This window comes from Neopsephotus bourkii, unplaced genomic scaffold (assembly GCF_033783945.1).
Source record: "Neopsephotus bourkii isolate Nb327-2 ecotype Australia unplaced genomic scaffold, CSIRO-AGI_Nbou_v1 NB_559, whole genome shotgun sequence".
Taxonomy (NCBI): domain Eukaryota; kingdom Metazoa; phylum Chordata; class Aves; order Psittaciformes; family Psittacidae; genus Neopsephotus; species Neopsephotus bourkii.
In genome coordinates this window covers 142,985-215,073 of record NW_026901060.1, presented here as the reverse complement: position 1 = coordinate 215,073, position 72,089 = coordinate 142,985, and the positions used below count along the sequence as shown (strand labels likewise).

The following is a 72,089-nucleotide window of genomic DNA, read 5'->3' as shown; positions in this document are numbered from 1 at the left end:
AAAATAACCTTTAATATACAAACTGTTTGGCAGTAAACTTGAATACATGTTCTTTTTCTTTTCTGTTTCCCCCAGATTTTTCTGGCCCAAGTCAAGACCCCCTATTATTTGTTGTGAAACACCTCGTTTATTTTGTAGACATAATGCTGTTCTCACAACAGCTGTTCATGACAACTGGGCAAGCCCTGGGACACTTCTGGTTGGTTTAATTTACTTTTAATAACCTGAGAGCTGTTTGTGTTCCTTATGTGAAAGAGGGATAAGATCAAGCTCAAACTTTCATATGGTGCTTGACTTAAAAGGCAAATATATTTTGATAGTAGAAAAATGGAAAAAGAAACTAAATAAACTGTTCAGAAACAGTACGGAAGCTGCTTGACTGGGCATTGTCCTGGAAAACCACTAATTCTTTGAGCAAGTTGTTGTGCTACATGATCTTCAGAGGTGGCATCCAGGCTTAATGACTCTGTGATTCTTCCTATTGTAAAACAGAAGATAGCAAGATAGAGAATATGATTTAAAAAAAATATCCAATCTTAAAATGCACATAAGACTTTGTGGTGTCATAAGCACTGGTCAGCTGTTGAACAAAGCAATTATTTTCTTCAGCAGCTGAAAGAACTCTACGCAATACAAAATAAATCTTTCAGCAGCTCTGATGTGCATTTCAATAGGAAGATTCATTACTGAATTGTCTTGGAGACTAGATCTGAGAAACTATTTTTATAAATCTGTCATATTTAACCAAAATATCTGTAGAGTGCTTTCACCTTCTACTTGGTATTGCATCTAGCACCCTATGGCACAGAAAATTATAGGAGGGGATGCCAAAGGTGAGGACTAGATTGGTGTAGAGGAAGAAGAGAGATGTGGAGATTAAGATCTATAACTATCAGACTTAATCATAGAATCTCAGGATAAGACTTACTAAGAGATAAAATTAAGAGTCTGTAGCTGAAGCTGAAGGAAATAATATCCAAAAGCAAACAACTCTGCTTTTATTAAAACAGCACAGAAGGCTTCTGCTTCAGAAAGAAGCTATTGTTGCATCTCCAGAAGAAGCAAGTCTACTATTGCTCTATTTTCCTATCCCACTCCAAACCTGGATATAAAAGGCCAGATAACCCCTTAAAACTGAGGTAGCTTTCTTCTAATGCTGCTTTCTTTCTGGACATTACATGCTATCTTGCAATATTCCTCTTACATGAAAAAATCACTAGAGGATTGCCATTCAACCAGTCCATACTGCACATTTCAAAAACACCAACCAGCATTATGACTATCACTTCTCATAGGTTATCGCACAAATCAGTGTTCCCACAACTAGGCACATGACAAGGCTAATCAATTTGAACGTTTGAATACAGGGCCTCAGTGTTAATTCCTGTGAGAAGGCTTCAGGAAATGGCTGCAACGACTGGGCAACATCAGAGCAACGGATGCTTTTCAAAGAGAGAGATGTTTTTTTAACTAATAATAAACCCTCCCCCAACATTATGTTGATTAACAGGGCATTACGTAGATGTTTCTATACCTTCTCCGTTTAATGACATGCACAGCATATCGGTAACAGGCCTTTTCAAGTCTCAGCTAATTGTTTCACTTACCATTATACACATGCTGAGCTACATCCAGTGCATGGGAATCTATTAAAAAAACCCCGTTAGCGATAACAACTCTCTTCATAATTAGAGTATCTTGATAGGAAGCACCCATATGGTAATAACAGAGGCAGGCAACAGATTTTATGTCCCTGCAGTCCAAGGCCAGCACACTGCTAGCAATTTTGTACAACAAAGGCTGGAGCAAGGCCAGTCTTTTGAACACTCAGAGACAGGTGGATGTACAAACACCTTTGTGCCAGACACCACGTCACATTGCAAATGCCCGGGACATCACAGATCTTACCATCTGTTTAAATGGATGAGCCACGGATGTTCAAACCTCCATATGAGCCATGTCCAGACGCTGCAAACAGCACCAGATTCTAAAACGTGCAAACATTCCAAATCCAGTGTTTGGATTTTTAAAAGAGGTTTCAAGCATAGTTTGAGTTTTATAGCTTCTCTCTGTGTACGCCCACACATCTACTCACCACAGTAATTTGATGTCACCATATATACAACTGAGGGTAAAGTAAGTAGAAAACACATTCTCATAGAAATACATCTTTTCTTTATCACTTTACTCATGAGGCAAGGAAAGAAGAGACAGAAGGATAGAAACAACACAGACTCCCTGGCTAAAAATTAATGGAACTGCAAACCTTCACATCAATGCCTAGATCTCAAAGAGCTTAGAGAGGATGAGATCCCTGGATAATAAGATTAAGAACAGACAGACTGCATTTCTACTACTTTACTCTTAAAAGTTGATTAGGGAGGAAAAAAATCTGGGTACAGATTGAATGAACTTTTGTATTTAAGATTTAAACCAGGCATGCAAAATTAGCATCACCAAAATTAAACTTCATGCATACAAATTTTTGTTCATACAATTTTTTGTGAATACAAATTTTTGTGCATCTACAAGTACACACTAACTCTGTTTTGAGTGTTTATCATCATATATACCACATGCAAACCACTTTTTTTTTCCCACTATAAAAATGATGACACTGAGGAGCTTAATATTAAGTAGGAGCCTACATTTTCAAAATTCTATGATAGAAAGAGCAAAATCTTTTCCTTTCTCTGCTCACTCAGTATTAAAGTAGGAAATAGAAAGTATTATCTTGGATTTTTTTTCCTAGTGTTTTTTTAACAAAAATAATTCAAGTATAAAACTAATGGTACTTAGCATAAAATCTACATAATTTACATAAAATGATCTTTTGCACAGCCTTTGTAAAACTGCCTTGAATTATTTGCTGTAAGAATTTAAACCCATAAACCTGAATTTAAAACTTTCATTTCTTCTGAAAAGTCTGTGTAAAGATTATAAAAATATTTTTCAATTCACTTTTGAGTTTGTCTATGTTTTTATTTGTCTAGCAAATCTTTAAAACGACATTTAGATTAAAAGTAACATTTTTCTCTGAAATAGTTTTATATCAATGGTGAAAATTTTCCCACTGTGCAGAAACAGCTTTGTATCTATAAGCATCATAGTGACCAGGAAACATAATTAAAACCAGACTAATATAGAGCAAAGAGGAGTGCTAAGCCTGATTTGGAAAGAAACCTTTAAAAATTCAGGGTCCAGATGGTCATCTGCATCTCAAGCCAAGCTGATGCTGGTACGCAGATATGTTTTTGTCAGTTCACAATGCATGCCTGTTCTAGTTTAGGGAAAACTGTGTAAACCAGGTCCCAGCTGCAGGAGGAAGCAAGACAACAAACACTGCCACAGCTGCCATGATTCACTGCCATGAAGCTGGCCAGCATCTAGCCTAGCCACATCGTGTCTTTGAGCAGCACCAGGAGCCCTCTTTCCCTGCTGCTCTCTGAGGAGACTAATGTCTGTCTTATGCTTGTGGATACAAGCACAAGGCTCATGGGATAAGGACTGCTAATTGCCCTCCAGCTACACCTCTTAGATAAAATTCCTTTACTTTTCTTCTCATATGAACCTTTTTTTCGGTTGCTGACAGTTTTGTCAAGCTTCATTTCTTTGGAGTGAAATTTCCCTTTAACAGATGTTTACTTCAAACTGAATATTTTGGGACACAAGTTAGCCACAGAGTTCAGTCAATCTGGAGAAGTCAGTGAAAGGAAAATTCGGATAAATGAAGCACACAGGGATGTGCTTCCACCTATCCCTGTAAATATTCCTGAATAATAAAACCTCTGAGAAGAAGGATAAAAAAACCAAACTGACACATGCACTACATGGACCAAGTTCTGCAGCTGAGTTTTTGGAAGACTTGAATCAACTGGTCATATTCTGTTCTACCTCAGCACCTGCAGGCATCACATCTATGTTATACTGAGTACATGGAGACTGAAATGGCTGAACAATTGACGTCTACAGCTGGAGAGTCACAGTGGTCTGACATCCCAAATACAGGGCAAGTACAGGTTACTTTAATGACCACAACTCTCCTCGCTATTACAAGACTGATTCTGGCTTTATGTGAGGTTACTACAAGGCATAAGCAACTATGGTAATATATCAGGGAGTGAAAGTATATAGGTAGAAAAGGGAAAGTCTGAGACAGAGAGGCTAACAGGTTGGGAAAAAAGAGAAAAGGAAGTAGGAGCAGGAATCAACATGGGTAGTTAGCTAGGAGAGGAGAAAACCTACCACAGACTGGTACAGCAAAATATAGGAGAGGCTGCTGAAGGTGAGGAAAGAAGAGAGGTATGTGAAGAGACAGTGATAACCACAGATTATAATCACAGAATCTCAGAATGGTTTTGGTCTGAAAGGACCTTGAACAGATCACCTAGGCAGGGACACCTTCCACTAGACCAGGTTGCTCAAACCCCCATCCAGCCTGGCCTTGAACGCTGCCAGGGATGGGGCAGCCACAACTTCTCGGGGCAGCCACAACTTCTCTGGGCAACCTGTGCCAGTGCCTCGCCACCCTGGCAGTAAAGAATTTCTTCCTAATGTCTCATCTAAATCTCTCCGCTTTCAGTTTATAGCCATTCCCCCTTGTCCTATCACTACAGAACTTAGTAAAAAGTCTCTCCCTGTCTTGCTTATAACCCACCTTTATATATCGAAAGACAGCAATAAGCTCTCTGCAGAGCCATTTCTTCTGAAGGCTGAAAAATGATCCCCCAGAAAATGTGAAAATGAATCCAGAATTCCAATATTCGTAAAGGAGATTGCCCCAAGGCAGCAAATACAGCTTAAAGCACTGTCTACGTACATTCTCTTTCCCTTAATGAATCATCTGTACAGGAGTAACTGGAACCAGCAGTCCTAAATTTTTTCTATTTATATGTTTTCTGTGACCTGCATTTTGATTTAAAAGATCCAAATTGAAATTGGTGGGGACCAGCTGCACAACACGTGTCACAATCCAATGCTGGTTTATATTTCTGCTTCCTTCAAATCTAGTTCCACATAAAGTCTTATCATGAAGATGGTTTTGTTTAAATCTAGGGCTTTCAGAATTATCAAGTTAAAATGTAATTTCAAGAACAGATTAATATTACAAATGCTTTTAGCACTATGCTGCTTTTAGAATAGGCTATTTGCAATTTGATGATTTATATGCTCTTATATAAGCTGTTTCACTGGATTTTATTAATAAAAGTGTAATTGAATTCCAAAATTACTTTTTGACAGCTTATCACTTATAAATCTGAATTATGAGAAAATGAGTTTAAGTAGCAACTAGGGGAAAAAAGGAATAATAATAAAACCAATAAATTACTATAAATTGCCATTCTGTCTTAATTACATGATTTGACTCTCAATTCAGCTGTCCTTTAATTCAGTCATTAGTGAATATCTGATCATCACAGAGTATAGCACACTTGAAAATATTTGTTGTGTGTATCAGCCAGACTTTACACACAAAGTGGCACCTGTACATTTCAATTCTTCAATAGTAGCTTCAGGGTCAGATTTATTTCACCTGGTGATATATGGAGTGTGTGTGTCTGTTTATATTTTCACAACCTGCCTGTTCATAAATTAACTCTATCAAGCAACATCATTCTATAATTTCAGGTTTCCTAAGAAATCGATCCAGAGTTTTGAACTGTGATTTTGTGCACGTATCAACCGATTCCCTGAAGCAGCGTGATTTCCCTCCCCTTCTCCCTCTCCCACAGGAGGGGGCAACTATATCCAAACTAAGGTACATGTGTAGTACTGGATAGTCAGATATATTATGGTGTAGAGCAAATCAATAAGAAAAGCAAATACAAAATGCTTAAAAAAAATGGATTACCATTATGATGAACAGCGAAACATATAGGTTTTAGTGCAAAAATATCACAAGCTACAAAACCAGGGGAAAGTTATATTTTTCAGACTTTTCACTGGAAGTCTGTGAATTGCATTACTAACCAAACACAGCAAAAGATTATATTAGTGGCTAATTTCAAATAGCTCATTCCACGCAAACACATTAACTTCTTGTATACTTTACAATGTTTTGTGCTGTTTCTTTGTGCTCCCTTGATATATTGTAAATGAAAACACCCTGGTGAGCCCAGATGCAGTTTCCCATGACAAAGGCTAAGTTCAGTGTTTGAAAGTTTTCTTAAGCCTTTTAGCACAAAACTTCCAGAGCACTTGTAAGCAAGGCAGATAAAGCAGGAAAGGGAGTAGTTCTGAAGTCACATCACCGTCATCACTCATGTTAGCTGTAGACTGTGCCCAAAGCCATCACAGCTCACATCTTCAAATCCCTCTACAAAGGATACAGCAGGTGTCGCAGGCAATGTGCTGGAGGTAAAGCATGTGCAGTCCCTGCTCTGCAGAGAATTCCTCTTACCTGTAGATTTTCTTCAGGGAGCTGCCCTTCATTAGGTAACTAGAGGGCACTTGGTTGGTGAGGACCTACCTTCCTGAGCAAGCAAAGAGCCAACCAGGAAGCTGATCAGCCTGTATAGGAAGCAGGCTGAGAAGTTACCCAAGTTACCCAGACAAAAGAAAAGTAAACACAAAGGATAGATCTGTACCCCTGAAAGACAAACAAAATGTGGCTGGGGTGAAAGCTGGAACCCTGAATGACTGATCCACCATGGGAACCACAGATGTTACTTGGTGCAGTGCTGACTGTTCTGGCTAGCACAGTGGGACAGTGCATGCTGGCTGGCACAGTCTTGAAAGCTGGCAGATTGCAAGGCCCACTCCTCATAGGAAGAACAGACAAGGGTTTACCAGATTTGTCTCCTCACAGTCTTCACTGTCCCAGGCTGACTTTTTACACTTAAATACCCCCCACCATGCCATACTCCAGAGCATTGTGGACATATCACATTTCATACTATACAAATTTCACCCGCAGGAAATTTTCTACAACAAAGCATGATATCAACTTAGTTTTAGATACTTTCCACCAAGGAGGTGGAGGAGGGGGAGAAAATAAAGAAATGAAGCCTGAACCGGCTTAGGGCCATGGGATGCAGAGCTGCGTAACATAGGTGGGCACATAGCTTCAAGTTCATAGTGAATTTCATCCCTGCATTATTAAGGAACCACAGTCTTGCAAACAGCTTCCATTAAAAAAAAAAAAATCATAACAGCCCAGATTTGCTTACTATCAGGAAAGTGCAGTTACAAATTTTAGTGGTCAAGTTGAAGCAATTTGTGACTGCGAAAAAGAAGGTTCCAGGAAGAAAAAGTACAGAAGGAATTAAATGGGTTTTTTAGAGAATAGGCTATCTTAACACTACTACAACACACTGTTGTTTAATAAAAGTTCTGAAAGTGGAAACTGCAGTGAGACATGAAAAGCTTCAGAGGATAAAAAGCAGCCTCAACGAACAGAGGAATTTTTAAAGTAATGCTTGTGCAGTTTAGAGATCAAGGGTACCTAAACCTAGGGATTACATTACAAAACTTATAATCTTAGCCAGGACTAGAAAGTATTTCTAATGATTTTATCACAGATTAGTAATAGACTTTGAAGGTGATATTTTCCTCTTAAGCTGCAGTAAAACTTACTAAGAGACAGAATTAAGAGTCAGTAGCTGAAGCTGGAGGAAATAATGCCCAAAAGCAAACAACTCTGCTTTCATTAAAACAGAACGGAAGGGTTCTGCTTCAGAAAGAAGCTATTGTTGCATCTCCAGAAGGAGCAAGTCTTCAAGCCATGAAGCACCACCTCCAAATATCTCAGGCCAAAGCACTCCAAAAGTAGACATTTCCTGGATTTTCACACAATGGCTTCTGGAAGGCCTATTTCTTTTGTTTGGCCCATAGTCTTTTCCCTACCAAGTTACACCAACAAATACTGGCAAATGCCCTAGGGAAAATGCCTTTTTTCCTTTCTGCTATTGCTCTATTTTCCTATCCCACTCCAAACCTGGATATAAAAGGCCAGATAACCCCTTAAAACTGAGGTAGCTTTCTTCTAATGCTGCTTTCTTTCTGGACATTACATGCTATCTTGCAATATTCCTCTTACATGAAAAAATCACTAGAGGATTGCCATTCAACCAGTCCATACTGCACATTTCAAAAACACCAACCAGCATTATGACTATCACTTCTCATAGGTTATCTCACAAATCAGTGTTCCCACAACTAGGCACATGACAAGGCTAATCAATTTGAACGTTTGAATACAGGGCCTCAGTGTTAATTCCTGTGAGAAGGCTTCAGGAAATGGCTGCAACGACTGGGCAACATCAGAGCAACGGATGCTTTTCAAAGAGAGAGATAGTTTTTTATCTAATAATAAACCCTCCCCCAACATTATGTTGATTAACAGGGCATTACGTAGATGTTTCTATACCTTCTCCGTTTAATGACATGCACAGCATATCGGTAACAGGCCTTTTCAAGTCTCAGCTAATTGTTTCACTTACCATTATACACATGCTGAGCTACATCCAGTGCATGGGAATCTATTAAAAAAAAACCCGTTAGCGATAACAACTCTCTTCATAATTAGAGTATCTTGATAAGGAAGCACCCATATGGTAATAACAGAGGCAGGCAACAGATTTTATGTCCCTGCAGTCCAAGGCCAGCACACTGCTAGCAATTTTGTACAACAAAGGCTGGAGCAAGGCCAGTCTTTTGAACACTCAGAGACAGGTGGATGTACAAACACCTTTGTGCCAGACACCACGTCACATTGCAAATGCCCGGGACATCACAGATCTTACCATCTGTTTAAATGGATGAGCCACGGATGTTCAAACCTCTGTATGAGCCATGTCCAGACGCTGCAAACAGCACCAGATTCTAAAACGTGCAAACATTCCAAATCCAGTGTTTGGATTTTTAAAAGAGGTTTCAAGCATAGTTTGAGTTTTATAGCTTCTCTCTGTGTACGCCCACACATCTACTCACCACAGTAATTTGATGTCACCATAAGTACGACTGAGGATAAAGGAAGTAGAAAACGTGTTCTCAGAAGGATAGAAATCAGTGCAGACTCCCTGGCTGTAAATAAATGGAAGTAGAACCCCTCACATCAATGCCTAGATCTCAAAGAGCTTAGAGAGGATGAGATCCCTGGATAATAAGATCAAGAACAGACAGACTGCATTTCTATTCCTTCACTCTTAAAAGTTGATTAGGGAGGAAAAAAATCTGGGTACAGATTGAATGAAATCTTGTCTTTAAGATTTAAACCAGGCATGCAAAATTAGCATCACCAAAATTAAACTTATAATTGTGCATATAAATTTTTATGCATCTACAGGTACACACTCTGTTTTGAGGGTGCATCATCATAAATACCTCAGGGAAACCGTCTCTTTTTTTTCCTGCTATAAAAATAACTACATTAAGGAATTTAATGTTAAGTAAGGCCCTACATTTTCAAAATTCTAAGATTGAATGAGCACAAGGAGAACTGTTTGGGATAACTACAATCATGAATAAACATCGATTCAATTAATCATGTTTCATGCCTTGCGCATTCTTTATGTGCTCAACATGCTGTTTTTCAAGGGAATGTGAGTTTAAAATGGCTTTCAAGCTTTGCCAGCTCAGTTTGCACAGCAGACTCCCTTTAGTCCATCTAAATCCTTTTCTGTCACAGGCCATAAAGCCACTTCGCACTTTCTTCCACTTGAGCTCCTAACTTGCTCTCAGACCACTTCCAAACACATATCAAGCACAAACAAAATTCGTCTTCCACATGTTAAAAAAATAAAAAGTATACACAACTAATTCCATACAGCTAACACAGAAAAAGCTGTTTCTCTGCCTTTAACATCTTTTCAAATCCATTACTGAACTGGAATAAATTGATTTTTTAGTTTGGCAACCTACAAATTATTATACCTGCAGTTCTTACCTTACAGAGTCTCCAATCATGAAAATCCAAAACATTTCTTCAGAAGTGGAGATACAGATGAGATCATGCTGAAGATATGATGTATCAAGAAAGTGAATAGATTACCCACAGACTGTAATTCAGATTCCAGGCTATGGCAAGACTGAGCTTTTCTAGCTCTCAGAATCACAATGGCAGGTAAAACTTGATGGCAAATTATTTAATGCAAAACACACCATCCTTTCTCATACCGAGCATTTCCACCCAGCCCCTAAAAGTACAGTGTGTTCTTTGTACACAAGCCAGTAGCTATGCTACTTGGGGACAACGTTTGTGTGACTGCCTGAAAATGTAAATACATCCTTATTCTTCTTTGGGTGACAATACTTTTCATCAAGGATAGCAAGTTGGAACACAGGAACAAAGTATTACTTTTTCACAGAAATGCTGTCCTTGATCCTGAGAATGCAAATATATGCAATCAAACAGTACCATTCTTGCTTAAGACCTTTTCCCCATGAATACAATGCAATGAATATCTGCTATAAACATCAATATATCCTTCTTTGAAATATATTTTAGTATCAGTATGTTCGCTGCACAACTCTTTACAGAAAGTGACTGCAAAGGCAAAATGACACAAGCAAGCCAAAAGCTGGTTCATTAATAATGACTTGGAGGATTTTTGTATTCCTCTCTAAACTAAACTATGTCACATACTTCGTTTAAAAGTATAAACCAAAATTTTCAAGATACTTTGAAGATATTAATTTGAACAACTAATTTTAACTTCAACATTCCCACTTACTCCCTTTGCTGTTCTTCTATATCCAAATGTGATTGGAACTCATTTTTTCTTCTAGATTTCTTTCTTTCCTCTCTCTCTCTGCTTCACATCTTTCAAACTGCTATGTGGTCCACCAGAACACACAGATAACACAGATATATGTTTATGCTTTTCTAAGAGGGTATAATACATTATTGTGTTTGATGTGATAACACTTTTTTGACTTTTCCCATGACTGTTATTACACTTAATGATCAGCCAGGAAGAAACTAAAACTCCTTCCATTTAAAAGAATTTAAAAAAAAATAAAAAAGTTTAATCTTAACCTAGTTACTTATTTTTCAGACTCTGGAATAATCTTTATGTAGTGCATAGTTAATTTAAATTGACCATGTGAAATGAGAGAAGAAAAAGTTCAGCATACCTTAGGCCAAGCAAAATTCTTTTTCTTTTCTTAAACTCTAAAATTCTGTTTATAAGTTCAGTGTTTTTTTCATGACAGATTATAGCATAAAACCATAACAAGTCACATCGATACACTATTATTTGAATCCAAAGTATTTAAGATCTGCAAGAAAGTCTTTCTTTCCAAGAAAAGCAGTGTCACACCCAAAGTCACTCAATGTTATCATTCAAATAATAATACATGCCAACATCAACAGAAGGCACTGGTGTATCCACTACTAATTTTGACCTGTACTTAGTTCCTATAGCTGCCACGAATTATTAGCAGAAGTAAAAGCCTTGGACTAACTGCCATACCAAGAAATGTTCATGCCTCTCTGATGTTTTGCAAGACTACTCCTGTCTGGTGTCTGCTGAACTCACCACTTGTACAGGCTTTACAATGCGTCCGGTGGCTAAGGTGGGCACAATTTTTATGGGTGTCCCTCCCATTTTTTTTGTCAGTGTTTTGGGATGGGTGGCTCTTCACACAAGTGACATCTGGCACACAGAGACATCAATGGAAGAAATGCTTCTACCAAGCTGCAGGTGGCTTACAATTAAATGCCCATTAGGCTACTGTACCATGGATACAATGCAGGGCACACCTACAGCCAGTACTCTGCTGCCGTACTGAGCAGACATAGTTTCAATATTTGAAAGGAAAATATTTACAAAAATATTTTCCACAACATGTTGGAGTGTTTATATAGATTATGTTGCTGACATGGATACGTGAACTCGCACTGAAAATTCACTGGCAAAGCAACAGACCTTCAAGTTTAAAGGGAAGGAAGGAAAAAGTTTAATTTTTATAAGCTCTTCCAAATTATGTAAAGCATTTCTTCACATCAGCCTTACATTTAAACAGACAAACACACTTGTTTTTTTTCTGGCTCAGCCAAACACCAATACAAATGTTTTGGACAGTATGACCTAAGGTAGGTGCTGTATAAAAACTGCAACTTGGGCTGACTTCTCTACAAAGTTAATTTCCCTTGCATTTATAGAGAAAACACTCTGGCATGTTTTAAGCATGGATGACAATCTGAGACTCTCTACAAAAAGAACTGGGAAATTTAAAGAGTTCTGAAAAAGAGACAGTTACCTAGACTTCCTGAAGTGGATGTAAGATACTGGGATAGTTATTTAACATAATAGGAGACAAAAAGTTTCTTTCAAGTAGTGTCAGAGCAGTCAGCGAGGCACTGAACGATAAATTAGAGGAGCCTTGATGCAAGTAGTAAAATGCTCAGTCCAAGCTAATTCTGCCCTAATTAACCTTAACAGAATGTACCAGTACTGCTTCTAAGATCAAACGGATGTCCTAATGTGGACTTTCACTGTCCAGCTTTTTGCAACAGATATCTCTAATACATCATTTTGCAGCTCTGTTCCAGAATTTTATTCCGTGTCTACTGACCTGCTCTGACTTGCCCAAGGTTATGTTTAAATTGTGCGTATTTCCACCCTGTTCCTACCATCCTGTTTAGTTCACAATCTCGTAAGGGCAGGGACTGCCTTTTACTACTTGTTTGAACAGCATCCAGCACAATAGGACTTTGATCCAGCCTGTAGGCACTGCTTGTGGTATGTTAAGTTTCCAAATACTACCTACAGAATTTTGTATCTATACAATTTCAGTTCCTGGAAACATGGTATTAACAGTATTGAAACAATGTGTGTACTTAGATACAGCATAGGACTAATTTTCCACATTACTCCCCTTAAGATCACTGCAAACACAGTGCCGTAAGAAGCCCACTTAAACTTAGGAGGTTCTTTTCTGTTGCCTCTTCCTGAGCACATGAAAAGTGAAGTAGCAATGTTCAGAGCTAAATAACCTGACTAAAAATATTACCACAGCAGAAATAACTTCCATTCACGACATAACAAGTCACATGGCTGATCAGACCATAATACCGTATTCTACAAGTTTAATGTCTCTTAACAACCAGGTTATTTCCTCATGCTTCACATACATCAGAGAAACAATGCTGAAACCAGCTTTTTGCATCTAACAGAGCTACTTTGGATTCCTCACTTCCTAAATATTATAGAAACTAATAGATTATACTATAATTCACTGACTCAATGCCTATTATCTCAGGCAAGTTGATTTCATTGTGATTCAGGATTTATAGTAGGAACATAATACTGTACCTATTTACTACACCTGGCCAGTAAGGTAAAACCAGCAATAGTTATCTCAACTATTACCTGTGTAACAAACAAAACAAAAAAAAAGCAAAAAACAAAAAACACTTTTTTTGTGATTTAACTTCATAAAGCAATTTAGAGGAATTAAACAGTTTACTTTGATGACCCACATCTAACAAGAGCACGCTAGACAGTATCATCATTGTACTGACTTTCAGTTTGTGATGGTATCTTTAATCTTGCATGATCCTGTGCATTACGAAGTAAGACATGCTAGGAACAATATTGCTAAATTTACATTCCTATTTTCTGTTGCAGATTTAAAAAAAAACAATTTCATCACTAGAAAAAAAAAAGTAAAGAAATTTTACAAGGGCATTTCATATCCCCAGAAGCTATAATATTCATTAGAAACAGCAAGTCAGATATCTGAAGAACATTTAAAATTGTTTACTCACACAGATCCATCTAAAAAGCTATGGCTTCAGAAGGAAAGCTGATAAGAAACAGCATAGATTTATATCCTGCTAGCACAAAGTATGTACTTCTTGTTATAACCCAAGCTATTTGCCCACAAATGCTAGCTTTGTTACACCATACAATGAAATGATGTTTCCAGTGGAAAAATAAAGTTATTTGCAGTAAGTCATTTACAGCATTAAGTCATTTATAGCAAGGAATATGACCTTGTAGTACCAGAGAGGTGTAGAGCACCCATTTGGTAGCTTTCTCATTTCTCATTTCAATCTGCTGCTCTATTGTTTTAAACTTGAGCTGCAAAGAGGCAACACCCGACAATTTCAGGAAACCAACAAGGGAGTCACTGTGATAAGTCCATCTGATTAAACCACAGATCCTGAGCAGCGTTTCCCACTGGTTTCTAATTCACTGTGAGTAGAAATTGTTTTCAAATGTGTGAACTCTAACGTGCTGGCATTTTCCTTGGTAAAAAAAAAAAAAAGCAAACAAAAAAAAACAAAAAAAAACCCTCTGCAAACCAAAGAAAACATCGTAGCACCATTAAAAAAAAAAAAAAAAAAAAAAAAACGAAAAAAATGTGGGAGGAGGGGCTGTTAGTTAAACTTGGCAGCTGTTTAAAATACTAGATGTTGACACTGTCCTGCTTTTTACTGGTCTGTTCTTACTTAGAGAAGGTGCAGGAGTAGAGTGTAAAAGGAGTGGGGGGGTTTCATTATACTGCAAGTAGAGAATTATGTGCATTTATTCAGCAGCTCTGCCACAATTGCTAGTGTACACTATACAAACTATATGAAAATGTAAGACATGCCACATATGTCTTGATTAGGCACAAATAAGGTATAATGCAGTATTACTATATTTTAACAAAAAGTATAGGGATCAAACACAGCCAGTTTCAGAAACGAATGAACCTCAAATACACTGACCACATGCAACATCATGAAGCTAGCTTTAACCTTAGCAAGAGAAAAGCTACAAAGTTAACACCTGGTCTCACACAGCACAGAATCTCTAATGTTAACTGCTAGAGAACTACCTCCTAAACACAAGCATTCTTGTTTACAGTATATAATTAACAGAGTAGAAAAAGTCAGAATTACTCACAGAGTCCTGAAGATGCAATAGCAAACTATCTAAGACAAGAAATTCCAATGTGATATTATAAAAGACGTAGGAATAAATATGCATAAAGTCAGGAACTGACAGGCCTCTGGATTACTGCAACTGTAGGAATCATGCTCGTGCATGCTGGGCTATAATTTATGAAACAGAGCCCAGGAAACAGCCAATCCCTTAGCTCCTCCTAACAAGTTCAACTAGCTATGAAAAGCTGGAAGTGCTGCACAGAACAATGAAGAGGAGCTATCCCACATATTAATCTGCTTATCTAGGATTGCCTTCTGTGGAGAGAGAGGGAAGCATGCAACAGGGAGAGGGAAGGAAGGAAGGAAGGAAGGAAGGAAGGAAGGAAGGAAGGAAGGAAGGAAGGAAGGAAGAAAGGAAGGAAGGAAGGAAGGAAGGAAGTTCACAACTCTGTTGTTGAAACAACAGAATAAACTTCAGTCAACAGGCACATCTTCCATGGCAGTCAGATCGCTAGCACTATAGGCAAACATTCGTAGCATCAGCTAAAACATTTCAGGAAACACCCATCCTCCTCCCTGGTAATTTTTTTCACATTATTAACAGAAAGCTATGCAAACTGAATTTTTATTTCCTATGCAATTTTTTCAGTGTTCTCCTGCTCTTAATTTAAATATAAAGTTACTGCTTAATGTGAAACATCCTTCCATAAAGTCTGACGTTATTTTTCAGATCACAGGTGGCTGTTCAGCACACTACTGAGCAGCCCTTTCCAGAAAGACAACTGCATGATCATGAGGCTTAAAAAACTATCATTTATCAGAGACATAAGAAGAGGAGCAAGAAAGTGTGTCTTCAAATAACAACCAAAAGACAAACACTTCAAGCAACCTTGAACAGACCTGGATTTACAGACTAGAACATACAGAGGCAAAGTTGTCTTTTCTGTGAAATTTCATGGTTTTGAAATGTAACCAACTTGAGACTAACATCATGTTGAAGCTTTCTGCTAAATAATTTTTCTGAATGTATTCTCAATTCTGGTTTACAAAATAAAATCTCTCTTTTCATCAAGAAAAAATACAGGAATCTGTAAGCATAAGAAATTTTGACCTTACAGAACTATCTGCCTGTAAATGTGCCTGCTGAATTTTACACGTTGATAAATTTCTATTCACTAAAATAAGTAAGAAACTAATACATAAGGAAGCTATGTTTTTTAAAAGCGCAGTTAGCCTTTTTATACAGAGATCCTAGTAATGTTGAATGAAAACATAGGCACTTTGGGGTGAGTTGGTATGCATTTTACAAGGGTGGAAATCATGTAGGTTTGGTTACTTTAACTTTAAATCCTTTTTACGTATGGTTATTCTTCATATTCCTTCCATTCGCTCTTTCCTAGCGTAATCCATGCCTTAATCATTTCTGGAATCTACTTGGCAAAATGTATTTTATAAAACCTTCTCCACCATTTGCTGTAATGATACCCATATTCAACAATTTCTATGGATATTTTTCAGTTTTAAATAATTTCCCAGAAGACGGTTAGTAGACATAGATGACCATCTGGACCACCTTGTCCTGCTAATCAACATTATTTGAATAACTGAAACAGAAGCCTTTAATCTCACAAGTCAGGTCTTTTTTGCATACCTAAACAGTCTCCTCATCAGGTCTGTAGTCTATCAATACATGTAATAATCATTAAGTTTCTCAGCGTTGCACCTTTATAAATGGCTCTTGATGAAAAATTACTATGCAAAAAGAAAAAAAAAAGTGCTGTAAATCAACAGTTTATAGCAGATACTCAAAGTGATATTCAGTTACCTTGTTTACGTCCATTAAAGCAATCACCTCCCAACAAGTGCATTTATTAACCAAAGAGGCTAATGAAAACGATAGCATACATACAAATAAATTATTAAAATATATTTTAAAAGTTGCAATATTATACAGCTTAGCCTAGAATTTTTAAAATGTTCTAATTGTACTTATGAGATGCAGACAAAATCTTCAGTTACCTATATCCATTGGCAACCTTGTCACCAGCCCATATTCTATTAGACAAACACTAGAATGAAATACCATAGCTTCTCAGGCTTGGAACTTGAGTTCATTACCATTGCAAGCCATGTCTCCAAATTGAAAAAGGAAGTTCTATAAATGTCAATTTCAGTTTCTCGCTGCCATATCATAAGGAAAATAAAGCAATTACCAGCTGGTTTTTTCCCACGATTGAGGATTAGCCTCCTCCAGAGAAGAACGTTTGCTAATGAAATGGGTAAATGAATATATATACACACTAAGGTGCTTTCTTTCAGACTAATTCAAGCAGGGTGCTGCCTTTACCTCCAAAATTGGCTTCATAGTCCTCCTTTCCACCCTACCACCCAGTGAGATTATGACAGGCTCTGCTGGTAGGAGGGAGAATGCTTCCCACATCTCCCTGTGAAAAACATCCTTGTTACACCTTTTACTTCTTTTTATGACTTTCCCAATTAAAATGTGAATGAGCTAGCTTTAGTTACCCCAACAGAGAAACCTACCACAACTCTCAGTTACACCCTGTAAGAGTGGCAGCCTCTGCTTTTCCTTCTCAAGATCACAAAGAGCATTAGCTCCTACCATTTTCACCAGTGCAGGAGATATACTTAGCCTGACACCCACATTCAGTGGGTTTTCAAAACAAAAACCCACTGCAGTCCCATAGTAAATTGGTACATTCTCTTATTCAGTGTATGACTCTGGATAATATCACATTGCCAGTTTACTGCTGTTAAATTTAAAATCAAATAATTTACTGAAATAAAATCCACAGTTAAGAAAAGCCTCTCTGAATAACTGGAATTTCTGAGGTAAAGCAATACAGTTAATCCCAGTACTTAGGTTTCTATTTTTTTCTATCTTGTTAAATTATTCATCTCCTTAATAGGAGTTTTCTGCATGTAATTTATTCTTTCCCTACTAGGCTCTCTTTCAGACCTCCCTAATTTATTGTGTTTCTGTATCTGCTGCACTGGTATCAAGTTGACGTCTACTAATAAAGTCAGCAACCTTAAAAGAATGCATTCTTCTGCCAGTTACCTTTTTTAAAAAATGGTTTCTGTCACTATTTGAAATATTTCTGTTAGCTGGAAACTTTTTAAACACTATGGCATACAGCTTAAAGGAAAACGTATCACACAGGAACAAACACTAGCCAGCCCAGGGGTTAGACTTTCTGGCAGTCTGAAGGGGAATCCCATTTTCATACATGAAAGTGTCTGGGCACAATAGACACTGAACATTTAACTGATTGGAAGAGGCAGGTACAGCCTAGGTATGAGTGAGGCAGCTTGGCAGTTGCAGCTAGCTCTAGGGGAAGTGCTAATGAGGAGCACTTCCTTCCTCATCTCTCTTTAGCTAAATTAAGACCTGTGAAAAAAGGGCCTTGTTAGTGGCTGTTAGGTTGTGCAAGAGAGTGCAATATTGTTACATTCCAATATATCTCAACTTTTTCAAGATACTTTCAACCCCATTGTGGATTCTGCTGCTCATCCCTTAGATTTCGCAGTCCTTTATTCCTGCAGTTCCTAGAGTGCCTTATAGATGACCAGATATAGATGAGCTGAAACATCTGCAGATTTACCTGATCCTGATGAACATGTTTGTACTTAGCTTTCCTAGGATTATTTGAAATTCATGAGTTCATATAGAGGCGATTATTACCAGTTTCTTTGTACGGACTAACTGTATTAGCAGCATCTACAAAATCACCCCTTGCAACACACACACAGAGATTACATGGAGAGAAAGGCATATTGCTATCATACCCAGTTCTAAGAACAGCAGGGAAATTCTGCACAGTAGGACAGTGTTGGGAATAGTAGATATAAACAATGGAAGTAGAAATCTGCAGGCAGGCTACCAGAGAAATTCTGACTGTTTACACATCTGATTAATCAGCAGGTATAATCTGGTAGTGAACATTACATGAGGAATAGTATTTGGAAACAAGCACTGTGTGTTGAATTACTTGAGGTATAAACAAATATACAATAGCTTGATAAAGAATTTGTTCATGTTTCCAGATGCTGATTTTATTTTATGCAACAGCAATGCCAACAAATAACAGACTGTAAAAGATACTTCTACTTTGTATGATAGTTTTGTGAAGGAAATCTTTTGTGCTGAAGGAAACATGGAAAATATGCAAGGAATGGAACACATGATCCGTGAATACACATCCTACGTCAAAAGCAGAAGGACCTCATCCAGCATGTAACTATAGAATTATTTAGTACAACAATATGTATAAGAATGTGAAACTCCTGCTTACAGTAAACAAGAACAACCTCTAGTTCAAGTTACATTATGTGGCTACAAAAAACAAGCTGAAGAAAGAGAGTGTATGCATAGCAGACCTTCTGGAAATAAAAAAAGTCTTAGGTACAATGTAAATATTTAGGAACCCAAGGATTCATCTGTACTGCTGGTTCAGATACACTTGAAGCAGCTAGCTGCAAAGTTAACTGATAATTTAATACAAAAGCAATGAAAGCAATATTCATAGCTAATCAGTTCTGCATGGAGGGGGTGTTATACAGCCTGGCTGTAATACCTAAACACCTTAATATGTAAGCCTGCACAAAATTATGCTCTATTATATGCTTGTGTTTGTATTATGCTCAGGATGGAGATGCTTCAAGACCCCAAAGAACTTCTAAGCCAACTTGATATTCAGTAAATATTATTATTTCAGTAGCTAGAATAACTATGTGTTACTGATTTTGAAACAGAATAGTTGCACTGAGTCAAACTGAAAATTAATTCAGCCCCGTACCCCAGATTTGAAAGTTATATAGGATGCTTAGTGGAAGACAATGCCCACCACCAGCAAAACAAAATACAATACACACATGCACACAAATGAAAAGTAAAAAAAAAAAAATATTAAAAAAGAGGGAAAAGGTAGGCTTTTTATTAGCATCATTTTTCTTTTAATAAAGCCTGAAGTGTTTGGTTAAGGTTAGAACTCATTTCACACACAAACAAAGGAAAAATACCCACTGCATATAACACTTATTAAAAATATGGGAGTGTAGAATTCCTCACAGTTTAACACATGCCAAGGAAGACACAACATTAAGCAACTTATTCCATGATCACTGACTCTGGAATGGAATCCAGTCTTTCAAATCTTATTCCAGGATTTAAACCACAAGGTACCCATCTCCATCATTATTTACTGCAGTGAGTTACAGCTTATAAATTACCTGTGAAGCAGTGAAGTTATATAAACTGCTGCTGTATGACTGAGCATCCTGCATACCAAGAATCAACTTTATGCTATCAAAGTTGTATTATCCATATCCCAGACCACCAATGATGAAAGATTGCTAAATCTCACTGGTCCCCTGGAAAGTTGTCCCATTTAGATTAATGAGAGGATGAAGCCAAGGGAAATCAGTCCACACTGACTGGTCCATGAAATGAGAAGGGTAACAGAATTATTCCAGAAACAGCAGAAGATATGGGGACATTAGGAGTCTCAGTAACTAGAGAGCTATAGAAGAATCTATAGACTTGTCACAGATAACACATGAAGCTTGATCCAAGGGAGAACATCACAGGAGACAAGCATGTTTAAAAAATGTTTTCACTTGCATGTACTCTGTTTCCCACAAAGCTAAGAAATGCAGATGTAGAGATAGAAGAGAAACTTTATGATCTAGAAAACTAACCTTCATAAGAAAGGGCTGCTTTTCTCCATAGTAACTACTAACATCTGGTCAGGAATTATAAGACTGTCTCCAAGAGCCTCAGACAGCATGTCTTAAAAGAATTATAAACCTTATACTCAGACACATGCCAGATAACTGAAGCTCAGCACTAAGCAGACCCTGTGCCCCTGTCAATAAGCCTCGTAAGCACCCAGCTGTGGAAGACCTACAAAGCTTCCATTTCCTTGCTCCCAGAAAAGTCTGATTGTATTGGAAGAACTTGTTTACACTGCAAACCTAAGCACTAGAATTTTTAAAATGACAGCTCTACAGCTGCACTCAAAATCAGTGCACTAAGTCCCAGGGGTACGAATGTTTGGATTCCTTTGAGGAAAGACAGCAACTGTGTCAGAAAACAGCTATAAAATTATAAAATATGGCATTTCCAACTTCTGAATACTAGATTTCAGAAAAAGTTTAATATTTTGGGCAGGGTTTGCAGGGGAGGCTTTTCTAGGAGGAGTAAAGGTATGTAGCTTATGTAGCTTCCTAGATTTATACTGAGAAAAACAGCATGCATTGTATCTGCCAATCTAAACCTTCAGCAGTGGTTGGGAAGAGGTGATAGTTGTTGGCCCATACAGTGGACTACACATAACATATAACATTTAAGCATATAAGCATACGGATAACATTTAAAGACATTACTGACAACCACAGGAACTTGGTAGCATTCTGGCGTGGATGGATCACTGGGGCCAAGCAATGGCTCTCAAGGAGGGAGAATGAGTACTGAAGAATGAACCCTCCCATTATCTCTCTCCCTGTCCTAACATGGGAGCATCAGGCTTTTCTTTCATTGCTCCCAGCTGGGAAAAGTAGAAATATTCACACTGTACCATCTTGGTCTCCTATAAATAGAACCACGTATGAAACAAAGTGAGGAAGATTAAACCAGCACATTTCCTCCCTGGTGAAATTCCCAGATGTGCCATGAGTCAGGTGATCCATGCAGAGTGATATTAACACCAGGAAAAGCTCAAGCACTTTGTGAGACTCCAACCAAGTCACTGGGAGAGAAACGAAAGGCGGAGTGCTGTCAGGAAGAAATTAAAGTTTCAGAGTCAAGGGAGAAGGGAAAACAAAATCACCTCCTCTATACCTTTCCTTGGAGCCCCACAAGTTCAGTGGTAGTGATGGATCTGTGCAGGGCTGGACTTTAGCCCTGTTCTTCCCTCTCCTGCCCTCTGGCAGTCTCAGGAGTTCGTAGTGAAGCAGCAGCTGTCCCTGGCAGGAGCAGTGTGAGCCCAGCTGAGTTCATACATGCAGCTCTTTTAGCACATTGCCTTTTCTTTCTTCTCAGACAAAATTCTGGCAATTTAATACTTCAGATAGCTCAGCCAGACCTGAATAGGATTTGACTGGGTAGAAAAAAAAACAGCCCTAAACAAAACAGTTCTTTCAGTTGTGGCATTCATTTTCTCAAACAACTGATGTGAACTAGGGCACAAGAAACTTTAGAGGAAGAGTTTTCTGTCTGGTGGGAAATATTAAGCAATGAAGTAAGAAGCAGAGCAGGTCACATTGTTGGTTGCAAAATGCCAACTGAAATTGTCTTAAGAACATGAAATGGGCTTTTTTTTAAGAACTGCCAGTGTCATCTCCAGACCACAATCAAATTGTATAAGCCTGTGACAGGGAAAGCCATGCTGGGTCTTGCTTTCATCCTCTCTTCCCTGTTTCTCTGCTCATAGGAAGCAGTAGCCTGTGAGTCATGGTTTAAGTCACATTTCTGCCCAATTCATCCTTCTCTAAAGTCACAGTCTATCCACTGTCTAGACATAGATCATTCACAGCACTTTCTGGTCAGAGGTTTTCTCTCTATACAATTTAAGAAAAATTTGGAGAAGACACTTGAACATTCTGTGTCCTCTCACTCTTAATGCAAAGAGAGACCATGTCTTTCTGTATTCATAAAAACGTTCTAATAAACTGGTAAATATCATCACTTGGAGCCCTGTGTGCTGTGCTGGGCGTCACCATTAAAGAAGGATGTGAAGGCCCTCGAATGCCTCCCGAGGACAACAAAGCTGTTGGAAGGGCTGGAGGGCATGTCCTGTGAGCAGCAGCTGAGGACTTGGGGCTTGTCTAGTTTGGAGACAGGGAGGCTAAGGGCTGACCTCGTTGCTTTCTACAGTGTCCTGAGGAGGGGAGGGGGAGAGGGAGCTGCTGGACTCTTCTGCCTGGGGTCCCAGCAGACACATAGGAATGGTTCAAAGCTGTGCCAGGGAAGGTTTAGACTGGATATTAGGAAGCATTTCTTTACTGAGGGTGGTCAGACCCTGGAACCGGCTTCCTAGAGATGTGGCTGATGTCCGGCACCTGTCAGTTTAAGAGACATCTGGACAATGCCCTTAATAAGATGCTTTAGCTTTTGGTCAGCCCTGAAGTGACCAGGCAGCTGGACTAGATGGTCATTGTAGGTCCCTTCCAACTGAATCTGATCTTTAGCAGTTATTAATTTTCAGTATTTTTATTCTTTCCTTTTAGCACTAGCTGATTTGGCAAGCAAGGCGGCAGGCTGAACAGTTGCATTCCTTGTGCTATCAGTTTTTAAAACATCCATGTGAAGAGCTTTGTTTTTAAAGGTTATTAAATTCATCAAATGTTATTAAGTTCCTGGATTCAGTGTGCTTCAGTTTTAGAGACAGTACACTTGCTAAACTCCTTGAAAAGTGTTATGTTCTCTGAGATCTACTTACGTCATTGTTGTAACTGAAATCTGTTCATCCTATTTGAGAAACAGAATAATGACTAGTTTTATTGTCACATACAATGAGAACTTGACCTTTGCATTTCAGCACAGGTTGAGTGGGAGAAATTATTCTTCAGGTCATCTGTGTAATCAGGCCCTAAATGAAATCTGAAACGTTAAATAGTAAGGGAGACCATTGTCTAAGTCTGATGCTAAACCTTTAACCCCATTTCAGATCCAGATGCATGATAAGCTATTTGGCAGCAGGCACTAAAAGAGCAGACATCAGTTTGACCTTTATAGGATGGGATGAGTGAAAGGATTATGAGTTCACACTCATTATTCTTGGACGCTAAAGAGTAAACCAGTTGAGACACATGATAAAACCCTTTCAATTTCACATAGCACAACTCAATTTAAGACCATAAATTCATGCACATTCCTTAAAAAAAAATAAATTCAATAAAAATCTAAGCTGTTATTTAAGAATCAACTGCCACTTAAAATATTTCTTTGGTCTTTAAGGCCATATATCCAAATGACCTGTTTAAGACAGTATCTCTCCATAGCAAGTTCTTTTTTCTAGGTAAATATATGCAAATATTTTTTCTTCCTATAATAAAGAATAAAGAATATTAATTTCACATTATTACCGTTTCCTCATGCACACACTTTATCTTCATGTGATAAAAGTGCTTGAGACAAATGCCTGTTAAATTGTTGCTCATTATGATACACCAGATGTCTGAAGCAAAGATCAAGCATTCTAGAAGACAAAGTATATATTCTACCTATGTCATGTTTCCTTACCATACTGTTACAGCTGGAGAAAAGGAAGAACTTTTTATTTTCATTTCATATGTTATCACAACACCAATAGAATTTTGGATTTTTTTTTTTAAATCTTTCTATACTGAGACATTTCTGTCAACCCACAGCACATCTGAAGAATAACAACAATGTAATCAGCAATTTTTATATTGTCAAAACAAAATGAACTGACAGCCAGGTTGAAAATACATTTCAGTATCAAAACAAATGCCCAAGACTTCAACAGAACTTTTATGTGGCAAGGCTTTGGTAGCAGGGAGCTACAGGGATGGCTTCTGTGAGAAGCTGCCAGAAGCTTCCCCCCTGTCCAGTAAAGCCAATGTCAGCTGGCTCCAGGATGGACCTGCCACTGGCCAAGGCCAAACCAGTGACAATGGCAGCACCTCTGGGGTAACATAGATAAGAAGTGGAAAAAGTTCCTGTGCAGGAGCAACTGCAGCCAGAGAGAGGAGTGACAATGTGTGTGAGAAAGAGCTCTGCAGCCACCAAGGCCAGTGCTGAAGGAGGAGAGGAGGTGCTCCAGTGCTGGAGCAGCAATTCCCCTGCAACCCATGGTGCAGCCCATGATGAGGCAGGCTGTGCCCCTGCAGCCCATTGAGGTCCATGGTGGAGCAGATCTCTACCTTCAGCCCATGGACGACCCCATGCCAGAGCAGGCGGATGCCCAAATAAGGCTGTGATCCCATGGAAAGCCTATCCTGGAGCAGGCTTCTGGCAGGAACTCTGGCCCCATGGAGAGGAGCCAGCACTGGAGAAGTCTGCTCCTGAAGGGCTGCACCCTCTGGAAGGGACCTACACTGGAGCACTTCATGAAGAACTGAAATCTTGGGAAGGGGCTCACATTGGAGAAGTTAATGGAGGACTGTCTCCCATGGAAGGAACCCCACATTGAAGCAGAGGAAGCATGTGAGGAGCTCTCCCCTGAGGAGGAAGGAGTGGCAGAGAAAACATGTGATGAACCAACCACAACCTCCATTCCCTCTCCCCCTGTACTGCTGAAGTGGAGAAGGTAGAGAACTGGGGAGCAAAGACCAGAAAGAAGGAAGGGGTGTGGAAGAGGTGTTTTAAGGCATGAGTTTATTTCTTATCCGACTGTGATTTGACTGGTAACAAATCAATTTCCCCAAGATGAGTCTGGTTTTCTTTGACGATTACTGGTGAGTGATCTCTCCCCCAACCTTATCTTGACCCATGAGCCTTTCATTACGTTTTCTCTTGTCCTGTCCAGTTGAAGTAATAAAAGGGGCTTTGGAGAGCACCTGGCGGCCAGCCAAGTTCAACCCACCACACTGAAGAACTATGTAATACAGTAGAGAGTAACATAGCATGAAGATTATACACTAAGCTGAGCAGCAGACATACAGTCTTATTGCCAAAAGACTGATTCCCCATCTTGCTTCCTAACAGAGAAAACATTTTGCTGTATACACATATACAGGCAAATAATATAGGGTACTATAATTTCTACAGTCTTAATATGAAATGTTCAATTTTATGAATACTATTCTATGAATTTTAATTACTTCATGCTACAAAACCTGCAATTTAAGTAATCACTGAAATGCTCATCAATCTTTCTGTGTCCTGTTTTGTATAGTAACAAAAGAAAATAGAAAAATACTACTATATTCTCCTGAGAAATAAATGCATATCGTATGCAGAATGACACTCAACTATTCTTAGGCAGTGTCTCAAAGCACTTCAGCTACCATATCGATAGTATCTATGGGACTGTAGGTATCGTAGCTGATAAAAAGAGTCCTTACTGACCTAACCACTCAAACTGAACATTTTAATGAAATGCAGAATTTATAACACTTTTTAATCCACTATCTGCCACAATGAAATCTAGTGAAATCTGGAACACATGTTCAAAAGCCTAGACAACATCTCCTTCCTGTCTTCAGGCACTTATATTTTTTTGCTCTAAAACAATAAAACTCCTTCCAATCACTCCTGAGAAATGCCTTGGAATTCTGTCATCTGCTAATTATTTCTTCAGGGTTTTTTCCATGAAGCTGCAAACATTAGTACAGAAACAGAACAGTACTTGTAATAGCCAGATAATTGTTTAGATTGCCAGACACGTCAAATTGCATACAGCAGTAGTCTATAGCTTTTCAATCATTTTAGTTATGTCATTAACTGTTTCTAGATCCTGGGTGTAGTGGGTAGGGATGGGGTAGAAGAGAATTAAGGAAGGTTAGGTTATGAAAAAGACAGAAAGGAGATGTAGAGAAAAGAAATCTATAGAAATTACAAAGAAAAACTGTATGCTCTAGATTTCTAAACAGACTCACATGTCACATAGGATTTATTTCACTAGTCAAGAAGTGACAAATGATTGTCTTAGGCAACCAATGTCCACCTCCCTTGGCTTACAGGAATATAGCTATATATTTAAACCCCCCAAATCCTATGATCATTTTTTAAATAGTTCCCCCAAAAAAAGAAATTTAATTCACTGTTCAGTGTTTCAAAGAAGGCTGGGCTTGCAGAGGAAACTTTGATAAATATTGCTGAACTAGATTAAGTGTTGTCATAGTTTGTGGAAAGTTCAAAGTGGTTGACTGCTCACTAGGGACTGCATTACCCATGCAATTATATTTCAAGCCACAGGTAAGGGCTTGCAAAGCATCTACAAGTACCTTCTGGTACATTCTCCCATTAAGGAAAGTAAACAAATCATTTAATCCCAACTGTGACAACTGCATTCTATAGGCTTAACAAGTAATAGGCCAAAACCAGCTTGTGGTCACATCTGTTTATCCTAAACCACTAAAATTGTGACAACTTAATGAAATAATTGGCATAAAATGTGCAAGCTGTCAAGTGACGAAACAATGTTAAGCTGCTTTTAAGAAAAAACAGAGTGAGAACTGGAAGTTGTAGCACCACTTTACTTTCTTATCTCTTCAATTCTGGTCACTTGATACCCAAGGGAATACAGCATAAATTGGAATGGGAAAGGACTACCAAGGTTTTCAAAGGTACTGAGAAACTTACATATAAAAAGAGAATTCATAACATAAGCTTTCTTTGGAAAACAGAAAACATATTTGTCCCAAAAATACCAGAACCAGCACACATATACTAAAATTAAAAGGCCACAAGCCCACAGAAAGTTGTTTTATGATTTGCTATTAGAGATCCAAAGTATTTTAAATATGTATAAACATCAAAAAAGTTCTCTTGTGTCCAAAGTAAAAGTTTGCATAATTTTCCATTTTTCATATTCTAGAAAATGGCCCTTCAATCTATATCCATGTAAGGAAGAGATTGCCCCTACAGGTATACCACAGAGTAATGAATAGGATTGGAAGTCCCTTTGAAAATATTTTTCATTTCTGGTAAAGAATACTACTTTTTTCATTGGCATTACCTGTTATCTTAGGAAAAAAGATCAGCAGTGTTAATATTTTTCTAAGTATCTATATCAAATGAATAACATAACCTTTTTAGGTGTCACAATGGAATAGCATTCTTTTCCTCTTTTAAAAAAACATTGTTCAAATAGGTTGACAACAAAAACGTTAAGACAGTCTGTATTCTAGCCAACTGACCTTTAAAATGTGTTGCTTGACTGTGAAGCACTTTTTAATAAGTACGGATTTGGCACTAGACACATTCTTGCATAATTCTTGTTTCCATTATACAGATGATATAGTTCAGGAGCTATTGAAGAAAAATACTCTCACAAAGTAGGCTTTGTCAATAGCTGAACCATAGCTTTACTGTTACTGAGTCTCCTGTGTCCCACCTTAATGCCAGCAAACATCAGCACAATGGAGTCCTTCATTCTCTCAGGCTAACAATGAATCTGAGAAGGTACAACTTTTTTGAATCTACTGTCTTTTCCCTCAAAAGGATGTAATAGATAAAAATTGTCTTGTCCTGCTAAGCCAGCATGAGAACATATTGGATATAGAGCTTGGTAGATCAGTAACACCTAAGTGACTAATTTGTAGGTGGTCTAAATAAAGAGATATTTAAAGTTTATAGATAAAACCTTATTCTATGAAAATTATCTACAAACTTTATAGACAAACATTTAAATACTTACGTTGTTTATTTGTCAATGTACTGATTGCTGCAGAATCGATAATGATCCAGTGTGACAGACATTTGATATTGGATCTTGTTAAAGCCATGAAATAGGAGGGAGATAAAGACTATGTTTCACTAGAGTAAGGAGCCTAGCTAGTGCAATATAGAAGGCAATAATTAAGTAGAATGGCTGAATTTCTCCTGACTATGAAAAAGTAACATGAGTTTCAGGAAGGGAGACTGACTTTGCAGAATTTTCAAGTACTACTCCATACTGCTGTGGAGATTCTTGCTGAAAATCCACTATAACCCCTCTGTAAGCATTTTCAATACTTAACTTTTTCTACTAGTATAATACGTAAGTAGGTCCTAATTTCTAATCGAGGTTTGTCTGAATTAATTTTCTACTTGCTTCCATTTCACAGTGTTTGATCTTGTAGATCCTCCTATTACTAAAATTTATCTCTTTGGAATTATAATGTCATCTCTTACAATACTCTGAATGTTATGCAGACCTTTTGTTAGGGACTCTATTACAAACTACTGCAGTAAATTAGAAGGACATGTCCTGTAGGAAACCATGACAATTAAGCATAATAGACGAAAATTCTCAACCCCTATATAATACGGGAGACAAGCTTATTTTGAAGCTTCAACTCAAAAAACACACATCTCAGTCTTTTGGACAAGCTACCCAGCTTGAAATCAAAGAATGTGTAACTGTGTAAACTTGACAACCCTTACCTATGACAGTCTTTCAGGATTCAAAGACTGCTTGCCAAGAGGGGAATTAAACAGGGTAATGATTAGGAAACAGTTACAAAGAAGTACAGTTACTAAAGACAAAAGTGTTCAAAGGAAAACAGGAAGGGTGAAATAATTCAAGAGATTGCAGCCAGAGAAACAAAGATGGTTCTGGCTTTAAGATGAGGGATGCAAAGAATCCATGGGGTGGCAGGGGAACAGTAGAGTTGTTGCAAGGAGAGCAGTGTGGCACACTGAGGTTGATGCTGAATAGCTGTAGTTGATCTGAGTTTTGATGCTTAATGAGCCTGGAAGGAGCATGGGTCTCACTGGTATAAGGCTCTGGGGAAAAGATTACCTATTAACTGAAAGAACTGCAGTTGGAAACAGAACCTGGAAATACGTTCTTATGCTTTTCAAGAGGCGTGGCACAAGGTTGGCACATACTGGAGGGTTGGCAGCCCTGCAGAGGCAATTGCAGCATGCTTCAGGGTGCCAGTTCAGTGAGATTCACAGGCAGCTGCTCCAAGCAAAGGAAAACCAGTGTCTCAGCGAAAACCCACAGAATGATTAATGTGAGGCATTCTGAGCATTACTAGCAGTGTGTGTATGAGATAAAAAAAACACTATGCTCCTTTACCATTTAGGGCAATGACTCTGAAGAACTTCCTTCCGCGTCAGGACAGCCTGCAGTGCAGCAAAATTATTGTTTTCCCACCCCTATATCGAAGTGCCAGGTCCCAGAGATACAGCAGCCTTTCAGCAGGGACACAGTATCTTCAAAGCTAAAGGAAGAAGATACAACAAAACAGAATTCCCCACATAAGGGGTTTCCACAGCACTGAACAGACCAGAACTGCACTAACTATCAGAAGCGATAATATAGTAATAAGAATATCTAAAGCATATGGACAAATCCTCTGCACTTTAGTATTCATACACAGATTGTTCTAGTGATATTTGTTTCACTAAAAAATGGAACAAAAATTACTATTATGTCATACAGTCTGGACTCCTACCTGTAATAAAACATCATCTTCACACATTCCCTGAAAAAAGAATGGCAACTAGAACATGGATTGATTTTTGTTTGTTTACAAGCATTTATAATCACCAGTTACAAGTCTCAGAACTTTCAGAGCTTTTTAAACAAAGAATATAAATGCCCCTGTTGAGATTCCAGGAACATGTCGACGCGGGAGTCACGGACAACGCAGGAAGGATCAATGTGATCAGCGAATGCCAATTTATTACAAAGCTTTAACTCCTTATATACCATTTCTTACAGGCACTTGCAGTGATTTGGCATATTATGATTGGATACATGTCTTGAAGACCCTTAGCCACTAACACACAATTGGTTAAGCACAGGTGTGAGAACTTGACCTCAAAGCTTGCCAACAGTCCACAGTTCTCATAACTCAGTGAATTACAGCTTCTTACCTTGCTTGCTGAAGCTTCCTCGGGCCTCTCACAGCCTTGCTGTATCTTTCAGGATTATTCAGAGTTTATGTACCAATTATCCATTCTCCTGTGACAACACTGTCTCCACATCTCCCCCTAGATCATATTTTCAACATATGCCAACTGCAGGCTGCTGGGCCTGCCCCTTTTTTTCTGCTGTATGGCTCTGATAACATCGGAGGCCATCCCTCACATCAAGGCCTGTCATGGCATGTGTCCCCACTGCTCCACGCCTGCTGGGTTGCAGCCAGCAGCAGAGCTAAAAGTTCTTCTTGGTGGCAAACACAGAGGCCAACCCAGTCTTGCCCTTGATTGTGGTAGCAGGCATTTGGTCAGCCTCAGTCCTTGCTCCTTGTTGTCAATGCAGAGTTTCACCTGCTTCATCCAGTAACAAGTTGTTATTATGGCAAGGCACACACACAGATTTACATTAGCAGAGTAACTATTACAGGGTGCAGCAGCATGTTGAAGATGCTGATGCCAGCAAGGGACTAGCCAAAGAAATTTCTTACCAGTGGAATTCTCCCACCCTCTTAATTTGCTCCATTACCTGCTTTATAACACTACCATTGTATTAGAATATTTCTATCTTTGCCTTAGCATTTTCTAGCAGCTACTACAAATTTGCATACTCTAACATCTCTTTTACAAGTGACAAATCCATAAATACAAGGTGTAGTTTCTTATTAGTAACTGGCTAGTAAATACAGGTGGTTTCATACACAAAATCAAAGCATCTAACAATAGCTACTTTACAAACACACATATTCAAGCTGTTACTTTTCAGTTGCCCCCAAATAATGTTTAGCAATCATTGGTTTTTCTCTTCCTCTATCTCATTCTGCTTGGGGTATTCACATTCAGCTCCTGTAGCTGAGGCATCAGGTTCCTCCATTTGTCTGTCCAGATCATGGCAAGGCTTGACAAACTTAGGCAGTCGCCATGGAGCTGTAGGCAGGAGGACACAAATACACCCCCTCCTCCAGGTTACCAGTTCTTGAGAAGCAGACAGGTTTTTTCTCTGCCACCCTGATGCTGCTTAGGTGAGGGCTCATACAGCTTGTGGTTGCACTACCCCTCTCACTTTTTCAGTTAGCAGTTCTTGTTTCAACCCATCTATCTGTTCCTCCAAGTCTTGGATTCATCCCCAGGTTACTCTAAACATATTAAGCTTGGTTTTGTTTTGTTTTTTCTCTCCTCGGCTCTGGTGTCCATCCTGGTCCTTCCACCAGTGGAGCACCGGGAGCCGAATCAGAGGGCAGCTGTTTTTGAACATGGAACTTTTTACTTTTTTTTTTTTTTTTTTTTTTAAGTTGCTCACCCTGCTTTGCACGGCTACAAACGCCGGCCTGCTCGGCAGCAGCTACAGCTGCCTGCCTGCTTCAGCAGCAACCATAAATACCTGCCGGCAACTGCACTTTTGCATTAACCCTTTCTTGTCTGAAATGTTAAACTGCTACCCGTTAAAAACTTTTACATGAACCCAACAACAAAAAATACACAGAACACCGTCTGCCCTCAACACACACACACACACACATATGGGATCCCACAAGCACAGTCCACACAACTACAATATTTGAAGCACAAAATCCCAACAATCATTACTTCCACTACACAATCCCACGTACAGAACGTGGCACAAGGACCCTGTGGAGACTAACAAGAAACCAGCTCCGAGAAGCATCATCGCAGTGCGAGGTGGCAGGCTCAACCTCAGCGGGCGTCCCCGCAGAGGCTCTGCCTCCCCCACATCGCATGAGGCTTGGGCTTTTATACTGACCAAAATGCACACTCATTCCGACACAGGTGGCCAGCCTATGTTGGAAGAAGTAGCCAGCAGTATTTATAAAGGTCTCCAAAGGTCGATAGAAACCTGGACATACTTATTTTTACCAACTTCTAGTACATGAGTATCACAGAGAGAATGTATTAAATGAGTTGTATATAAGTCCACAGTCCATCACAGACCTTCCCACTGCAGGTCTTGATGCAGAACATACACCACCAGGAAAGCACACAATACATCTGCATCCCCCACTGGTCTCACTTCTCCCTTTACAGCTGTGCATTTAACATGAGGATATGGGGGATATAAACAGGGCTCCTTTTCCAGATGAATAGGTTCCAGGTCAAAAGGACCATCCGGGTCAGCATCAGAATTATCAGGCATCAGAACCTCAGGAGCAGCAACAGCAGTCTGATGGAGGTGCACAGGCTCCTTCTCGGGGTCAATAGGGCCTGAGTCAAAAGGATCATCTTCATCTCTGTCCTCAGTCTTTGAACCGTTTTTTTTTTTTTTTTTTACTTTAACGTAAAAAATGTTGCTCCCTTCACTTTAAGAAGGACTGAAAACATCCATAAAAGGGATGTCCTAAGCTCAAATTTCAATTCATTCAGTCACTGACAAGGGGGGTGTCCTGGGGCAGTGCTGACTCTTTCCAGTGTTTCACCCATGGAGCTGGCACCCACCGCAGACCGGAATCTGTAATTACACACATATTACCTTGACCAGTTAGTTTTACTTCCACAGGACCTTTCCAAATGCCAGTTTCCAAATCCTTGTATTGGACCAGCATACCCAGAGCTTTAGTCTTACAACCTGAACCTAATGCTTGATCATGCATTATAGCAGGGGGGGTCATTAAAATCTCCTGTCAATAGCAAAAAATTCATAATGTATACAGGTTTCTGTATCCTTGGTATTGGTGTAAGTCCTTCTTCCCCCGTTTTTTGTTTTTCCAAGAACTGTTTCAAAGTTTGATGTGTTCGGTCAGTAATAGCTTGTCCTGTAGGAGAATGAGGAATACCAGTGATACGAGAAATACCCCAAGTATTCAAAAACCTAGAAAGTGTAGCTAGATGCATTGTCTGGTTTTAGCTATAAAGGTACTCCCATAGCTGCAAAGCAACCACGCAGATGTATGATTACATGGCGCACAGTCTCACCAGCCAGGGGAGTGGCCCAGACAAAGTGAGAAAAGGTGTCAATAGTAACATGGACATATTTCAATTTCCTGAAAAAGGGTACATGAATCACATCCATTTGCCAAAGCTGAAGAGGCTGGAGGCCTCTAGGGTTGACTCCAAGGCCTATACCTACTGCTTGGCCTTGACAATCGGGACAAGATTGCACAATGCCTTGGGCATCTGTTAGGGACAGTCCAAACTGTTGAACTAACATCTTTGCTGACTGATGGAAGAAGGCATGGGATGCTCGAGCTTGTTGAAAGATATCTACAGAGGGTCCTGCCCATGCTGGGGCAACTAATTTATCCACTTTGTTATTGCCTTCACTAAGGCTTCCTGGAAGGCCTGAATGACTGTGAATATGCATAAATCAATTACTATTAAATCCCAACCCTAAGGTATCATTGAAGGGCTAGGCAAGCTAGGTTGCAAAGCAACGACATTCAATTGTCTTGTGTCCAAATTTGTCACATCTAATGCATTTATCTGCAAGACCAGTAACCCCACCGTGGGGGGGAGGGGGGGGAGGTTGCTGGACTAATTTTCTTTACAGTACACTGTTTCTTTTTAAAATGACCGTCCATCCACAATTATAACATCTCATACCTTTAGTACCCCCACAATCACCCTAACCTTACTGTAGAAGGGGTTTAACAGCAGCAGCGAAAGCAGTAGCCATGTATCCAGCCTTTTCCTCTGTTGTGCCCCCTTTAAACCATATCTGAAGGTGGGGAGTAAGCAACAATTGAGCTATCATACAGTTATCATATGGTGCTAAGATATATGCAGAAACAATATGTGCAGTAATTGCCTGAGTATACAATGATTTTAACCCGTAGGATGTTACCATTTGATGCACCGCCTTTACTACCTTTAAATCCAGCACCTCCCACTCCTTTCCCCCCTGTGGGGTGTTAAATACTGGGAATGCCGAGGGACCCACAGCCGAAAATTCCCCCCTAACAATTGCATCTTTGATCATCCCACGCCAACGTCTAGCAGGGTTATTACCGTAATCCCCTACCCCGTGCCAAACACCCCCCTCCCACTCCCCTTTCTTTACTAGTGGATTGTAGGAGAGTGGGGCAAAGGGTTCGGAGGTTTCTTTTGTCTCCAGTACTTCCAATTTCTTCACCAGCTGTCGCAGTTGACCATCTCTGAGGCTGGTTCGCATCTGCCGATGAGCCGAGCTGTCTGAACCGGCTGAGTCTGAGTCGGGGTCAGGAAGGGGAGGGTACAAGTTCGGTTCTGCCGGAGACTCTGGGTCTGGTTCCAGTTCCAATTCGGGGTCTCCTTCCTCTGGGTCGGCAGTGACCGCATTTGCACTCTCTGCCTGTACTTCTGGACGCAAGCAACGTTTCACTTTATCTTCATCCCACAGTTTGCAGACGTCTGACTTTCACAGCGCCAGGGCAGCGCTGACTTTTGGCCGGCTCTCCTACCCCTCTTCTTTGATCGGACCTTCAAACTTGCACACCGTGAGTTACTGATCTGAGGGTCCCTGTTCGGGCGCCATTTGTCGACGTGGGAGTCACGGACAATGCAGGAAGGATCAATGTGATCAGCGAATGCCAATTTGTTACAAAGCTTTAACTCCTTATATACCATTTCTTACAGGCACTTGCAGTGATTTGGCATATTATGATTGGATACATCTTGAAGACCCTTAGCCACTAACACATAATTGGTTAAGCACAGGTGTGAGAACTTGACCTCGAAAGCTTGCCAACAGTCCACAGTTCTCATTAACTCAGTGAATTACAGCTTCTTATCTTGCTTGCTGAAGCTTCCTCAGGCCTCTCACGGCCTTGCTGTATCTTTCAGTATTATTCAGTTTATGTACCAATTATGCGTTCTCCCGTGAGAACACTGCCTCCACAGGAACATGCTTGGATTATTCACACAATAGTGCACTTATTCTCCATACTTCTTTTTGAGGTGGCTATGGAATAACAGCAAAACGTGCCTGCATGCTCCCCACAGGGACAAATAGACAGCTATGAAAAATGGATGGTGACAAAGTTCCTAATTTAACCTACCAGTTTGTAACTGCCATGAATATAATAAAAAATTACTTCACGAAACTTAGATTGCAGTTAGCACCTGCTAAGCTCTTAAGGCAATCTGAGGAAATAGCAGCCCTACTACTCTGAAGAGTCCATTTTAAATGGAGTCAGGAATAAAAAGGCATGTCTATTTGTGGACCCACTACAAATGCAGAAGCTTAACCATCCGTTTTTCTTGAAACCTGCAGCAGTTAACCACAATTTAAACTGCAGCACAGTATTGTGAAACAAGCATTCTTACAGAAAATGTTGCCTGCAATACGCAGAAAGGGAAACACTAACAAGACTAAGAGCATTCTAGATGATATTCTATTATTTCCATTTCCTTGTGTTCTTTAGATTGTTCTTTAGAATTTATGTTATTCTGGTGAGACCATAGCAAGGTCATAACAGTGGAGATACGCCTCTCATTCTAAAAGGTAATACACAACCATTCGTAGTTTCAGCTTTGCTTCTGAAGGTACTTAGTGATTTTGCTTTTCTCTCTTCAAGTAAGCTTCAAGGGGTTTTCTGAATACAGAATGTGCCATAGTTCTACTGTTTACTGCAAATTAACAATCCTTGAAAAAGTTGCCTGAAAGTATCTTTCCTGCCTCTTGAGCACATGTCAGCTTTCAACATTTTTCCACAGGGAACTGCTGGACACCTTTTCCCTCCCACAGTTTAATATTTCATTTTGGCAAAGGCAGAAACATGTCTTCAGTAGAAAACAATTCAGCCAACTACAAGCCTTCAGAGCAATATATGGAAAGAATTATGGGCTTCTCCCTGGTAAAACCCTAGCTGAAAATCCTAGGTAAAAACCCTAGGTAGCCCCTCTCTCTTTTTCCAAGCCTCCTCTTATTTTAATTGTCATTAAGAGAATGTCAGACTCAGCTAGTCTCATTACAGAATCCTTTTGCTTACCCTCTTCTGTTTTATTTTGGTTTCTGGTGTTCATATGGGCATGTACAATGCTGAATGAACTGTATTAAACTCTAACAATGCCAGACAATTCCCACATTGCTATAGAAGGCATCTTGACAGAAAAGTTTCCACCTCCTTCCAATATCATCACTCCCTTGATTTTGTCCAAACAAAACCTAATCTCATGGCTCACCTTTCTCTGCACACCTGATTTTGCCACATCCTCTTTTTGCATTACTCTCAGTGATTGAACTTACTGTGCCAAACTTGCATAATGTTCTCATGCAGTGTTTCAAGATAACACTAAGACAGTCCTGATACTTTTGGAGGCAATCAGGAGCAATCACAATCATACTTGGAGAACAGACTTCACAAGAGTCAAGTTTGAGGCTAGAATTAGAAAGGTCTTACAAAGACCTGGTCTTTACTCTGACAACAAATCATGTCTAAGTGTCTGATATATCAGCATCAGAAAAAAATTGTGAGAAAAGAGGAGTCTCTGAATACACTACATTTAGGCAATTTCCAAAAAAGTGAAAACCATGTTAGGGCAAGAAGTAGAGAGATGGGAAGCTGAAGATATCCTCTTACTTAATGCTTTCAGTGGCATAGAACTATTTTTGGCAGAAGCTTGTATTAATAGTGGCTGGTTTTCCCTGAGCAAAGACACCTACAAATATTGAAAAATGTTTCCCACCAAAAGCAAACACCTTGGAGGACAAGTGTCCAAAACAAAAAAGAACCAAACGAAAAACCAACAACAACAACAACAAAACTTTTCAGAAAACGGAATGATTCACAGTTAGTGTCTTTCTCCCCCATCTGGAGCATGTGGGTAGCATTCAACCTCATTTGTTCATTTGTCTTAAGAGAGCTTCTACTCTGTGCTAGGCCTTTCAAATGTTACCACTAGCATTACTTATGCATAATTTCATTTAGTCATTGAGACAACCTACTTGTATCAAGTTTTGGCCACTCTCCCCTGCTGTACCCATAACATGCTGCAGCATTATTGTCAACATACCTCACCTCCTCAAGCATTAGAGCAATTCCTTCATTTCGGCTGAATGACAGCAGGCAATATTCTTTTTCAGTTTCTAAATAAAAATGAAGTATGACCAAAATTCCTCAAGTAACACACCAGAGGTAGCACAAAGAACAGAGGTACATGTGTTCCCTGTATTTAGAAATCAGTGACATCAGACACCTATCCCTCCTATGCAAACACTATGCAGAGTGCCCTCAGTCAGCTACACGCTAGTCTTTGCCATCAACAGAGAACTCCATGAGCCAAAGCTTTAGGGGGAAATTTTAATAGTGTGCTGTGAACCATTATTTATACAGTTTTCATTTTCTTACTAATTTTCTGTCCATGCAGAACAAGAAATTTAAGTTCTTACTATGTCTCTGTCCTCTCAGGGCAATTTATCCCTGTTTCTGTTTTGACTTTCAATTTGTCAAGAATAATAAGCTAAAATAAAAAATAAAAAAAAGAAATCATTTCCTTTGCATGTTACATTTATCATTCAAAGACTTCTGAGGTCAGCATCCCTCCTGCATCCTTGACTGCTTAATGTCTCCTATTTAAACAGTTAGAGATTTTATGTAAATATTAATGCAATTTTTTTTTTACTTCCCTTCAGTTATTTCATGACTGTGTACCCCGTTTATCATGTTTCCTGTGTCAAGTTGGTTTTGCCCTATCTTGAAGAAAATCCCTTTATACTTGTATGACACACCACTGTTCAGAGATAAGTAGAGAATCAGAGATTTCAGAACACAAAATTTCTTTTCAAGCTTTCATTTTCCCCTATGTATACTTCCATACTTCTAAGTATGCGCTCTAAAACATGATAGAATTTTATTTATCTCAGAAGTAATGTAGGATTATCACTTCCTTTCTTTAAATATATGCCTGCAGTTCAGCTTTACTAAGATTTTTACAATTTAAGTATACAAGCAAGCTCATGAATATTGTATACAAAACACTGTAAAGCTAAATTTGGATTAACAGTTTCTTCAAGAAATTCAGGTCAGATAGCCTTTAAAATCTTCTTTCTCCAAAATACGTATTTCCTATAATACAATGATGAGACAGTCATAGCTTTGAGTTAAGGAAGCATTAATAACAGTCCTAACAAAAATCATGACAGCAAGGGTTTCTCAGCAGGCCAGAAACCTGAGCACATCTCCATGACCCCCTGCAGGCTTGCATACTGGTTTGAAAGATAAGTTTCTTCAACTTTATCCAATGTTACATGTCAAATTAAATTTAGCATTTTATAGAGTAGAGCAACCTTATATACATTTGGCTTTGTAAAAACAGAATAATACAATGGTTTCAGTTGGAAGGGACATTAAAGATCACCTAGTTCCAATGCCCTGCCATGAGCAGGAACATCTTCCACTAGACCAGGTAGCTCCAAACCCTGTCCAACCTGGCCTTGAACACTGCCAGGCATGGGGCAGCCACAGTTTCTCTGGGCAACCTGAGCCAGTACCTCGCCACCCTCATACTAAATAACTCCTTTCTAATGTCTAATCTAAATTTACTCTCTCCTGCTTTAAAGCCATTTTCCCTTGTCCTGTCTCTACAGGCCCCTCTAAAAAGCTCCTCTCCAGCTTTCCTGTAGCTCCTTTAGGCACTGGAAGCTGCTCTAGGGTCTTCCCTGAGCCTCCTCTTCTCCAGGCTGAACAAGCCCAGCTCTCTTAGCCTGTCTCCATAGGAGAGGGGCTCCAGCCCCCTGAGCATCTTTGTGACCTTCCACTGGACTCACCCAAGCAAGGTCCATGTCCCTCTTTGTGCTGGGGCCCCAGAGCTGGATGCAGGACTGCAGGTGGGGGTCTCATGAGAGAAAAAGTACCAGGCTGATGAATTTTATTTACAGTTTTGTTATATTCACAGAGCAATACATGCACTTTCTGAAAACAATTCATCTCAAAAGGCAGGAAACAAGTACTCCCCTAAAAATGGCAATAGAAAGGGATTCAGTTGGGATTCAGCTTTTATGTGGTTGAAGTTACATATAATGATTCCCAACCTAAATAAGAATAATTAGCCTGCCAAGCTTTCTCAACAGCTCTGCTTCTGAATTTAAGTTTCATTTTCATAGTTTCAGGCAACAGTTTTCTTCATTAACAGGAATCTGAAACAATGAGAAAATATTACAAAACTGATATTACATCTAAGAATATTTTACTCTGACTTTCCAAACACAAAGTTGTTTACTTAATGGAAGCCAGCTAACAACAGTATTCCAACATTGCAGTGTTTTTAAAAATAAAATTGGAATAAATTTTAATTTGATTAAATAAAACTTTCTAGATGGCTGAAGAAAATTTCTTCAAATGCTATAAACCTAATGTATTTGTATCTTTACTTATGCATTTGGCATTATGTAGCATAAAACTTTTTGCTTTGATTCTATTTTCTGATATGATAGGAACCAAAACCTACCAAAAACTATTTATGCTTTGAGCAAATAGGTTGTCTAGAATAATTGTTAGTTATTTGACATAGACCAATATTTTCCAGATATTTTTAATATGTTCAGGCAGAATATCAACCAAATATTCAGAATAGATTGGGAAATCATGTAGTAAAACAGCATGCCCAGCACAAGCCTTGACTTCCTTCTTTCCTAACTGGGGGAAAATGAGCACAGCCATGATAAGTGCAAATATATAGGGGGCCTATAAGGCTGCTAGAGAGGTACTCTTCATCAGGGACTGTAGCGGTAGGAAGAGAAGCAATGTGCTCAGATTTAAACAGGGAAGCTTAGGTTAGATATAAGGAAGTTGTTTACTGTTAGGGTGGTGAGACACTGGAATGCGTTACCCAGGTAAGTTGTGAATGCTTCATCTCTGGCAGTGTTCAAAGCCAGGGTGGACGGAGCCTTAGGTGAGACGGTTTAGTGTGAGGTGTCCCTGCCCATGGCGGGGGGATTGGAACTGGATGATCTTAAGGTCCTTTCAAACCCTAACCATTCTGTGATTCTATGATTACTATTCCACACTGAGATAACCTGCATATCATCGCTGTAGTAGACCCATTATTAATGAAACAAAAGCTATAAAAGGAAGTCAAAGGAAATTGAGCCTATTTATCTCTAAGCAAGAAAAAAAACCCTCTTAGTAGTCTATCCTGAAGAAAGACTCATTTGAGTTAGAAAAACTGAAACAGGCACTTCCCAGAGAACAGAAACTTCACAGGTGAGTCTTTATCTTCAGAAAGTCAAATGTGATTTCTGAGTCCACTCCATATACCTAGTTTCTTTAAAAAAAAGGAAAGAAAGCCTTTTTAAATTAAAGTGGGCACTGGCTACAATCATAGAATGTTCTGTTCTCCAAATCCAAGCTGTCTGAATATGTCATGTTCCTGCTTAAGTACACATGGTGCAACTTCGCTCTGCAGATTTGCACAATTAGTCTTGCATTTTCTTGAGTTATGTAAGCATCATGTGTCAGGTTTGCATAGCAGCATTTCAGTAGTAGGGGAGTAGCTTCTGCAAAACATTCTTAGAAGCTGCCCCTATGATGTCTGACAGAGCTAATGCCAGATGGCTCCAAGGTGACCTACTGGTGGCCACGACCAAGCCCATCAGCATCATTGATAGCACCTATGAGATAACACAGTTAAGAATGAAGAGGGCAAAGATGTGCAATTGCAGCCAGAGAGAGGAGTGACAATATGTGTGAGAAAGAGCTCTGCAGCCACCAAGGCCAGTGCAGAAGGAGGGGAGGAGGTACTCCAGTGCCGGAGCAGAGATTCCCCTGCAGCACCATGCAGCTGTGCCCTGGAGGTCCATGGAGGAGCAGATCTCCACCTGCAGACCATGGAGGTCCATAGAGGAGCAGATCGATGCTTCAACCCATGGAGGACTCCAAGCCAGAGTAGGCGGATGCACAAAGGAAGCTGTGACCCTGTGGGAAGCCTGTGGTGGAGCAGGCTCCTGGGAGGAGCTGTGCTCCTGTGGAGAGGGGAGCCCAAACTGGAGCAGGTTCGCTGCAGGAGTTGTGACCCCATGGAAGGGACTAACACTGGAACAGCCTGTTCCTGAAGGACTGCACCCATAGGAATGGACCCTCACTGGAGCAGTCTGCTCCTGAAAACTGCACCCATAGAAGGGACCCACACTGGAGCAGTCTGTTGCCAAAGGACTGCACCTATGGAAGGGGTCCGCACCGAAGCAGTCTGTTCCTGAAGGACTGCACCCATAGGAAGGGACCCATGCCGGAGCAGTGCTTGAAGAACTACAGTCTGTGGAAGAGACTCATGTTGGAGAAGTGCATGGAGGACTGTCTGCCTTGGGAGGGACCCCATAATGCACAAGGGAGGAGCGTGAGGAAGAAAGAGCAGTAGTTAACATGTGATAAATTGAGCACAAACCCACTTTTTCTTCACCCTATGCCACTAGCAGGGAAAATGTAGAGAATCCAGGAGTAAATTTGAGCCTGATATGAAGAAAGGGGTGCAAGAAAGGTGTTTGAAGATTCATTTTATATTTTTCTCATTACTCTGGTTTGATTGGTAATAAATTAATTTCCCTGAAATAAGCCTGATTTTCCTGTGGCAGTAGTTAGTGAGTCATCTCTACCTGTCCTTATCTCAACCCACAAGTCTTTCATTATATTTTCCTTCCCCTGTCCAGCTGAGGAGGGGGAGTGATAGAGCAGGTTTGGTGGACACCTAACATCTAGCCAGTGTCAGTCCAACACACCTCTCCTCACCCCAGACTGGGAAAGCAAAGTAAATGTTACCAGATGTGTTGTTTTCTGATAGCCATGCTGTTTCTCTGCCTCAGTCTACCATGCTTATTTTAAAAGGACATAAAACAGCTGCTGCTTGGGTTTGGTTTTATTTTGTCAGCTCAGGTGTGTAGAACTTCAGGAGTAACATGCAGGGTAAAAGTGTTTAGACTTTTTGAAGGTTTTGGACAAGCTTTGCAGACGGCAGCCCAGAATCTAAAAAGTTGTGTGTATTTCCATTCACCTGAATTACGTGTTTGAGGTAAGTTTATGGATGAGTTAAGTTTGAGCACCCTTTATGGATACATATGGCTAAAGTCTGAGGAGTTTAATACCTGAGGCTTAGATACCAGCTGTGGCACATTGAGGAAAAGGATTCTCTGTCAAAATCAGACCAGGCATTTCTGCACTGTGTTCTCACAATAAGGTGTCATGGTGAGCACCTTGCAAACATTTGTGATTTTCCCACTTAGATCATCTAAGTTCAGCTGGGCTTATTAGCTTCAGTACATCTGGACCTAAGCTGATTCTATTCAGAGCACCTATTTTTGCACTTATGTTTGTTTCTCATTGTTTAAGGAAGACTTATTAAACTGAAAAATTGCTCACAAATCTGGGGTTTCACTGTAACAACTAAACTGTCATTGTGCCAAAGACAAAACATGCTTTTGAATGAGAGACTGTTAAGACAGCAGAGTCAAGTACTCAAGAGCTAAGAAGTACCATAAAATGAGACTTATTTATGCAACATTAATTCACAATATCTTTTCTTTTGCATACCTATTAGGTTAAGGTCTAATTACATAAGCACATATTATTAAGCCTACAGGATGCCCAAAGCATTCAACACTATTTCCATTTCAATAGAGTGAACAGGAACAAAAACGTACCCTGTTGCTGATTAGCATTAAGTAAGTTTTTTTGTCTTGATACATTGTCATTCCTATTCTCCAGAAAATAACAAACATTAAGCTTCCTCAATAACATATTCAAAAAGAAGGCTAGAGCATTCTGGTCACAGCACACTAATAAAAGCTTCTATCTCAGGAAAGGCTTCCATCTAACAAAGTTCTTATTTTCCTCTCTCTCTAATTGGAGAATATTTTTGTAAGATAATGCTTTGTCTGGCAGGTTTTTGAGTGGTTTGTAACCATCCTTTCCAAAAGATAGACAAAGCAGCTGCTGTTGTTCCGGTCTGATCTTGCCTCCTTGAGGGCAAAATTAAAAATAAATAAGTAAGAGAGAGAAGATTTTAAAAGAAAAAGAAGCTTTAAAAAGCAGCCTCTATTTCTGAGGCTGATTACTTGCAGCCTTGCTGCTGCGAGACACAGAATAAGATTTTATCAGCTACTCCAAAAGCTCAGAATATTGTTCTCATCACAGTGTTTTTAATGTCTGAAAAACAACCTCAGAGTATACAAAAATGTAGTAAAAATAAAGGAGTACATCTTCACAAAGTTCAGAAAAACTGGCTGAACAAAAAAGGCAACGTTTTCCCAGTTCCAAACTCCATGTTCAAGTCATTTAAGCATGTTCTATTGCAGAAGACTCAGTTGCAGCTTTCATGGTGCTGTTATATTGCATATTCAGTTCTACTGTTTAATTGGATAAAAGTACTTGGGGGCTAGTTCAAGGTACACAGAAGATTGTGTTCAAGAAAAGCAGAGCAAAAACATCAGCTGCTGTTGAGTCTGCCAGGTGAAACTGGACTTACAAACCAGGCAGTCAGCCAATTTAAGACAGGATTACCCCTACTCTTGGTGAAGATTATAATTACAATCATCAAATTTATATACAATTAGTCCCTTATTAGCATCAAAGAAACCACAACAGATCATTCTATTATCATTATGTTACAACATAAGAATAACATCTTACATTATGACAATTTGTGCTTCTGAGCTGGTTTGTGAATTCTCCTTCATCCACCAACTTTCACATTTTTAAGCATCACAAAGGAAAAGCTCTTTTATGGAAAGGTAATAACTCCTTTTATCCTTATAGACTCTTGGAAAGAAGTGACAAAATGCTTTCCTATTCTTCCCACCATCCTCCCCACTTTTTCCTATCCTGCTGCAATCACTAGTGTTACACAGACACACTACTTCAAGAAGTCATTGTGAGCCTGAAGCATGTACAATTTAAACAAGTTTCATGTGTTCCCTCTTGATGTTTTCACTGCACTACATAACCAAATACAATACTCAAAGTAGGTATTTTAGTATACCAATGAGGCTAGCATTTAAGACAATTTTTGACAATTTTTAACTATTCCACAAAACAATAAACATTCCTATTACATAAAGAGTAGTTACTGAGATATTTAAGCCACAGATCTACCTACAACACCAATTCTGAACTAAAGGAATATATTTTATAAAACAAAATTCCAAAAGCTTTTATAATAAGAACTTTGGCTCTACTGCTTTTCTCTGTGTTATTTGAAATGTCACAAGGCTGACCTCTGCTGGGTCATAAATTGCCAAGCATCTAGACTGATACTTAAAATATTAACTAATTATCAAGGAGGAGAAATGGAAGGAATTTTTCAGTATCCCAAAATATTTTCCATAGATTTCAACATTAAAAGAGCATACTAATCTTCACACAGTCTCCTGTGACAAGATAGTGAATATACTGAAAGTCATTATAACAAACAACTAACAATCCCACTACTTAGTCTCTTACCAGTATTTAAATACAAAATTAGCTACAGAATTTAGGACTACTGCTTTTTATGATATGAAATTTAAAGGCTAGCACCGCATGTAAGCTGTGAAATCACATATCAAACCTTAGTCATGCACAAGACCAGATCCTCATGTGAATAAGCACACACATTAAACGAGGAAACAAAAGAAAGATTTGCAAACATGTATATATATTACATTGTGCTTTTTATTCACCTTCAAAGTCTGCCTAAAAGTGTCAAGGTCAGTCCTTCCTCTTCTCATCAAGCAAGCTCAGAAAATCATTGCCAGAATCTTCTCTCTCAGCCACCACTGAAGTTTCAGAAAACCTTGCAGTGATTTCAAGCCACAATTGTAAAGTACATTAAAAAAAAAAAAGTCACAGAAGGAAGTAGCTATAGGCAGGCTTAAACTAATGCTAAGACAAGAGATACTTCAGGATGACCCCGATGCTCAAGATTTGTCTTTCATAAGATATAAATATGATTAGTTCAGCACCACATAATCCCAGGTTTAAAAACAAAACAAAACAAAACAAAACAAAAAACACCAAAGCTAAACACATGACTAAGACATACATTTCAAAATACCTACTTAGATCATAAGGCAGCAATGATTGCATTACTATAATTCAAACCACATTACATTTTTATGTATTTTATTCTTTCTCTCAATCTCAGGAAAGGCAACTGCAGCACACAAGAGACATGCCTCACCCTCCCTGACCAGAGCTGGACAGAGCAGAGTTGATTTTCATTGTCTCTAGATTCAGCTGTTCCCTGACAATTCAAAAGGTGACCTCTTTTTGCTATATTTACTGAGGTTTGGCTGAAGAACAAAAGTAACAAATGCTGTTTCCTTTAATTGCCTCCAAAATCAAGAGGAATGGCACATCAGCTGTTTCACATCACCTCCTCAATATCACATCGCTGACTGAAGCTAATGACTTCAACCAGGTGTGTGACTCACATGTGAAAATCCAAACCATGTGAAGTCACGTGGATTCCTGAGATTTTGTCCAATCATCCACACATCACATTACATGGTCATTATACTTCCTTTCTGCTCACCCTGCTCTGAGCTCAGTGGCTTGGGTTTCAGCAAATATCTACCAGAGTTCTTGCTCTGAAGATACCATGAAAAGTGAAAATTCATCACATATCTATCATTCAGTAACTTCAGCATAAAAAAAGCCCAACATATCCAGCTTAATCTTCCACCCACTGAGTATTACTCCCTTCTTAACTCAAGTCTTTGCTGCTTACCAGTGTAAGAACTTCAAGATAACCGAGTGACCTCCTGTTCTTGTTTCCCATAAATGGGAAAGACTGAAGTAATGCAAACTCTCAGTTTAAGGCAATAATTCCAAATACTCTCCTTGCATCATCTACAGTTTTCTAAAAGCTGCAAAATCTGCAATGTTTCAGCGTCAGTCAGTCTTGATGTCACACAAGATGAGTCAGCTGATTTTATGTAACAACCTCCAATTTAGACCTTCAAGAACCACATTAGCCCTTTGCCTAATGTCAGGAAGCCTGTTCACTGTGGGAGACACCTTTTACAGAGCTGTAGTTTTCCAGAACAGAGTCTTTCCTCCTCTTTTTTTTTTTTTTCATGACCTACATAAATTGTTCTCAGATGTATAACTTTGAAGTGAACACGTTTGAAATAATTTTCAACCTGCATTGCTCCATATTAATGCTTCTGTTATTACTGACGTCTGAAAACACTAATAATATTACCTAATGATGCCAAAAGTTATTTCTGTAACTTTTTTTCACATCCTTAAGGAAAAAACTGTCTGTTATAAAAATCTAATACTGCTTTCCTGAAAAAGCCCATAAAGAGTATCTCCATCATGATTCCCTTGTGCCTAAATTTAACATTTAGCAGTTCTTAACCACTTACTGACATCATCCAAGAATACTTTTTTTCAGATGTTATTAAAAGAAATGCCATAAAAATCCTATTGTAGACACAAATTTCAGCCATATCCATGGCTCCATCAGTACTTCCAAGGAAACTGTAAAAAAAACAAATAGGAGCAAAGTCTGTTGTCTGATTACCTCCATCAGTAATAAAAGCAAGCTTGCCATGCTCTCTCTAATAAGAATTAAGAGTACACTGACATATATTTAGCTCTATTACTGTGCTTCAGGTTTTTCCAGTAACATTCTCTATCAGCTTTTCTACTGTTTTGACCAGATTTGTCATTAGACACATTTGCAATTATCTATTTCTATTATTCTCAATTATTCTCTTGAATAATAATGTATTTGGCACAGCTCTGTTATTTTTCTGCTTTTGCCAGGACAAGCAAGAGATTTTTTTTTCAGGCAGCTTTAGATACCTGTTCCATAAAAGTGATGAAATTGAATATTACTGTCCCTAACCAATACTGTTTTAATACCCTGCCTTTTTTCAATTACTTTTAGAAAAGTATTCACAAACATGTATCAGCTTCGTTTTTAAACAGACTTGAGTATCTCCTTTATGTTACTGAAGTATTTTGTTAAAATTAAATAGAAGTTAGGCACCCAGACAGAAACTCATTAAGGACTTACTTTGCCTAATTTTATGTTTATACTTAGTAAATTTTTTCAACTCCTTTTACAGACAGTAGAATGAAACACTTCTAAAGAATGATTCATATAGAAAGAGAAGATAAATAGTGTCCTGGATTCATAATTATACTATAATCTGAATTTGGGGGAAGAGGGGTGAGAAGGAAACAACAGAACTGACATTCAGCACAGAAAGAGATGTTGATAAACAAATACCATAGTGCAGATAATTAAAAAGAGTGCTAAAAACTTGTATAAATTCTAATCTAAATTTTACAGGCTTTGTTTTCCTGAAAAGCTTGTCACCTCACACTTCTGTCTCAAGCCCACTGAACTGATGAAAATAGTAATATTAATGCATTACGTGGAATAAAGTACATAAGCTATTCCAAGTTGAAAAAATTAATTCGACTGCACTTACCTAGAAAATGGTATCTATGAGTTTGTGGAGTAAAATCTAAGAAGCATAGAATCACAGAAAAGTTAGGGTTGGAAAGGACCTTAAGATCATCAAGTTCCAACCCCCTGACACCTCGCTCTAAACCATATCACCCAAGGACTCGTACAACCTGGCCTTGAACACTGCCAGAGATGGAGCATTCACAACCTCCCTGGGCAACCTATTCCAGTGCCTCACCACCCTTACAGTAAAGAACTTCCTCCTTATATCCAATCTAAACTTCCCCTGTTTAAGATGTAACCCATTATTCCTTGTCCTATTACTACACTCCCTAATGAAGAGTCCCATCCACAGCATCCTTATAGGCCCCCCTTCAGATACTGGAAGGCTGCTATGAGGTCTCCACGCAGCCTTCTCTTCTCCAGGCTGAACAGCCCCAACTTTCTCAGCCTGTCTTCATACAGGAGGTGCTCCAGTCCCCTGATCATCCTCGTGGCCCTCCTCTGGACTTGTTCCAACAGTTCCATGTCTTTTTTATGTTGAGGACACCAGAACTACACACAATACTCCAAGTGAGGTCTCACAAGAGCAGAATAAAGGGGCAGGATCACCTCCTTCGACCTGCTGGTCACACTCCTGTTGATGCAGCCCAGGATACGGTTGGCTTTCTGGGCTGCAAGCGCACACTGAAGCCGGCTCATGTTCATTTTCTCATCGACCAGCACTCCCAAGTCCTTCTCCACAGGGCTGCTCTGAATCTCTTCTCTGTGCAACCTGTAGCTGTGTCTGGGATTGCTCTGACCCAGGCGTAGGACCTTGCACTTGGCACGGTTAAACTTCATGAGGTTGGCATCAGCCTACCTCACAAGCATGTCAAGGTCCCTCTGGATGGCATTCCTTCCCTCCAGCGTATCAACCGATCCACACAGCTTGGTGTCATCGGCAAACATGCTGAGGGCGCACTCAATCCCACTGTCCATGTCAGCAATGAAGATGTTAAACAAGACCGGTCCCAACACCGATCCCTGAACTTACTTAGAGGTATTATAACTAGAATCACCAGTTCTGAGGCAGTGTGTGTCTTTAAAATTGTGATTAAGAGATAGAACAAGTAATCTGAATAAGAACAGACTCAGTGAAAGAAAGACGCTCTTACAATGTAGAACCTTTTTAGGAAAAGGGGAAAAAACCTCTGGCATATCACCTCAATAACTTAAAAAGTATGGTAGGTTAGCATAGTACAATCTTCACTTTAGTTCTTGTTTCCACTTATTAGAATGAGATGAAATCACACAGATTGTGCATAAGCTTCTCCAATATGAAGTGAAATAACATCTGAAAACAGTTTCAGAAAAGAACATCAATTATCAATTGTTCTCTAGTTATGTGTAAACAACTGACATCTCAATACTGGTAAATCAGGTGATGACTTCATACAACGTATGAGTAAATAAGTGATTTTTCTGTGTTAGCAAATAATTGCAGAGCCTCTTACTAAAATAACATCAGATGTCTAGAGGAGAAACAGAGACGTGAACTGAAAGGTTTACCAGATGACTGTTAATTTAGGAAATGGAGCAAACCGTCATGTAAGAAAATAAAGCAATGTCACAATTAGCAAGAAAGAGATATGTTAAGCTGCCTTCTCAAGAAAGGAAGACAAATACTGTTCTTCCCTCTTACAGGAAACGCCAGTGCAAAGTTGTGACAGATGTGTCACTAGGAAACAATAGGTCAGGAGAGATGTTATAATCAAGGTAGGCTACACGGTAAGTAAAAATAGAGATTGCTCTACTAGAAGCATAACAAAGAACAAAGCAAAAGAACCCCCCCCCCCAAAAAAAAAACCATGCAAAACCAAACACACCCACAAAATGAAGTTTGTAGTGAAAGTTCTTGTCCAAAAAGCCTAAGTTTACCATGACAGCTAGCGACATTACACTAGAAGTTCCAGTACTAAGGAGTTAAACAGTATTGTCGAAATTCAGGAAGAAATAGGTCCCACTTAACATATGAGCTTACAGATGGATATTCCAGAAGCTCCTCTTAGATGTCAAACATTGGTCTGACACGCTTTAAAAAGAATGCCAGCTAGCAGTCCATTTAGTGATTCTCTTTAGAAAATAGCCACTAGGTTAAGCAAAGAAATATTTGGCTTATGGTCCTCACAGGTCAAGGGAAATAGACCAAATAAAGCCTATGCTGTTCAGTCTTGACAACATTAGGACACCATTACAGAAGTATAGGCTGAATTCCTGAAAAAGTTAATATTAAAACTCTATTGACTATACCTCATGGATACAGAACCTGTGCATTTTCTAACATACTTCATAAAGTCCATATTCTTCTCTGAACTAGTTTTCAAGGTTTCTTTTCAAATCCACAGCCTCAAATGAATAGGCACTTTTGTGATAAAATCATAAGTCTTGCATATTTGCAGTTGGTTCAGTTCTGAGACTAGGAAGAGCTGTAAGCAGTGGTCATAGTCACATGTGTCCTATTACTAAAATAAGCTTTCCTAAGTGTCTTCCAAGATAGGGCAACAGCTAAAATTCAGTCTGTGAAATTATGAATTCTCCCTAGAGCCCCATCAAGGTTTTAGAAGGCATTTTATGATGGTATTTTTCAAGGGCTGGGGAATTGCGAGCAAATGGACTTTCTTGTCTTTACTTACTTTGTCTTTAACACAGTCAAGGAACTAATTATTTGAAAGAAAAGTAGAGCTGGTCCATAGAAACATGACATAGAATCATAGAATAGTTAGGGTTGGAAAGAACCTTATGATCAGAGCAGGGCTGCTCTGAACCTCTTCTCTGCCCAACCTGTAGCTGTGCCTGAGATTGCTCTGACCCAGGTGTAGGACCTTGCACTTGTCATGGTTAAACTTCATAAGGTTGGCATCAGCCCAGAGCACCACAAGTGTGTCAAGGTCCCTCTGGATGTCATTCCTTCCATCTTCATCTTCCATTTTCAACTTCTCATGGAAACTAATGGGTAAACTGTAATTATTGCTCAAAATAGGCTCAAGGAAGGCTATACATTTTCCAAAAGTAGCAATGGGGAAAAATTCAGCATGAAATTAGAAGGCTTATTGGGAGGCAGAGAAATTGTTTCCAGTGGCAGATTAACTCCTACTTCTCTGCAATTTAGGAACTGATGTTTTTCAATTTTCCGCTTTTACACAATACTTGCTTTCCAGCTAGCCTTACACATTATTGTACTTCATGGATTAGTGCTGTAGCCAAATTAGCATATATGAGTAGTCTAGTCATAGTCAAAGCATACACAGAATACTAGGACACATCTAAAGGTTATGTCACCCTTGAAGACCTAGTACAAAAGACAACACGTGGCCTCAGACTACTTTAGAATTAATTTTAATATTTCCTTATTATTTGGAAAGGAAAGTGTACCCCTTTTGTACCAATTTCACTTAAGAAAAAGATGTAGCATACATTTTAAAGCTTATTGACTGGTTGGAAGTTTAGCAAAGTGAGAATACTGTCAATATTGCATTACAGGATAGTCATCACCATGTTGCCTACTAAAATGCGAGATAGAAATTTGTTGAGATGTCAGCTGTCTGCTCTCCTGCATAGACTACTTTGATGCTCAATAAGGTATGAAATGCTGTTCTTTAAGTTTGTAATGGATAACATGAAATCACCACTCTAAGTAAATACGGGAAAATGATAATGCTTTAAGAGTTCAAAAGTGCTGTCAATCACATGAGATGCACAATCAAATTATAGGTACAGTCGATTTCATAAAGCAAAACAAATAAAATTAATAAAGGCACATGTGCTTCAAAGTCAATTCAATATTTAAACTCCATTTCCAGAAAAAAACAATCCATGACTTCAGATTTTTCCAATAAAATCTGTTGTATTGTCAAGCATCCAATTTCATACGACAATATTTATTAGAAGCACATGGGGAAAGACCGGGTTTTAAAAGAGTAGGTCAGCACTTCAGAAGTGAATGGAATTTTAATAGTAGTTGACTCAAGCTGTAATGAATCATATGAATCAAAAATTAGGAATGAGTTTTTATGTAAGATTTTTATTTTGAAAAACTGTAAAGAACACTAAGGTGTACAACAAAACAAAATCCAGTGTTTCATACTTACTCAAGCAAATTAATTCCTCAAGTTACATGTGAACAAACAGAGGTTAGTCTGTGCAAGAAATTAATTTGCAGGGGGAAGAAAAAAAAGGAAGCTGTTGACTAGCTGCCAACAACACATTACACAAGTACATTTAGACCTTATCATGATCGTAGATTAATCCCCTTGAATTTTTATTATTTTTTTTAAATAACTGACATTTAAAAAAATCCTTTACAGAAAATACTGAAAAGGTTCACATTTCTACCACCTCAATACTTTCCTCTTCTTTCAACCATTTCTACCATCTCAAAAGTATCCCCAATGTCTTTTTCATGCTTCTCAGGCTCCTTTGGCATAGGATCCATTCATAATATGCTCTTACTCACTCCATTGATATGTTTCAAACCTTTTACATCCGAAAGCTTCTGGTTCGGTGAAATGGTTGAAAGGGGTTTTTTAAGGCCCACCTCAGTATTGGTGGCTTCTGTTTAGTTTTTTCTGGAAATAGCACCGCTTCAGTTTCAGGCGTGGGAAATCGTACTCTATACACTTCAGGGTAAGACTTCTGAAACTGGAAAAGTACATCGAATTAAATGAAGAATTTACTCAAACTTCTATACCTCTATATATAGAAAATTAGGTGATCTTTTCTAATATGGCTTGATGGATCACAGTACCCTTATTCTAAACAATTAAAAAGTTTGACATAGAATCATAGAATCATAGAATAGTTAGGGTTGGAAAGGACCTTAAGATCATCAAGTTCCAACCCCCCTGCCATGGGCAGGGACACCTCGCTCTAAACCATATTACCCAAGGCCTCATCCAACCTAGCCTTTAACACTGCCAGGGATGAAGCATTCACAACCTCCCTGGACATCCCCAAGAGTATCTATGATTTTAAATCTCAGTATTTCTCTGAAGGACTACGTGTCTGAAACTTAATAAAACTTTGAAATTAGAATTAAAGACTGTGGAGGAATTTTTATTTACTTGCTTAAGCTTCTTCTTCTTATCTTTCACAGATATTTCTTTATTCATTGCAATTTCTTCCAATAAAGCTGCCAGTGGTTCTTGAGAACCAGTTGCTCTTTGGTATTCAAATTCATCTGAACTGATTTGGTGGCAAAATGATTGAGGAAATGTTGTATCAGTATCAGCTCCAGCATATTTTATCTGAAGAAAGAGTGAAAAAAGAGCAGCTATGTTTTCCACAATAGATTTGAAAAACTGGTTTCATCACCTGAAGTCATTAATTAGAAAACATATGGAATAAAGACCTTAAATCGTACCTCCTATCTCTTGCACTGGTTGAGTTTTAGTAAGTCAAAATGATGACAGAGATTGAGTCTTTTAACTCTTGGAAAAAGTTAAAAATCAGTTTTTCAGTAGCAATTAAATAAGAAAGAACTGAAAATCAGCTTTGAACGAAAGAAAGTACGGTATCAGAACACTATTAAACAGCTGAAGAAATAAGGATGGCTCTAAAAGAAAATCAGAACATTAATGGAGACACTTATTAATCATCCAGTTTTCTTCACTACCACAACCACACCTTGCCCATTCCATGGGAAAAATAATGCTGACCAACAGAAAACATATTCAAGAGTTCTTGACTCTAAACTATTCAAAGTCTGCGTATTTTTATTTAAATACAGTTATATTTTAATATAGCAGTCAAAATTAATAAGCTATTCATAATCTAGCAGACACAGAAAAAAGTCTTTAAGAACTGTCAAACTTCAGAGCAGAAAGGATGGATTTGATCTAGAAACAGGCATAAGAGATTTCTTTTGCTAGACACCTACTTGGACTCTCTGGAGATTTAGAACATGCTCCTCTATAGAAGATTTTAAGGTGGTGGGAACGCTTAAGATCTCTTGATAATTGTCCATAAGAAAAGATACTAGTTTAGCAGCAAGCAGTTCATCCAAGTCCATTTCATCCTTTGAGCAGAGAATACAATGGGAAAATGCCTGAACCATCTTGGGGGGGGGGGAGAGAAAGACAAAAAAAGAAATAAACATAAAATTAAATCACAACATTACTGTGTATTTTTCTGTTTGGTAATGGGGAATCAGGCTGTATTTAAAAACTGCTGTTTTAGAAAAAGAGCTTTTGACAGCACAATACTTCAAATACTTCCAGAAAACTTCAATATTGGGAGAGGTGGGGAGAGTAAAAAGTATTGTTATCTGGGTGGACTGAAGACGTCTCTTGTGTCATATACATAATCTAACCCTGACTTTAGACTTATGACTGAATTAAGTTTTATTCTAAAGATTTCATCAAATGGCCACTTTATGTGGCTTTTCCAGTTAAACAGGGAACAAACAATTCAGAGATTTTTAAAATAACAAAGAAATTTGACAAAAGATAAGCACCAGAGGTTAAAACATAATACTGTTACTTTGAAATCAAACCAAATTTCAGGTCTAGATCAGTTCATGTACTCTCATGCCCAAACATTGTTACAAGAGTTTTCTGTCTGTGCGCCAGTCACTTCTAACATTAAAAACACAGAAAGCAATCAAGACTGTAATATACCATACCATAGACTACACTGCTGAATTAAAACTTAGTACAAAATACTTGGACTGTAAAGCATTCACTTCCAAAAATAACATTTAGATAAACATAATTACTTTAATCAAAGACCATTTACAGTTAATTAAATTTTAACCTTGGCAGTCGAAAAAATTATCTTTTTTTAATCAAATACTATTCATGGTTAATTAAAAAAGTAATTGCTGTAGAACAGATTTAGATTTATGCATGCTACTATAGTATTTTAATTGGATGGCTCTACAGCTTAGCTTTCTGCAGCCCTTCTTATGAAAGACTTTAACCAAAATAAATACATGTTCTTAGCCAGTCAGAATTGCTAAGTTATGCCTAATAACTTTGTAATAACATGCTATCTCAAACATCAGTGGTAACTCTACAAGAAGCCCTACAGAAAGAGCATTAGCTCTTGAAGGCTTTGTCAAAATCTGTAGTAGTTGAAGTGATGAAAAATACTGAAATAAAGTGGTAGGAATGTTTTTTTTTAATGGCTAAAATCAAGTAAACCAAAACATTCAGCTGCATATTTCTAACTATGACTGACACAGGCAGTCTGTTTCTCTCTCACATTGCCTGCAGTGATGAAGAACACCAGAAGCCTTATCTACTGTATTTTTTCTTTTCTATTCAACAGGGAAACCTGTGGTGATTTAATTTTGAAAGACACGGAAGTGTCCAAATTCTGAGCAAATTCATTTATTCAAAACTGACCAAGAAATCCCAATTTATTCAAATTCAGAGTAGCTTTCCAGAATTTAAACTAGAATAGACAAACTGTTCTTCAAACAAGAAATTGTATTTTGCACACATTCTCTACAGCAAATGCACAGAATCTTTTATCTGCTACACCAAAAGCCTTGTGTAGACCTTTTGCCTTACACACTATACGTACCAAGGTTCTGGTCCTCACTGATTCAGAAAGAGGTGGTAAATCCTTGTTCAAGCTAATTCTTGCCATCATCCTCACCAACAGCTGTAGTCTTTTCCGATTTTCTGGTGGCAGCAACAGACAAGATATCTGAAGAGCTTCTATGGCCTTGCTGTGCTTTTGCAGCAGACCTGTTTTAGGCAAGATCAGAAGTTTGAGCAAGGTTTGTTAATTACATGTTTCCATAACAATTAATGTAACATTTTAAAATCTGTCTTCCCACACTCCTTTGCCACTCATTCAAAACTACCTTATAACTCCACTCCCCAACATGTTTAGGAAAACATTCATAGAACTGGACTAGTAGAACTGGGCACCTTGTTTAAGTATTCACAACATTTCATTTTGATGCATCAGGAGATATTAATAACCATAACCAACAAGTCTAGATAGCAGACATGAAAAACCACAATGCTTTTGCTCTTCCTTTGTTTGTTTATAGCCCTTGGCTTTAAACACATCTGAGATGTATGCACAGATTTATCAAGCACACAAAAAAAAGTTCAGCCCGAGGCAACAATCGGAGAACCTAAATAAAACATGCTTATGTACTAGTGACAACTGCAGCAACACTGACATGTCGTTCACACCTATAGAAGTTAAATCTGTGGCCAGTTCTAACTAGAAACTCTTGAGAAAATGCAGATTGTGAGCATGGCAGAGATATTTGAAGACTGGACAGGCACAGTAGTCTCTGATAGTAATTTAGGTATCTATAAAGAAGTCTCACCACTAAAATGTCATCCACTTCTGGGTTTCTAAGGCTCATTGAAGAAAGCATCTACTACTTAAATAGCACTAGTATCAGAACAAAACAGAAGTCAGGACCAAAATATCCACATCAGTGAAGTCTAACAGCAACTTCTCTTAAAAAAAGGAATAAGGAAAACAACAGAGATACATTTCATTTTTCCCACATACGATTATAGAGGTTGGAAGAGATCTCTGGAGATTATCTGTATTTCTCTGCTCTAGGCAGGGTTACCTACAGCAAGATGCCCAGGATTATATTCAATCAGGTTTTGAATTGCCAATTGTTCTGTTATTGAATATCATCAATAGAAGTCTGTCTCTCTGTTCCCCCCACATCTTTTATAGTGTCTTTTATACACATTAAGATCCTCCCTGAGCTTCTGTGCCTTCCCCTCTCCAGGTTAAACAGTCACTGCTCTCAGCTTCTGCCCACATGATAGGTGCTCCAAGACTTTAATAGCTTTTGTGGTCCTCCACTGGAGTCACTGAATAGGGGTGAGGTAAACTCCCTCAACTTGCTCAAAATGCTCTCAAGGTAGCTAAGCATGTTGCTGGTCTTCTCTGCCACAAGGACACATTGCTTGCTTATTATCACTTTAGTGCCCACCAGGACTGTCAAGTCCTTCTCAGTAAAGCTGCTTTCATGTCAGTCAGCCCCAGCATACACTGGTGCATGGGGGTATTCCTCCCCAAGATGCCCTGAGAATAAATAATTAATAAGATTTGTTCATAAAGAATCACTATAACCTATGCAAAAAGCAAGTTAAATCTTACCAAGTTAGTGAAATATCTGATGATTACTGACACCTTAGTCCTATTTTTTAGCTATTCTTGAAAACTAATTTCAGGAAACCTCTTGGAAGAGAAGTGCTCTATACAGTCTTCATTTGAAAACAGAAGCAAGTGAGGCATCTTAATATGTTTACACAACCTACCATTTCTGCAAACATTTCTCAGGTTTTAAGCTGGAACTTTTAGACATGTGCAAATCACATCATGGCTGCACCAAATGACTAAAAATACAATCTAATAACACTTTCTCTGCTATTTACTGAAGCCCTCTGCTAAACAAAGTTTATCCACTGAAAAAAGAAGCCGTGTGGAAAAGCTGTAATTCCCTGAGGGTAGCAGTATGAAAAGTTTAAAACTCAAAGATTGAAATTTTGATTTATAAAATTCTTTATCTTAATAATTACTACCAATTTAAAAAGCCATACTCCATTAAAAGAAAAAAAAAATACTGCAAAAATGAAACCATAAACATATTTTGTAAATGTACAACTAAGGAATTACTGCTTCACAGATGGCATCAGTACTAGCATTGACACTTATTATAAAATAGTATTCTATGGAACATGCATAGAATCATAGGATGCTTTGGGTTGGAAAGGACCTTAAAGATCATAGAATCATAGAATAGTTAGGGTTGGAAAGGACCTTAAGGTCATCAAGTTCCAACCCCCCCCGCCATGGGCAGCGACACCTCGCTCTAAACCATATCACCCAAGGCCTCGTCCAACCTGGCCTTGAACACTGCCAGGGATGGAGCATTCACAACCTCCATGGACAACCTATTTCAGTGCCTCACCACCCTAACAGGAAAGAATTTCCTCCTTATATCCAATTCCAACCCTCCTGTAATGGGCATGGACACCTTCCACTAGACCAGGTTGCTCAAAGTCCCATCCAGCCTGGCCTTGAACACTTTCAGGGACGGGTCAGCTACTTATTCCTCTACACTCACCTACGACTTCATAGTGGTTTGTACATTAGCCTCTACTGTTAAGACTTACTTATTACACAGAACAAAATTCTTGCCCTTTTACTTGCAGCTGACATCACCCACACACCCCCAGTCTTTTCCTCTTTTCCTCCAGCACCCAAAAATCATACATCTAATCTCACAGGGAAGTGTGAGAAGACCTTGCTACCAAAACTACAGATCAGGCATCTCTGACTTATATTTACTGTTTTATTTCCCTACAATTGGTTCTAAGTAGTTTGGGGTACAAAAAGAAGAGTTAGGCTTTAGAACAGGCATGATGAATTGTCTTCTTGAACTCTGTCCACCAGTTAGATAGTGAGCATATTCTTGAACTTAAAAAAAAAAAAAAGTGGAAAAGATACCTGAGAAACATGACATTTTCAAATATATGCTACCAGTACTTCAAAGTAAACTGAATAAGCATGAAGTTTCAATACAAAGTAATTCTTGAAAGCCTGTATGCCTTTTTTTTGTGTGTGTGTAAATCTATTTTTGTTAGTAAGGAAATATTCCATACTAATGCCTTATTTTTTGTGAGAAACAAAACTTTTTTTTTTTACTTTTTGAAATAGTGCATGGTTTGCTTTCATTTCCACATAAACATTGGCATGAATTCTTTCTCCTCATGTTTACATCTGTGAAATACTATGAAATGAAACTCTTAAAACCTGAAAGATGTAAAATACAATGGAAAGGCAAACAGAAAGGGAGTATGAAATGACAGCAAGAATTCTTAAGAGATATTATCAAGAGTATCTATTGTGTAAGAAAAAGAAGTCAGAAGAAAAGAAACGGCATTCAGTTTGAAGCAAAATCATCAGCTAACAAAGCATAAAAATACTAAATCCCAGAAGTCCTTTTTCAACTCAACAGTTTGTTAAAAGCAATGGTGCTCCCCATTAAAGCAGCTCAGAAGTGCCATGCTACAAAGCATGCTTACTTTCCAATCCAGTTGTTCTATTCTGAAATGTAACCATAAAAAATGCTTTTACATTTACCGTCTTTCGGTAGGCCATCTTTAGCTACAATATAGCTGAATCTGATATAGCATGAACCCTTAAAGTTAGCTAATAACGAAACTATTGCTTCTGTAAGCACTCCTGTCTACTGTAAGTTTAAGCAATGAAGTTATTTCCATTTACTTCAGATAATCGTATCACCATGGTTAAAACAAGTCCTTACGGCCCTAATTTTTTTTGATGTAGACATCAGTCAAGCGATTTATAAAAGCTCCTCTGGGTTTTTAAAAATGCTTAGGTATTTTAAAAAAAAACAAACTGTTAAAATTCATCTGATAGCTGTGGCAGCATTAAGCAATGAACAGAGGCCTTTAAAAATCATGAAAACAAGCAATGGAAGACTTGTGATGTGTAATAAATTTTAATATTAAACTGTTCACCATGTAGAATGGACAGGCCCTAAAGAAATGAATTGTGATTCATCTGGATATGTTGAATTCAAATGAATAGTTTATATCCTAAACTACTTACCTAACACACTAACAAAAACATCAAAAAAATGAAATGTGAGAAGAGGTTCTTTCATCTGGCCAAAGTAGTCCACTATAGTTTTGAAGACATCTCTTTCAAAGCCCGAGTATGTAGGCTGCTTCAAGTCTGAGCAGCTGGGCCCTAGAAAGGAGGGGGGAGGGAACAACAAACAACGAATTGAATTTGCAGCCATCAACCAGATCACCATTTTCTATTCCTGCCAATTGAAATGCAACATCAAGTAGAAAAAACCCAGCAACACAGACTCATTATTCAACATATAAGTGAAAATGTATTCATCTATTGAATTGACCAATTTCCAGTAGATTCAGTGGAAATAGATAAGTTAAAACATGAACAGTTAAACCTCTATATATATCATTGAAATAAACTGCATTAGTAGAATGGTTGACCTTTTCCAGCTTTTAGGCAACAATCTGAAAAAATATCAACCGCAAATATAAACACGATTTGATAAAGCAGTAAGGCAGTCAGTTTAATTGTCTTCTATGAAGGTGGGTTGGTTTTGTTCCCCCTCTCCCCCCCAGAAGTACTTACAATTTGCTAGACATTTCATTGCTGATAATATCCAGTGAGGTAGCTCTTCTGCATTGAGGAGAAACAGACAGAAATTAAAAGGACAAAAAAATCTGAGAAAAATTGAAAGATAAAAGTGAAACAGAAATTCTTTAAGAAGTTCCCCCTACATGGTAGTGCAACTGATTGCAAAAGCAGGCTACACCTTAATATAGGATAAAGCTTTAATTGTATCTTACTGGAGTATCCCCAGTACTCCCTATCAACCAGTAGTGCCTACAGCTCTTACAACTCAACCAGCAAAATGAATTGTATCTCAAATCCTTAATCTGCCCCTGCAATAAACAATCAAACTAATTCAAGCTACACCTTCAACAGTGCATTACAGTGAAGTGCTTACTTTGCATTGAAAATGATGAAAAGCACTCATACATGCTGTTTTCTCATTTTTGCAAGGAGATGGTTAACATCCTGGGGTGCTCCAATTGTCTTTCAAAGGAATATGTATATGCTCTGGAAAAGGGCTCATTTACAAACCAAAACAGGTTACAATCTCATATTTTAATTCGCTACAAATCTTCTGGAAAAGATGGTGACCATAGTATTGTAAGTGATAAATCATAGAATTATAGAACAGTTAGGGTTGGAAAGGACATTAAGATCATCAAGTTCCAACCCCCTGACATATACAGGGACACCTCATACTACACCATGTCATGCAAGGCTCTGTCCAACCTGGACTTGTACACCACCAGGGATGGAGTATTTACAACTTCCCTGGGCAACCTATTCCAGTGCCTCACCACACTTACAGTAAAGAACTTCCTCCTTATATCCAATCTAAACTTCCCCTGTTTAAGTTTTAACCCATTACCCCTTGTCCTATCACTACAGCCCCTAATGAAGAGTCCCCTTCCCTTCAGATACTAGAAGGCTGCTGTAAGTTCTCCATGAAGCCTTCTCTTCTCCAGGCTGAACAGCCCCAACTTTCTCAGCCGATATTCATACAGGAGGTGCTCCAGTCCCCTGACCATTCTCGTGGGCCTCCTCCAGACTTGTTCCAACAGTTCCATGTCCTTTTTATATTGAGGACACTAGAACTGCACACAATACTCCACGTGAGGTCTCACGAGAGCAGAGTAGAGGCAGGATCACTTCCTTCGACCTGCTGGTCACACTCCTTTTGATGAAGCCCAGGATACGGTTGGTTTTCTGGGCTGCGAGTACACACTGAAGCCAGCTCACTGAAGCCGGTTCAGTTTCTCATCAACAAACACCCCTAAGTCTTTCTCCACAGAGCTGCTCTGAAATCTCTTCTCTGCCCAACCTGTACCTGTGCCTGGAATTGCTCTGACCCAGTTGTAAGACCTTGCACTTGTCATGGTTAAACTTCATGAGGTTGGCATCAGCCCAAGGCACTGGTTTCAAAACTCATTGACTGAAAATCAAAGCTGGGGAATTTTATGTATCTCTCAGCATACATTCTGGTTTTTTTTCAATTTTTATACACATTTTCTTCATTTAAATAATCCAGTTCAGGCACTTAAGGCCTGGGCTGAGAAAGCCAATTTGAAGTGAGTAGTATCCTTTTCTTTATAAAGGAAAAGTTGCTGCTTTTTTACTTTAGTGTTTCAACCCTGCTAAAGCAGCAATATGCTTAAGAGAGTAAATATGTAATAAACACCAATTCTGACTGTTGGGTTGTCAGAGGACAACAACGGCATACTTTGTAAAAGCTGTAGTATAGATGTGATCACACAAGTAGAAAGATGTTACCTGTTACTATAGATTAGAACAAATACTTTTTATATACTAATAAGCTATACTATTAATAAGTTAAATGAAAACTTCTAAAACACTCACTTGATTTGTCTTCTAAAATGACAATGCCTTGCTTATTGACATTGTATGCATTTTGGAGTATATGCTTTGAATTCACAATTTTTACGTCTAACACTTCATTCAGGGAATCCAAACCCAAGACCTTTTGTAACCTGCAAAAATACATAAACACACAGTTCATACATCATATAATCTGAAAGAAAGCAAACACGTAGTTTCAAGATAGATAGGATTCTGAAACTGAGACCTCTCCATTTCATAGACTTATAGAACATTGTGAGTCAGAAGTGACCCATAAGGATCATTGAGACTAGCTTGCTGCTCCCCACAGATCTACCTAACACTAAATAACATGACCAACAACATCATCCAGACATTCCTTGAACTTTGACAGGCTTGGTGTTGCCACCACTTCCCTGGGGAGCCTCTTCCAGTGACCAACCACCCTTTCAGTGAAGAATCTGTTCCCAAGGTGCAATGTGAGCTTCCATTGACACAACTTTATTCCACTCCCTTGTCACCAGAGAGAGATCAGCACTTTGAGCTCCATTTCCTCCCTTGAGAAAAATCAAGGCTGCGATGCACCCCTCAGCCTGCTCCAAGCTGAACAAACCAAGTTATCACAGCAGCTCCAAGTCTAGCCCTCAAGGCCCTTCACTATTTAACAGGAAACTGTTAAAAGTGTGCTTCATTTGAAAACACATTTAACAGATTCATAAAGAGCCCCAAAACCACACGCAGTAGTAGAACTGGGGCCACATCCAGGCAGCGTAGGGTGGATCAGTCACCTCTCTCAATCATGTGGCTATGCTGTGCTTAATGCACCCCAGGACCCACTTGGTCCTTTGGCTGACCATCTTTTTTTTTTCCTTTATGAAAATAATTTTGATGCAGGGTGTAGGCCAACTTAACCTTGGTGACACCTCCAATCAAGATGAACCATCATCCTCATAACTGTTAGGTTCCACATATGCAGAGCCTCATACTTATTATGCAAGGACACTGGGAAAAGTGGGGTAGTCACGCAGGTGACATGCCTGCTGTGTCATGCAGGAACTTGTCACCATTGCCCCCTATCCCTTCAGTCACTGTGGAGAGAGGAAAGGAAATCCTCCAAATCACATGTTCTGTTTGCCTGCTGGGGCTGTCTCACAGAAGGTAGGGTGTGATTCCATTAGTCTATGTCGCAGGCTCACTGATACTCCTCAAGCTACTCACATCCTCTGGGAGCTCTTGTCACTACGTGGAGGAGTTCCTCTACCGCGGCTCACCTTTCACAGGAGCGCTCACTACTGCCATCTTGTACAGGCATAAGAGCAGGGCACACCCAGCAGCAGGACAGCTGTGTGGCAGCTTATTCAGAACTCTGTTTGGGAAGCTGCAGACATGGTGGTTGCAGAACTCAGAGGCCATAGCTTTCTGAAGGGTGGATACCATCACTTGTTGGTCTAGGTGGCAGAACTACAGTGCCCTCCCTGTTCAGTCTTTCATTCAGACTGCTATGCCATGCTCTGGTTTGCAGTGCTTCTAGGCTTCTTTTATACGTGGGGGGGGACTTGTCTCCTGTTGCATCTCTCCACTCCCCTGAGATCTTCCCTGGTTGAGGAATCCCATTATGCACTGCACCAGAGCAGTCTGCTGTGGATCTCTCAGCACTGGAGCATCAAGTTTATTACATTGAGATAATGTTCTGGGTTTAGATAAATGTAGTTGTTAGTAAGGCCTCAGCTGTGCTGTAAAAATAGCTAATGTATATTATTTTTTCTCCTGCATAAATTCTAAAGCATTGCCTTTAACTTTGTATAGATATTCCTTTTGGAAATACCAGAGAATATCTGAATCCTAAAGCCTTTAGCACCCAATTAGCGATTCCATTTCTTATCTCATAAAAAGTGTTTTATTTGTCATTGAAAGGTTTCATGGTATTGCACTTCTACAGATGTGCTTTTATTTCATAGCAACAAGAAAAAGAGGAAGACTAAGGAAAAAAGTGATTAATAAAGATAAAGCCTACATAACAAAAGGACTTGTGTAACACAATAGAAAAAAAGTCAAAAAGTATTAAGCACAGTAAATTTTTTTGCCAGCTTTATTTGCTGAATTCATTAGTCAAATAGTAAGCCTATAGTTAGTCCAGCCATTATCGCTTTAATTGCAGCAATGAAAAGTGAACAGTGAAGACAGACAAGACTACTACCTACTACACAGTTTAACAGCAAATGGCTCACAAGCATACTCACCGTGACAAAGTCTGAGACTTCCATATCTCTTCTATATTTGCTTGTGTTAGCTCTCTGCGGAACACAAGCTTGCAGGCTGGTACTTCCCCTATGGCTATACTATGTCGCTTATACCACATCTCAGAATTCTGAAATCAGAAAAGACAATCTTCATTAACTGGTGACTTTTCAAGTACTGAACAGTATAATTGTATATTATATATCTATATATGTATATATACATATATATATACACACACACATTGTATATAACAGTATCAATCGTATGTTTATAGTACAGCATGCTCCTTATTAGAAGTATTCTAAATACTCGTAAACTCCAGTATAGTCCCCAGGATGCAAGTGAGTGTTCAAGGTTCAGAGGCATGCAGAACCTTTTCTCATTTACATAATTTTTCAGCTTGGGTAACTTATGTGAGTCAGAATAGCCATTAAAGCTCAGAAGTCAATGGCCTCTAGCCCTGTGTTCAGATCCATTCCATTAAAATCAGTTCAAGTCACATGTTTTCAACTACCATTCTAAGATTAAACATCTGCTTACAGAAAAATTGTTGCAGAATTATTAGATGAGATAACTAAGACTGATATTTCTCCTTGTTTAGTGTATACTGATCATAATTAAACATTAAGTTTGTTAACAGGTTCTGTACATGAAGAAAGTAAAACCAAATAGCTACAGCTGAAGACACCCTTCAGATCTAGTCCAACATTAGGATATAGCAAAGCATAGAATGCAAGAGACTGCTATCCTGTACTCAAACTTCACATCCAAGCTCAGTGCTTGAAGACTGTCATCAACATGTCAATGGGTAAACATAAAATACAGTTTGTGTCAGTGGTGCACTTTTTAAGACAAAACTCCTAGTCATTCCCGGTTTTTTGATTTACATCACAGAGCATTCCTTGTGCATCAACAGTATTCCTTCTAATCACAACCAACCCACAAAATGCACTCCAGTAATGCACTTAATTATTCCAAGCACTAATCATCTGTAATTCCACGATAGTGGACTAGAGCTAGTTTGGAACAAACAGCACTCTCTGAAATTACAGTCTGGTCTTCCGTATCAGTAATTCATTACACAGAATGCCATCAAGCCACACAGAGCTAGTATGTGGCCTGACAGATGCTGGAGCAATTTAATGGGCCACCACTTTCAGCTACCTGTCTACTTCACCATTCCAGAGGAAGTTACACCTTTCTGTAAAAGAGCCTGTAATAGAAGCTTTTTCTTCTTCTTTTTCTTTTCTTTTTTTTTTTTTTTTTGTCTGTCTCAGTTACACCAATTTACAGTCCACTGTATTAGCCAAAATTAGCAATGAAAGAAACTTCAGCTATGCCAGACTGTATGCTGTTGTATATTGCTAATTCTTACCAGGCCAGGAAGCTTGGACAGAAATTTTGAGCAGACAATTGGAAGCTGCAACATGATAAAACTGCAGCAGATACTTGCTCAGTAACTAACATACTCTACCCTCTTGACTTTTTTCTTTCTTCTGTCTTAAATCTTCTACCTACTGCTGAAATTCTAAGGACCTTAATGCTTTTTCCTCTTCAGAAAAGTGCTGTACATGAAAGGTGCACTGGATCTATACACATACGTAGTTGATTTACAAATATGGAATAACCATTCACATTCAGGACCTCCAGATAACCAGCAAAACAGTAGGAGCTACTTTTACAAACAAACAATCAACCACCAAGAAATCCAAGGCTAGTGTCCTGCATTGAGAAGCATTAAGGAAAAGGCCAAAATTATCAACAAGTCCCAAGAATTCACAAAATTTGAGAACACTCACATACAAGACAACACTGGAGGGACTGTTCAGAATATACACAACTCCAGAAGCCTAGGCTTTAAAGACGTCCTGTGGTGAGAGTTGCTACACGTTTGGTTTATTAATAAAAGAAACAGTTGTTTCAACAACTTTGCAAAGGCTGAATCAATCCTCGTAAGAATGGGGCAAGATGATTCTCCAAGCTGAAAGGGCAACAATGAAACCAGGATCACTTCTCCTTAGCTACAGCATATTCCTTTATCAAAAAGGAAATTCTCCTAACAGCTAAGAAGGAAGCAATATTGTATATATTCTGCTACACAGTATCTGAATAAGAGTTGCACTGTAAATGACAGTATTTTTCTTGTAGCGTAACAAACGCCATACCCGAATTTCAGCAAACTGGAATGTAAGCATACTGATAACATAGCCATGCTGAACTTCAAATGCTCAGAACATAATCTGTAGCAGAAAGAACACTGAAAGCCAGCATTCCCAGCAAATCATTAACAACTTTACTTCACATAAGTTTAGAATAAAAGTATGTTGCATTTAATTTTATAGCTAAGTATTATGTGCAACAACAAAGAAATCATTAGTTTTGCTTTCCAAATATGCTTATGTCTGGGGAAATAAAAACTGGATATCTTACCATTGCAACTGCTTTTACTGGGATGTGTTCTTGAGAAACACCAGCCTTCGGTTCATTCCAGTCTGGAAATTTAATTACTTGATTTCCACATGAAGGTTTCTTTGGATATGACTTCAGTGGTGAGGAAGGAGGAAATCTACAATTAGAAAATATTTTTAATGTCTCTGAACTCCACCCTATTCCATATTTACCAATGCAAAACTGTAGTAAGCCTTCACATGAAAAAAAAAAAAAAAAAAAACCAAAAAAAAAACCCAAACAAATAAAAAAGCTTTGGACATTCACAGTGCGACCTAATTGCCTGAAGACAGGTTTGAGTGACACATAAAATGTCTCAAGGTGTCTTATTTGGTCTCCATCTGCTGCTCCAGAACAGTTTAGGTTATTTGTACCTCCCATGACACAGCTGAACCATGGGTGAATATCTGATATCACAGTGCATCTCAAAGAGCAGCAGCTGCCTATGCATAGCAAACTAACTCAGGTCTTCATCAGAAGACACTGACTCTGCTGAAAAAGCTGTGGGTAGATTTTCTGCGTGTCAAGTGAACTGCTAACATGCATCATCTCTTAAAGCAAAGCTATCTAAGTCACATAACCAAAAGACTTAATTAGCATACACGCGTCCACACAAGCTTTGTCCACATTGCCATGTTCTTCTGTGCTTACATGCTTCCTATGCGAAGACCAAATCCTGCAGGTTTTTTCTGAAGTCTTTTTCCAGCTGGCTACAGGAAACTCATTCAATTTTTAAGTCATTTCAAAAAGTGCCTTGAAGAAGTCAGCAGAAATAAACCCTAAGGTAGCCCTTGCAGAAAACAAGGAAAACAAACTATCCCAGGTCATATTCAGCTCAGTCACATCTCCAGCTTGACCAGAAATAAATTACTGCTAAACCTAGGTCACAGCATGTATAAGGGAATTAATGGCAGCACATCAGAAAGACAAATCAGTTTGGTGGCAACATATCAGCAAACTGGCCCAGATCAGATCTTACGTATCTGTACTCTGATATCCCTGAGATGATGAGATCCCTGATGCTTCAAGAAAATGCTTCCACTTCACTCTTAACTTGAATATAAAATACAGTTATGTCTGTGACCACGCAACTAGAATTTGTTTGCCACTTTATAGTATGCGTGTATATAATAGAATCATGGAATCACAGATCTAATGCAATTCCAAAAAATTTAAAGCCCAACAGCTCCTGAAACGGTAACTTCTCTTTTATTATTGTAGACTATGCTGAGCCAATAAGCCAGAACACACAGATAGTGTTTGCAAATTTTTGAAGCCACAGTAGTTCTCACCTTCATATTTAATACTTGCCCAATACTATCAGACAAATCAACAGTTGGGAACATTTCTTTCCAATGCTGAATGAGCGAGAACAGAAAACTACATTTACATGGGAAGTTAATGAACGACAGCTGTGCTCCACAGTGTACAGTTACAGTAAATTAACACAGTAGTTTATAGAAAAGGTATAAAGCATACGAAGGTTTCCAGAGAAAGCACTGCCAGTGGAATTAAAAGCAACTGGTACTGCTATCCATATCAACATGGTGAAAATCGTATTTACAGCATAACATCAGGAAAGTCCACAAGAGGGAGCTGCAAGGACATTAAATGCGTGAATAAGGGTGGGCTGGAAAACCGATGTTTAGTTCGTAAACAGGAGGAAAGCATGCTCTAATAATACTTAAAGCCAGACACCAAAACGATAAGCAGCATGCGGTTTATTTATGCACCAAGCTGAGTGGGGGAAAAGCTAGCTTCATTTCCATATGCATGAAAAATATGCAGTTTTAATAAAAATAAAGTTGTTAGCAACTTAGTTGAATTGGAAGTGAATAAAGATCATTAAGACAGATATAACAAAAAAAAGCTCTATTGTCCAATAGCAGATCAGTAGGCAAAGAACTACTAAAAAGAATAATAATTACGAAGTACTAATAAAAGAAAAAAAAAGCACCAAAATATTTCACCCAACCCACTTCCACAGCCTGGGGCTCAGGAAAGTCAAGGCTGAAAATACAAAGGAGAAAATAGCAAAAAAATTTGAATGTGCCACAATGCTAATTCAAGAGACAAAAAAACACAAACACAACAAACGCAGACGAATAGATAGAGCATAATACCAGTGGTTACCAAACCCCACATTTAATCTTTTAACAGAGTCAATGCCCGGAAAGAAAAGAGGCAAAGGACTTAATACCTATGGCACTAGTGAAAAAAAGTGTGCAGATAGAGAGCTATCCTAAGAACAGACAAAGCAGGACTGGGTTAGGAACATACCAAGCCAACACCACAACTACCACCAAGTGCTGTGCCAGTATGTAACTGCTTTTCTAACTCTACTTAGATAAGTAAAAACTAGTCTATGGGTAGATAAACTATCACAATATTTTGCCCTTCTACAGCAGCCATAAGCAGATAGACAGAGAAGAATTTAAGAACAGGACAAGCATACATGATACGTCCTCTTGGTCATGTTCAGTTCACAGACTGCAGAGCCATATCTTGTTTTGAGGTACTTAGCAACAGATTTTCTCAGGTGAGCTGCTCAAAATATCTTCAGATACAAATCCTCTGGTACACTAGATCCTTCAAATTTGATTTCCAAATTCTAAAATTTAACATTTTCTTTGACTGTTACCTGGAATTTCCTTTTATGGAGCTAAGCTTGGGAAGAACATTCGTTTTTATTCCCCACAAATTATTTAAAACTTCTTCCATTAAATCTGATTTAAATTGGTTTGAATATTTAATTTATTTGGCAGGGAAACCCTAGCAACTCAGTGTCGTTTCCTTCATAAGGCAGACTAAAAACCAGCTACCACCTTTACTAGAAAATATCATGCAGTATTATAAAGAACAACTTGAATCAGTGCTAATTTGTTACTGGAATTAACCACAAATCCAACCCAATTTAATTGTAAATCAACTGAACTGCAGTGGAACATCATTAAAATATACCACAATTCTTTCATAAAAAAAGAATCTTGACCCAAATTTGTTTGTGACAAAGTAAAAGAATTACATCTTACTTTTAAAGTATTTCAAATTAAGTATTGTGTATGGTTCTGGTGTCCTCAACATAAAAAAGACATGGAACTGTTGGAACATGTCCAGAGGAGGGCCACGAGGATGATCAGGGGACTGGAGTACCTCCTGTATGAAGACAGGCTGAGAAAGTTGGGGCTGTTCAGCCTGGAGAAGAGAAGGCTGCGTGGAGACCTTATAGCAGCCTTCCAGTATCTGAAGGGAAGGGGACTCTTCATTAGGGGCTGTAGTGATAGGACAAGGGGTAATGGGTTAAAACTTAAACAGGGGAAGTTTAGATTGGATATAAGGAGGAAATTCTTCCCTGTTAGGGTGGTTAGGCGCTGGAATGGGTTGCCCAGGGAAGTTGTAAATGCTCCATCCCTGGCAGTGTTCAAGGCCAAATTGGACAAAGCCTTGGGTGATATGGTTTAGAGCGAGGTGTCCCTGTATATGTCAGGGGGTTGGAAATTGATGATCTTAAGGTCCTTTCCAACCCTAACTATTCTATGATTCTATGATTAAATAATACTAGGAGAGTAATGAACAAATGTACATACAGCAGATCAAAAAATTTAGACACACTCTACAAAAGAAACTATTTAAGTTCATAGAGCAAAATGAAAAGATTATTTCATCCATACTAACTGGAAATTCAGATCTACCTTTTCCCAGAGACAATATTAAAAAAAAACCTATTACCAAAAGAAAAGAAAAAAAACCAAACAAACAAAAAAAAAAAAAAAAAAAACACAAAAAGCACCATAAAAGGGTAAAATGAACAATTAAACTTTGCATCTTTTAAGACATTTTCAATATACAACCCAAAGAGCACTGAAAAGGTTACATCATGAATGACTTTTAGTTTCTGAAGTCCCTTCTCTCAGGAGTAGAAAGGCACTCAAAATAGCCAAGGGGCTGGGGAGATGGGAGCAAAAGATAAATTGAATGTTCAATGGCATCCTCATTCCCATACATATATTCTTGATACGCATTCTTCAAACACTGACAAACCTGATGTCTGCCAACAGCAAACAGAACTCATTACATCATAAAAATCTGTAAAAACTTGTTAGTATTCATGGAATGCAACTGAATAAAAGTGCCCTTCAAAAATATCTAGAAACAAAGGAGGAGGAAAATAAAAAGGGGAGAGCAACCCCACAACCAAAAAACCCCAAACCACAAAACCAAGTCAAACATTAAACTAGTTGCTTATCACTAAAGAAAAAATAAAGTCCTTAGAAGGGGGGAGAGACACATTAACCCCTTTACAAAGGCATTCTACAAAAACATTTGTTACGCCAATGAGAGATTACTTAAGTTTTTCAGACACCATATACAGGTTTACCTATATAAATGGCCATCATCTTGAAAGTCCTCTTTGCCCCATCTTCCTTTAATATCCTCAATAACGTGATTTTTCAGGAATTTTTTAAGCAGTTTAACCGTTTGATTGCGAGTCACTTCTGGGCCAAAATTTTGATTAGAGCCAAGCAGTTCATGTAAACAGTCCACTGCTTCCGAGGCTTTGAAGCAATGCTCGTAGCTTTTGAAGCGACACCGATGTTTCCGTAAAGGCATCTCAGCACGAAAATGTTCTATTATCTCATTCCACTAAAAAAGATCAAAGCAAACCGTAACAGCTCTTCTAGAAGCACTGAGTCGTACAAAGCAAGGTCGAGATACAACCAGATCTGAAAGCAGAACTACACAAATTTTTTTATCATCTGCATTTACAAACCCACTGGAACTTAAACCTGTGATTTAAACAGTGGACACCTGAGAGCAAACACCAGATTGAGGAAACTGGGAGATGTAGAGCCCCATGCTACCAATGGCTCTGCAGGTACAGCTAACGTCCCTGCGGCTTTTAACTTGACAAAAGGCCGGACTAACGATCCCCTCTGCTGCGTGCTGCGGCCGCTCCACTCATGCGGGGCTCCACAGACACCCCAAACAGACACGGCGTGAGGAGCACCAACACCCAGAGGGAGGCTGGGGACCACCCCGCCGAGTCCCGGCCACCCGAAATAGGCCCTGGCTACCCAGGACAGGCCCAGGGCCCGCTAAGGCTGGCGGCGCTGAGCCCTCAGAGACCCAGCCAGCGGTCCAGGCCCAGGCGGCCAGACTGCATCAAGGCAGCGGACCCGTACCCAGAAGGCTCTAGAGAGCTACCGTCGGGCATGGAGGCCCACAAGGACGAGGCAATGCTGCACAACAGGCCACCCCGGACATGGGGAGCACTCACCAGACGGGTAGCGCGGTAGGGCCCAGGGCCGACGAGCTGCGGCTCCATGGACGCAGCCGGGCCTCTCCGTCTCCACGGAAACAGGGAGCCACGCGCACCGCGCCCACGGTTTGAATCCGCGCCCGGGAGACGCCGCCCTCACCTATTGGATGGCGACGGCCGCACGTGACGCGCCCGCACAGCCCGTTATTGGTGGGGCGGGGACCCGCTTGTCCCGGCCCACGCATTTGCCCTGCCCAGGCCAACCCCCTGTGCCCGCCACCGCCGCCGCCACCGGGGCTCTGACCCCGCTCCGCGGTCGGGAGACCGCAAACAGCGCCAGGGGTGGGACCGGGAAGAAACACGGCTCCCGTCGGCCAGGCGGGGCGGGAGCGGCCCCTGCGGGGCAGTGCGTCTGCTCAGACCGCTTTGTCTTCCTGGGAGGGATG

The 72,089-nt window shown here is 39.0% G+C and overlaps 1 protein-coding gene across 2 annotated transcripts; it reads right to left on the bottom strand.

Annotated features, from left to right (window-relative positions):
- Nucleotides 1-51,386: 51,386 nt before the first annotated feature.
- On the bottom strand, nt 51,387-71,812 carry DEPDC1B (DEP domain containing 1B). Of its 2 annotated transcripts, XM_061351152.1 has the most exons (11): nt 71,662-71,812; nt 70,762-71,027; nt 66,366-66,501; nt 63,935-64,062; nt 61,716-61,846; nt 59,874-59,921; nt 59,316-59,456; nt 55,272-55,438; nt 53,623-53,799; nt 52,808-52,990; nt 51,387-52,385 (listed from the first exon to the last, which is right to left on the bottom strand). In XM_061351152.1, exons 1-11 carry the CDS (start codon nt 71,707-71,709, stop codon nt 52,224-52,226), a joined length of 1,587 nt encoding a protein of 528 aa, XP_061207136.1. In that variant the 5' UTR covers nt 71,710-71,812; the 3' UTR covers nt 51,387-52,223. The 2 variants fall into 2 exon arrangements, with proteins under 2 accessions (XP_061207136.1, XP_061207137.1); XM_061351153.1 differs by lacking the exon at nt 59,874-59,921.
- Nucleotides 71,813-72,089: the final 277 nt, after the last annotated feature.

Coding starts and splice junctions, on each gene's coding strand:
- DEPDC1B (XM_061351152.1), bottom strand. CDS start 71,709: ATGGAGCCGCAGCTCGTCGGCCCTGGGCCCTACCGCGCTACCCGTCTG. Junction 59,922..61,715: donor CATTTTAGAAGACAAATCAA/GTGAGTGTTTTA, acceptor TCCTCAATGCAG/AAGAGCTACCTCACTGGATA. Junction 52,991..53,622: donor TAAATCTCCAGAGAGTCCAA/GTAGGTGTCTAG, acceptor CTCTTTCTTCAG/ATAAAATATGCTGGAGCTGA.